Genomic DNA, 72,089 nt, shown 5'->3' on the forward strand with positions numbered 1-72,089 from the left:
GATTGATAAATCAACAGCACTTTATTGATAGTTCCAGAATCAGCAATTCCACATCACTCAGCTTCTTAGCTGAGACTGACCCCTCCCAGCCAAACCAATGCACAAATTCCCCCCTGCTCCACCCCTAGCAAAAGCCCGCTCAACTGGACCCCTCCTTCCCCTCACTACTTCCCATCCTCCATCCCTTTTCCCTGAGCTGCTCCTCTCACAGGAACGAAACTGCATTCCCAGCCTCTGCGAGCCAGAGCTTCAAGGACACCAGTTGGTCTACACCTGGTCCAGCCTAGCACTACATATCACTATCTCTAAAGCCTAGCCAAAGCGCAACCCATCCCCCCAACATCCACAGTTTCAATACATCTGATAGAATACATCAGGATTCTAACAATTATACCCCTCTATTTCTACATTTCAATCATGAGACTCATCCCAGCAGGTTTCAGTGAGGCCTATTATATCATACAGTGGACCCTTGTTATACGCTGGGGTTTGGTTCCAAGATCCCCCGTGTATAACAAAATCCGTGTATGCTCAAGTCCCATTACATATAATGACATAGCAAAATGGTGTCCCTTATAAAAAATGGAAAATCAAAGTAAATTTATACTTTTTTGGAACATTTTCAAACCGTGTATGCTTAAATCTGTGTATAAAAAATCCGTGTATAAGAAGGGCCGACTGTATTTGCTTTGTTGTGCTAGGAGTTCAAGTTCATCACGCTTATTTCCCAAGCTTTGTGCATTAGTGTAGAGACATCGCAGGCCATGGGTCCCCTTTTCTTGCTGCCTGTGCAAGTTTTTTTTTGCCTCCCACTTTTGGGTCCTTGCACTGTTTGTCTTGTTCCCTCTATGACAGTTTGACTTATTTTCTCCAGCCCTTTTGCCTTTCAGAATACTGTCTCCCTCCCCCACATAACTCAGTTTAAAGTCCTCCTGATCAAATTTTTGAGACTATTGGCAAAAAAGTTTTTGCCAACTGGCGTGAGATGCAACCCATCCCTTGCCAGAAGTCTCTCCTCATGGAACCTCAGACCATGATCCAAAAATCCAAATTGTTCTTGGCAGCACCATCTACGGAGCCAGTTATTCACTTCTGCTATTTTCCTCTCCTTTCCTGGACCATGCCCTTCAACTGGGAGAAGAGATGAGATGACAACCTGTGCATCCATCTCTTTCAATTTCCTACCCAAAGCCTCATAATCCCTTATGATATTCTGAAGGCTGTGCCTTGCAGTATCATTGGTTCCCACATGAACCAAAAGAAAGGGGTGATGGTCAGTAGACTTGACAAGTCTTGTCAGCCTCTCTGTCACATCACGGATCTTTGCCCCAGGGAGACAACACTCCTCCTGAGACATCTTGTCAGACCCACAAACCACTGATTCAGTGCCTCTCAGCAAGGAATCCCCCATGACCACCACACGCCTCCTCCGAGGCTTAGCAGCGGCTGAATATAATTTGTCCTGGAAGCACTGATTCCCCCTCTTCTACTCTCTCATCCATCCAGCCTTTGGTGAGTCCACAAACAGTTATAACTGCTGAAATTTTGTAAGTTATTTGACATTGCTTTCTTTTGATTCATCCTTTACATCCTTTGTTACTTACCCCTAAGTTTTACCCTTGACTTATCCATGGGTCATATCAAACTCCATAATTTTGACTCCAAAATCTGCCTTCGACTTATACATGAGGTTGACTTATACATGAGGTTGACTTATAGTCGAGTATATATGGTAAATAAAAAACATTTTGAACCTTCTAGGGATCCTGAATGCTTCTCCCAGAATTTATCCAAGGAAATGTTTCTTTCACCAGCCTCCATGTTTTTTAAGACTTCCATTTTGGTTGCCAAATGTATAGATCTGTTTTTTTATTAATATGCTGAGGCAAGTTAATCTGCTCTCTCCTTTTCTGTCTGCTTTGCCCTTCATGCATGTTCATAAGGAATTCTGGAGGCAGCTGCCATTTACTTTGCCTGTTCTAGGCAGACACACACAGCTACAGAAGGATCATCTGGAGTAGAATCGCATTTGTCCCAACTCGAGCTTCATTGGACTATCTGAAGCAAAAATCTGTATTTCTCCAATCCTCCTTCACCATCTTCCAGAAGCTAATGCTCCTTTAAAAAAACTTCCAGCTAGAAAGAGGCTAAGAAAAACAGGCAGGGGGGCTGGGTAGATATAAGAAGACTTTTTAAAAGAGTTTATCAGAGGTTTTGTTAACTGAAGCATGCCTGAATTTCCACTTTCTATGTACAGTTGTGAAAACTGGCAGCGAACAAAGCAGACAGGAAAACAATTCGTTTGAAATGTGGTGCTGGCAGAGTTCTATGGATGTCATAAACTACCAGAATGAGAAATAAGTGGGAGGGAGGCGGAGTCCCAGAGTAACTCAAGCTTGAACTCTCCCTAGATAGAAGACACAATGACCAAACTGAGGCTATCATAGTTTATGCATATCATGAGATTACATGACTCATTAGAAAAGAGTCTGACCCGATCCAGATCTCCACAAACCAAAATAACCTGAGGTCACTCTGGGGTTTCTGGGAAACACAGGGATTTTTCTCAACTTTGCTTAGTTCAGAACAAAATCAGGTTAAGGGCAAAAACACACAGATCCTCCCTAGAAGTACACTGTCTGCCAGCACTGGCTTCAGGGTGAGTATAACATTTTTCACTGGTGCAGACAAGCCCTCACTGCTGTCTCCTTTCTTGTTTTGATGCAGGTTCATATAGCTGTCTGGAACAGAGAACACAGCTAGTTGTTTCTATTTATGCTATAGTGACTCTACCTTTTAAATACTTCCCAATCAATCAATGAATCATTTATTAATTTTCCTAATTCTACCCTTGCACTGTATCAGGAAATCTCAGGGCAGTGTATAGTAAACTCACTTTAAAACAATTCAAACACTTTTTTAAAAATTACAACACATTCAAAAAAATTAACAATTAAGGACTGGAACATGGCTTTGGTGTGGCTTCCAGACTCTTAGGACGCAGGTATCATTTAAACAGCATATCTCCAAAGTGACCCGAAGCAGCTTTATTTTGGCCTGTCTGTACAGGGCCATAGATACCAAAATGCTAAACTAACTTCCTCCTCCTCCTCCTCTGGAATGGTTTTTATTGTCAGTTTTATTGCTAGTTTTTGAAAATGCTTGTATAATATTATTTTAGAATCAACTGTCTGATTTTTGTCATTTGTTGTAGCTGTCTAATGTGCCCAAGGGCATTTGCCTGTTGGGCAGCCTCTAAATAAAATAAAGCAAAACATACCATGTTGATAAATATTTTCAGGGTAGTTTAATGGTTTTGCCTTCCAGTGGAGTTCTTTGTGAATTGCTGATTACAGACAATAGGACAATGTGAGTTTACTGGTGTAGGCTTCAGTTTAAAAGCTATATGTATACTTGGATATTAAAAAGGGCAGGGTAAACAATGTCCACAGTCAATAAACACATCAGATGCAGTAGACTCATCACTAATGTGCTGACTGATCTGCTGGCAATCCCATCAATAATGTGTTTAATACTGCAATTTCACCATAATAAATGCAGAGGGAAAAAACCCAGAACTATTGCTCTACCTCACAGTTCTGTTTTCCAGTTCTGGGTGTATTATCTAGTTTTTGCTTCCTCTCTTGAATTTCTGACTGATGAGAAGTGTACATGATGAGAATGAAAAGAATAACGTTTAGCAGATAATCTTACAAAAGTATATCCTGCTGCTAAGAAACTTTGCAAGAAGACAGTTGGCCATTAGCCTAGATCAGAATGTACAAATACTAAAATATATTATTCACTCCTAGGAAATACCAAGCAATTTTAGTGTGTGTATGAGTGTGTTTCATTTTAAGTAATATATGTAGGACTGGGATTTTAACAAATACAGGTACTGAAATCCCTGACCTAGTTTTTTCTGCTTTATTTCGCACATGGATGAGAGCATGGACAGTTGGATTATGGAGTGCTGTCAGCAGTCAGGGAAATTTAAACAAGGGAAATAACTTACATGGACTACTACAAGATTATTAAACTTAAATGGGCTACTACAGGACTTTTAAATGTTGACAGACATGAGTAATACTATGTGTGGCATGAATGTAGCCTAAATGTCTTGGTTTCTTCGTCTGTAGCCACACCTTGTTAAAGACTAACAAATCTTTGAGAAGGGTTTGTGTCATTCCAGTGTGCTAACTCATGCAGGCAGGCTGCCACCCTGCAGCTCTGATGAGTGGGAGCTGCCAGTAGAGGAGGGATCTGGTCTGGGTTACTTCCCTCTGCCCATTGAGCAAAGAAAGGACTGGAATCCCCAGGCAGTGGTGTGACTAGGGGGTACAGACTGCACCAGGTGACACCCTAAGGTTGGGGGACACCACTGCTCTGCAAAAATCTATCTTAGAGTCTGTGTCCCTTTAAAATGCTGAAGAGATGGTGTGAGTGAAGCAAGGCTTAGTGGTTGGACAAAAGATAGGTTCCAGATTTTAGATTTTAAATTTTGGGTTTTTTTAAACAAAAATGAAAACTTTTCATTAAAAACATCACATTTTACCAAGTTGCTTATGTCACAACTATTACGATTACATTCAGTACTATAAAGATATTATGATTAATGATTAACATTAGTACAAAAAGACATTACTAAGAATTCGGTATGGTATGGTATGGTATGGGAAGGGGTCAAAGTGGGGGGGGGGAGGTCACTATGAATTACTGCACTGGGTGTTGCAAAACCTAGTGACTCCACTGTCCCCAGGAATCCCCCTTGGCCTAGAAGAAGGAGAGGCACAGAAGAGGAGGATGCTGCCACCACCACCATTATAGCAGCTCTACTCAGCCTAGTGCCCTGAAATCCCCCCTGCAGGGAGTGGCATCCTCATGCTAGTTGTCACCTGGTGCAGGGAGGACTGCAAGGGGGGGGCATGACATCCAAAAGGACACACTCCTCTGGCCCAGGTTTTCCCCTGAAGGGAAGCCCGGGCCAGAGCAGCCAGGAGGAGCATGCATACATCTCTCTGGAGGGTCTAACTGGGTGTCTCTCTCCTAGCTGTCATCTGGTTGTTCCACATTTCCTACATGCCATCACTGATGCTGCTGCCCACAGGCACAATCAGGTGGAGAGAAAGCAGAAGTGGGGTGGTGGAAGGAAAAGCAGCAGCAGGTAAGGAGGAGACACTTGCCATTTGCCCTCCTTCTCTTGCCTCCCTGCCTGTCCCAGCCAAGCTGCCTGGCATACACCCTCACAGCCAGGGTGCCTCTTCCATCCACCTACTGGGGGGGGGGGGTTTGCTGCTGGTGCCCAGCAACTCCTTCTGAGTCTAGCAGGGCCTCTGGCTGTGCCAGAAAATGGTGGTGCTAGTGGTAGTAGCACCAGTGATGGCCATGGACTTTCTCCCCTTCCCCAGAAGGAAAGACGTCTGTGACCACCACTGCTACAATTGTCTCCCTTCCCCCCTCCCCTTAACAGCAGCTCTGCCAGATCAGGAAGAGACTTTTGGATAGCAGCAGTTCCCCCACCTTGTCCTCCCTTCCCTCTTGATGCCCTGCCCTGCCTTCAGGGACAGGGAGGGGAGGACAGGACAGTGATAGGGATGAGGTGCTGCTGGCCTGGTGGGAAAGGTAGGGGATGGTAGCAGTGGTGACCTTTAACTCATTTCCTTCTGGGGAAGGGGAGGAGTTCATAGCCACCACTTATGCTGCCACAGCCAGCACCTCCCTATCCTGGCATGGCTGCCAGTTGGTAGAAGCACCCCGATATCACCAGTACATGCAGTGGGCAGACAGAAGAGATACCCTGGCTGGTAGAAGGGGGAAACTGTGATGTACAGTGAGCATTCACCCCCTCTGAGGTGTTACCCAGTACGGCATACACGCCACACACATCCCAGTGACACCCCTGAACTTTGGTTAAATATCATAGGCTTAATGACCATGTAGCTTAACAAAGGTATTGTCTCTGAATGTATCCAAGCATCAAACAAGTATATTCACACAGTGCCTGCCTATTTCTTTGAACTTTTTAATTCGCAGCAAATGTTCTTTCAAACATTTCTGTTATGGATTGTGGGAGGAAAGATCTCTTTATCTAGTATAAGATGACTAAGTTGTTTCGCTTTATTTATATAATTTTCAGACTTCTCGGCTGAGTTCAGTGTTTTCCTTTTTAAGAAATTCAAAGCAATGTAGAAATATTAAAACCAAAAATAAAAATGAATAAAACTGGGTAGAACAATAGCAGTATATTGACACACACAGATCTAACATTCAGAGGAAAAAATGAGCTGGGAAACACAAAGACAACTGCAGAAGGGGTAACAAAACACCTCAGCAGAAACCAGAAACCCTCTTTTAAACTACAGCTGGGCAAAATAAAATAGTAGGAACAGAGTGACTTTTTAGGGCCTATTCACACCACACATTTATAATGCTATTATTCCACTTTAACTGCAATAGAAGCATGCTATGGAATCCTGTGATTTGTAGTTTGATAAGCTCTCTGGCTAAGAATTCTAATAAACCCCCCTAAACTGCAGATGTGAAAACCATTGTGATGTAGTGTTTGAGCATTGGACTAGGACTCTGGGAAACCAGGGTTAAAATCCTCATTCAATCATAGAAGCCCAATGGGTGACCCTGGGCAAGGTGCACTCTCTCAGCCTCAGAGCATGGCAATGGCAAACCCCCTCAGAACATATTTTGTCAAGAAAACCCCGCAAAAGGGTCACCACAGCTCATAGGACAACAACAACTTGCTGATCTCCAGATTCCATAAGATGCTGCCATGGCAAAATGCAATATTGCACTATAATTGTGTAGCATGAAAGAGCCCTTTATACTAGCAGCCAAGTACAAGCTCTGTTCATGGGCTCATGGATTCTATCTTATACTATACAATCCATCCTGTACACTCAGATCCTCTGAGAAATATTTGCTCCAACTGGCCAGGCTTAGACTAGCAACTGTTTCCCAGAGGACCTTTTCATCTGCTGCACCCAGATTGTGGAATGACCTGCCAAAGCAGATACAACAGATGCAAATGCTGACTGTTTCTAAAACAGCATTAAAGACTATAGCTGCATCTGCACTGCAGAAATGGTGCCGCAGTGAACTACAGTTCCTAGAATTCCATAGCACTGAGCCATGGCAGTTAAAGTGGTGTCAAACCAGATTATTTCTGCAGTGCAAATGCAACCTATCTTTTCTGGCAGGTCTATCCAGTCATCCAGTCAGTTTAAAATCATGACATTTTAATTATATATGTACTCTTATGAATGTATCTTAATGGTTTTATAGTATTGTACTTTAACTGTGTGTTTAAATGCTTTTAATTGTGTTTTGTATTTTATCATACTGTACACCCCTTTGAGCCTTGGGCAAAGGTGGGAAAGGAAATAATAATAATAATAATAAGAAGAAGAAGAAGAAGAAGAAGAAGAAGAAGAAGTCTGGAAATTTCCTTTTTCTCACCCCTCTCCTCCATGAAAAGAAGGCCAGTTTTCCATGTGCCTGGGAGTGGCAGCCAACTCATCATCCTGCTTTCACTGGCTTAGAATAACAATAGATCTGGGGCATTATGGGGGATGCAAAATGGTGGCCATGCTTTTGTTAACTGCTTGAAATAGACACCACAGACACACATACATTTTTTAACAAAGAGTAGCTGGGATAGACATCTCAAAAACCATTATTTGTTCCATCAAAAATAAATTGTTTTCACTTGTTGCATTGCTTTGGAAATGTGACTTCATTGTGTTTTCTTTATCTCACTTCTTCCGTTAACCCATTATAGATAATTACATCAAAACTATATAACCTGTTAACTTCCAAGTTCAGGCTAGGCTTGATACTGCACAAGTACATTGTTAGGGTATCACATTATTTGCAATGAACACATTCTACAGAATCTTGGGATTTGTAGTTTGATAAGGCTCTAGATCTAGTGTGGTATAGTTATTTCAGTATCGGACTAGGATTCTGGGAGACTACCATTCAGCCATGGACACCAGTTGGGTGACCTTAAGCAAGTCATAGCCTTTAAGGGAGGCAATGGCAAGCCTTCCCTGAATAAATCTTGCCAAGAAAACCCTGTGATAATTCTGTCATAAGTTAGAATCAGCTTGAAGGTATATAACAACAACAAGGTACTACAGCTTTCTTACAGAAATCTGTTTCCATATCGACATAACAGCCCAACTGCAACAAAAGCAGATAGGCACATTTTTTTCCATGTGTGTGTGTGCATATGATGTTATTTATCAAGCTCACTCCCACCAACCGATGGTCCCTTGTACTAATGTACAGGCTAAAGAATGGTGCCACCTGCAAATTCTATGAAGTTAAGCTGCATGTAATGTCATAGAATGCTCACAAACATTTAAACTCTATTTAGGATGCAAATGTAGCCAATTTTGCAATGGGGTGGGCCTCATTTCTGTACAAAACTTCATTTTAGGAATAGAAGTCTTAAAGTACATTTGAAACGCTCTCAGGAAAGATTTTGGATATTTAAACTGAATGCTGAAGTTCATTTTTGGCTAAATTATAAAGTGGATTATGGTATACAGAAATCTTCAGGATTGGTTGAGTATATGCCTTTAATTCAGGGTATAAGGTGGGTTGTATCACCTGCAACAAGTAAGTAAGTCTTCTGCCTTTGCCTCTGTATATATAGGTGATTTATATTAAACACAGTTAGTATTAAGTTACAGGATAGCTGGTTTACAGTAAGGTTTGGAGAAATCCACAAAATGAAGACATAGGATGCTTTGAACTTGTATTTCACCTTTGCAGTATGTAAGTATGATTTATTTTAGTTGTAAGGTTTCATTATTATGGATTCTGGCAGATTTACAATGTTTTGTATGTTGTGTAGTATGTAATTCAGTGAATCATGTAGCCTGTATTTCAGATGAGGTGAAACAGAAAGAATAATTCGTGGGTTCCTCCATAATGCTGAATGCTGATGCCCCCCCCCTTTTTTTTTTCTGCTGGGATTTTAACTCTTGGATTTATTTCTGGAAAGTGCCTGTGGAATTACTTCTGCAAAGTTTTCTGTTGGAGTATCATCTATACTATTGGCTATATACCAGCCAGAGTGTCTGTGAACAAGATTTCTGCTATATATTTTTGAAGCCTGTTATAATTGCTGGCATTTTAATTATTCTCCCTGTTTGGATTTGGGGCCTCTCCATGTAATTAATTTATGGCTTAATTATCATAGTGTAATTTGATTTTTGGATTTATTATTTATGAGTGTGTTTTTCCATGAGTCAATTGTTTTAGTGTTCTTGATGTATACTCACATGTGCATAAACAGTTTGCTGCTTTTGTTAATAATCCATTGTTACCAATTAAATTGCTGTTCCCCTGTGTTTGGTTGGATTGATAGCCAGCCAAAAGCTCAGGAAGTCAGAAAGCATTTTTAAATACACATGCACACACACAACCACACAGAGGTATTATTACAGGTTGAATCTCTCAAGATGCTTGGGATCAGAAGTATTTTGGATTTCAGATTTGTTTGGATTTTTGAATATTTTCATATACATAATGAGATATCTTGGAGATGGGATCCAAGTCTAAAGATGAAATTCATATATGTTTCATACAACTTACACACATAGCCTGAGGATAATTTTATACATAATATTTTTAATACAATAGGACCTTGGTATCTGTGGGAAATTCCTCCTGCCCACGGATACCAAAATCCATGGGACCTCAAGCCTTGTTGTCCCCAATGGCGGTGCATGCATGTGGACATGCCACTATTAGGGACAGCCCGCTTTGTTGCCAATGGCAGCATGTGCAGCCACACCACCATTAGGGACAACGGGATTTCAAGTGAAGTCCTGTTGTCCCTAATGGTGGCACAGCTGTGTGCACGTGCCACCACTGGGGACAACGGGCTGTCCCTAATGGCAGCACGGCCACATGCACACGCTGCCATTGGGGACAATGGGGGCTTGCTATCCTCAGATCCTTAAATCAGTGGATGGTAAGGCCTCGGATAGCAAGGCCCTCCTGTAATTTTGTGCATTAAACACATTTGTGTACACTAGCAATAGCATTTACATTTCAATGAACTCACTCACTCTCTCTAGCAGTGAACTCATCACTCTCTAAGCAGTTTACACTGTGTTAGCCTATTGTCCCCAACAAGCGGGTATTCATTTTAATTACCTACAAAAGGATGGAAGGATGAGTCAACATTGGAGCCATGGGATCGAACTCAGTCTTGTGGCTGCAGTACTGGCATTTTAAGCACTGCGCCACCAGAGCTCCTACTATCCATTGGAAAACAAAGGTGTCACTATCTCAGCCACCCATGTAGACAATTTTGGAGTATTTCATATTTAAATTTTTGGAATTACTGATAAGGGATATTCAACCTGTATGAACTAAAGTGACACACATTATAATAGTTTATATTTTATCCATTATTCTTCATATTCTATAGAGATGCTGGCTTCTGTGTGCTTACATTGTCCTTGGTCCACGATTGGCTCCCAATGCATTTTGCTACCTCGGGTGAAAGACAAGATGGTGCCACTCCTTATTACATCAATAGTAGGCAGTTGGCATGGGCAGTTAAATCTAACTTCCACAACACTGGCGATGGGACAGTGTCTTCATCACATCTGAGGCAACAGGGTGGTTTTGAGAAAGGAGGTCAAGAACAGATGATGCAGCTTCTCCAACAGAAGGGAATAAGTGGGAATTCCAAAAAGGAACAGCCAGAAGGCTGCCAGAGCTCTTCTCCAACAAATGCCACTTGAGACAATATCTCACTCTGCTTAATGGTAATACTGACCCTGTTGAAAAAACAGCAAATGCAAGAAGGTAAAAAATGAGAAGCCATATAAGAATCTTGTCTACCAAAAATTTCACTAACAATGAAAATGCCATTATGTCCAACTGAACTTGTGTGCTGATTGGGAAAACATATAAGGTGTTACTGAAAATAGAACTGGAAAATGAACAGGTAATATGGCTAAATGGTCCAGAATTTGGGATATAATATTGAGATGGAGCATTGGGAAAGAATGTGGATGTTGGGCCTGAAAGAGTTATCATCTTATAGTAGAAGACTTTCACAAGATGATGCACCAAGGGTACTCAACACCAGGCAGATTGGCTAAGATGTTGTTGTCTTAACAACAAATGTTCGAAATGTGGTGTACAGGAACATACTTTTTTGGACTTGTAGTGTTCCTGGAGATGAATACAAAAATTAATGCAATCTGTTTTTAAATGTAGAATTGAGTTAAGACTTGAGCTGTTTTTGTTGGGTATATCAAAGGAGAAAATTAAAGGAATAAATTCTAAAATGATGCACTATATTATAATAGCAGCAAGATTGTTATATAGTCAGAACTGGAAAATGGATTGCCTTCCTAGAGAAGAGGAATGGACTGTTAACATTTTGGAGTTTGACAGAAACATATACAGGAATACTCTGAACCTAATCACTGTAATGTGAATAGCAATCAGGTAATATTATATTAGAATATTAATTGCTTTTATGGCAAAATATCATAACCCTGCTAATGAATACAATCGTGTGATTATGACCAACTATAAAATTTTAACAATATAAATACAATCAACATTTTAGCACTAAAAGTGCAACATGATCACTACAACAAAAATGATACTTTCTAACTTACTGACAGTCAAAATGACTCTTATGCATATGGTTTAAATGTATATCTGTCAAAGAAAAATATCCATATATATTTACAAAGTTTGTTAATACACTAGGGCCTGTTTTAAAACTGTAATAATTTAATTCCTTTTTAATGTACGTTTTTTAAAAATGTTTTTAATTGTACTGTTTTTAATGCTGTGAAGCCGCTCTGAGTTCCAGTCCTAGGAAAAGTGGGATACAAATAATAATAATAATAATAATAATAATAATAATAATATGGCCCTTGGTATCTGCTGGGGTATGGTTCCAGGACCCCCCATGGATACCAAAATCTGTGGATGCTGAAATCCCATTAAATACAATGCCATTGTAAAATGGTGTCTCTTATATAAAATAGCAAAATTCAGATTTGCTTTTTGGAATGTATATATTTTTGGAATATTTTCAAACTGTGAATAGTTGAATTGGTGGATAAAGAGGGATGACTGTATATGCACCATCCTTCCTTCTCTGACTATGTTTGTGGAAGTCTTATGAACAGTTGTTTAACCAAGGAGCTTATCGTGCAGCCCCCGGGGAAGTGATGGGGACAGAACAAAAGGGGGAACAGAATGGGGCAAAGGATGCATTTTACCACACGCTGGAGCGCCGCTGATGCCGCCAGAAGTTCCCATTCCATTCCCGATCCCTTCCACAGGAGGCGATTTTCAGGAACTGTTCAGAATCACTTCTGAAAGTCTCTTCCTGTGGGATGGATCGGGAATGGAATGGGAATTTCCAGCAGCATTAGAGGCATACTAGCATGCAATAAAATGCATCCTTTGCCCCATTCTGTTCCCATCCCACCCCCTTTTGTTCTGCCTTCATCATGTCCCCGGAGGCTGTGCGATAAGCTCCCAATAACAATAATGTTAAAAACATGCAAAAGCCACAGAGGTAAATTACTCTTTCAAGGAATGGTGTAATGGATCAAATAGAAATCAATTATTTCTCCTATATTGTATTGCAAAAAAAAAAAAAAAAAATTATAAGCAGCCCATATTTTTTTTTAAAAAAAAGACTGAGAATTATTATTTTTTCTTTATAAACAAGAAAGATAAGTTCATGGTTATGGATTCTGAACCTTGAAGCAATTTCATTTAATTGGTCAGAAGTAAAAGAGAAATTAAGTGAGCATCACTGAGAAACCATATATCATGAGTGTTAATATTTTTTAGGCTTGGGAAGTGGGAAGTCAATTATAGTTTATATTAGTTGTATTAACTGCTTTTGTGTTAACCGTTTTATTATATTTTTATAGGAGAGGAAGATGGGGGATTGGAGAGTAATGTAACAACAACATCAATAATAAAAATAATTTTTATTTCTTTTTCACCTCTCCTCAAGGCTCAGGCCCTGGTACAACATGTTAAAATACAAAACACAAAAAGAAAACACATAAAACCAACAGTTAAAATACAGTCCTTTAAAATCATTAAAATACACTCATATAATACATTCTTTAAAATATATCAATTAAAAGCCATGTTTAAAACTGACTAGATAGTTAATATTGCAGTTTAGTTTAGTTTAGAGTTAATTTGTAGGTTAATGTAAGTTTATGATTTGTGAGGTATGTGTGTAAGTGAGTGGGGTTTTTTTGTCTGTATGTTTTTACTTGTTTTTATATTTTAAAATGTAATAAAAAATAAATGCCACTATATCCCAAGTTATTATTTATTTATTTATTTGCCAATGGTTATATACTACTTATATCCAAGAATTTCAAAGCAGTGTACAATCAATAATAGCTAAATAGTTTTACCTATTATTGCAGAGGACCCAATTATGCACAAAACAAAATGACCTTCTCTTTTAAAATCCACGAGAGTTGTGTTAGATCCAAATGGGGAAAGTATGCTGACCCTGATATTTTAGCCCATGCTGAAAACTACAGACGGTTGGAACATGTCCATGTTCTGATAGAAGATTGTTCCAAATAATAGCTACCGCTGTATAGTATGCCCTGTTCCAACAACTACAGAATGGGCATGAGGAATAGGTTGCATCCCCATCCTATGGGGCATGTTAGACTCAGTGCGTAGGCCTTTGCTTTCCAGCAGCAAGAACAGTGCTGCACTGCCTTTGCCCTCCTTTGAGTTGAAGCCAAGGATTAAAAGCAAGATGTGGTTAACCTAACCTGAGTCTTGCCTTTAAGCTGTTGCGTCTCTGACTTGTTTACTGTGGAAAGAATAAATGACTGTATGGCTTAAATAATTTTAAAAACTCCCTACCACTCAAGATAACCCAAAAAATTCAAACCGGCCTCACACAATTAGGTCAAAGATTAAAGACTGGATGTTTTTGAGAGTGTGTGTGAGTTAAGTAACAACACTGTACTTTTGAACCCCATGAGAGCATTACTAAACCACCTCAGTAAGAACAGCATAATCTGAAGTATTCTAACCCTTTTACTTAAAACAGAAGCCAAATTTCAAAAGCAAAATATCCCCCAACAAGATATGGTACAATAAAATCCAGGACAGTGTAACCAGAGCTTGATAAAGTTACTTTTGGGGAGTTCAGCTCCCAGAACCCTGCTAATAATATGGCTGGTGGACACACTGATGGCCATGAGCCATTCTGGGATTTATACTCCAGAAAAGCAACCTTTTGTCAGCTATGATCCTCATAACGGCTAAAGTCTACTCAAATCAGAACAATATCAAACTCTAAATACTAGGATACTTTTGTGAAACTTACTTTTTCAGCACACAGAGATTCTTGGTAAAGTTTTTGTTTACAGATTCTAAATTTATTCACATACTTTTTTATTAAGTACTAATACAATGTTTATTTGCCAGGAAAAAAAAATGCCCAGCCTTTGCAAACACAGTATGCTTTATATTTTCACTTCAAAATGTCAAAGGAAAACAACAACAAATTTCTATTTTTCATTCTAAAACTATTTTATATCTATGTGTATTTATGTATCCTGTATACAGACAAACACAGACATGGTACATTGTTAAAAACAACAACTGTGGATGTCAATTTTACAAAGATCAATGCAGGCATGTAATCTGATAGTGATTAACCTGCCTTCCTCTTTTAGAAAAGGACTCTGTATTCATCAAGGGCTATAGTAAGGGTAATCCTTGTTTCTCCCTAATGAAGATGATCTACACAACAACAGCAAACCAGGCACCATATTCAATTGGCAGTATCTCTTACAAAGCCACAGGAACAGCTAGACCAGCTTCTTTACCCATTTGGGGGTTATTGTGTTAAGGTCTTTTTCTTTCAAGATCTATCTGTCTCAACTTTCCTTCTTAAAAAATAACAGCTTTCAGATTATGCACAATTTTTTGTGATGGAGTAGCTGCCTGTCTTCTATTGTTAACAAATGGAGATGCAAATATTGGCTTCACTTCTTGACTCCTGGAGACCCAGTGCCATTGATATGTTAATATAGTCTGTTCTCACATTTCTGTGACCCAGCATTATAAATTCTATAAGGCACTAGCTTCAGCAGAGGAGTATGACCCAAGGAAGATACCATTTCAATATGAAAATGATTATTTTCTTTCCATGACCAGGAATACAATGATTTCTTTTTTTAAAAAAAAAAAAGCAGAAAGTAGATTTATACAGCACAACAGTGAGTAAGTTAGTTCTTAAATTAATCCCTAACTAAAATTCCCAAATTTTAGAAAGGGAATAAAACAATAAAATGTAGTTTAATATTGGGATCTGTAGTTAGGTGAGCTAATTGGAATTCTCTGCTAGAGAGCTCTTGTTCTCTAGTTCAGAGAATTTTAAGAGCCTTTCCAGGGGCCCTTTCACACCACCCAGTTATTTTTTTATTGGGATGGTGTTACATTTGTTATTATTTATTCTTATTTGGGAAACAGAGCCACTGCTGAAACACAATACCTCTGTGAGGCAATAGGAATTGATTTGATAAATCAATATTCTTGCACTTGAAAGGGAGGGAGGGAAGCATAGGGGAAAGGGCTGGCAGGAGCTGGAGAGACATTGGTGGTTGGAGCAGTGGCTGGAGAGAAGGAAAGGCCCACTGGCCACCTTAGCAGGCAATTGTGTAGCCATGGGCTCCAGCCTAACCTGCAGGTTTCCTCAGAAGTAAATCCCACTGTGTTCAAGGAAGTTAGGTCCTCAGAAGCAAAGCTTGGGAAATGCAATACTTCAGAGGACTTCAGCTCCCCAGCCTGTTGTAGTCACCCCAAAGGTCACTTCCCCAAAGCTCTCCTGTGTAACCTACTTAATGCTCTCAACAAGCCTGCCTGGACCTCTGTGACTGCAGTCCTGTGAACATCTGACAGGACTCAGTCTCATTGAGGTCTGTGGGAGCAACTTTAGAGGACAAACGTCCACAATTAGGTCATGCCTGTGTTGACATCATCTGCAAGAAAGGCCTTTCAGGCCAGGATCACACAACCACCTAAACCTGCCAGTCTGCCCTTTCTTTATGCGGGGAATCCGTTCCGGACTCCCCCACATAAAGCAAATTCTGCCAATGCTCGAGCCCCATTTAAATGAATGGGGCTTGTGCATGCGGCGGTGTGGCACTACAGCAGCGCATGCGTGCCACGGGCACACACCCCATTATTCCCTATGGGACGTGCCACCCCTTCTCCCAGTGAGGCTTTCAGCGTATGCTGAAAACTGCGTAAAGGGCACCTGTGTATGTCGCAGGCGCATTGTAACCCTTTTTTAAACCACTTACATCCAGGCACAAAGAAATGCACCTGAGATCAGTGAAGCCAGAGGGGAGAAGAAAACTATACCTACTGATGTTGCAATATTGCAACTGCAGCAGAAGGGACAATTGGACCTGAAATTATAGCCCATCCAGGAGTGTCACTTGATGCGGTGGGAAGTACGGACCATACCAGCTGACATCCTAAGTGGTGTGTGTGTGTGTGTGTGACACCACTGCTCCCCAGACACCTGCATTTTGACAAAAACAGGCTGTGGCATTCACCTGCATCCTTTTAAAATGCTGGAGTTCAGCAGTAGAGATGGTGTGAATAGGGCAAGGATCAGTGAAAGGAGAGGCCTCAGTGGAGGGGGTTAATTAAAATTTAAGTTTTTTAATTTTAATTTAATTTTTTTTAAAAAAATATGTTTACATTTTCTTTAAAAATATCACATTTTAACCAAATTTTTACTTTAACCACATGAAATTATATGCATGTAAATATATTTATGTTACACATATGATATTGTAATTTAACTTAGCTAGTTGCTTATGTCACAACTACAGTTGGCACTAACCCCAATGAATGTGGACAGCCCACATTCAGTGATACATGGGAATTATGATTTATGAATAACATTAGTACAAAAATATTACTAAAGGTTCTGTATGGTATGGAAAAGGTAAATATGGGGGGGGGGGGGGGGATGTGACACCATGACTTACAATGCAGGGTGATACCAACCCTAATGACACCACTGTCATGCAGCAGTTAATGAGTTATTCCTGCCAATTAAAAGAGGTGGGCTAATAATGATCAAAATACAATGCAATATCCAGACACAAGTAACCAAAGACAATGTCATCCTACTGCATTCATGATTTACCAGCCTGGTGTGATAAAGTCCATATATTATTTTGTGAGCCTAGAGGTTGAAATAAATACCATAGAAAATAAAATCCATCGCAATATGAAATGTTTTTTCTTGGAGCAAAAGTTTTTTCAGCCACCAATTTAAACAGATGTGAAACAACAACAACAACAAGAGTACATATTTATTTGTCATATTGTCTCTGATCTGATATGTTGCTGAGAACAAACATCAGCAGCAGAGTGAGTAAAAACATTTTCTTTTGTTCTCCAGCAGATGTATCAGTTTCTTGAATTGTGGGAGGAAACGATCACCTCTCAACCCAAAGGAAACAGCATTTCATATCTTGTTTCTCTATAAATATGATCAAAGAGCTAATGAGGGACTTCCTTTGCTGTACCCTGGTGCTGAAAAAGCAGGGAGTGGGATCTTTTTTCACATGGGATGCTGTTATATATGCCCAACAAACCACTAGAGGGAATAATTTTAACTCTCTCACAGATTTGTGAGATAATTATTGAAGGGGGAAGAAATGAGATACATTTTAAAATATGACCTCACTATTCATAAGTATGCATTTATATCTATTTGCAGGTGTGATGATTTGGAAGTGTTAAAGCCAATGAGAAATCAATCATGCTTAAGATACCCATGAGTTCCTTCTGGAAGCTATTTTTAAGCTAAATTTGCATAGGGATGTACAACAATGCTCATGCATGGCTGTAACAAATGCCATACTTGGGTGATGCAAAGAGAAGGCACAAAAGAGCTCTTTAGAAACCTGAAAACCCAGAATACCCATGCAGCTTCATTTGTTTTTTGGAGGAGGTTCGAGACCAGTCAGTTTAAATAATGGCAGACCTGATAAATGAAATACAGAAGTTGATATTATAGTGACAATCCAAGTTTCACAAAAGACTGGATACAAATTGGGAAGAAGAGTTTTGTCAGAAATCTACAGATTTGTCACTATACTCTTCCCTCCCTCAACTGCAATTTTAAAATCCAGTATTTCATACTCTCTACCTGTCCCGACAGGATGATCCAGTTCATGGATGATCATAAATTAATCCTGAGTTGTCCCAATTTTTAACTGCTTTTAAAATGTCCATTTCTTTCTCCTCTTTCCCCTTTCTCTCTTCGTTCCCATCTTACTTCATTTCCTCCAAACTGAGTTCAAAGTGCAAAGCTAGTTTGCACTCAGTTAATTCAATTGTAACCACTTTTGTGTTCTTCCTCATTAATAACTTTTGCCATCTTAACCACACTCTCATGTTTTATCTGTTAAATGCTCACTTTGTATAGTGGGAAGTTACTGCACCTTTTTTTGGATGATTTGCGGTTGAGATAGATCCAAAGAGAGATGTGAGCTTCCTACAAATGTAACAACATATGCCAAAAACTGGGAACTGTCTATTAGATTTATCATCATTTCCAGATTTAGAGATGGAGAGACACAGTTTTTTTAGTTTTGTGTATCTCTTTTATTTTTCAAAAAAGCAGGTACAGAAAAGTATTCCTGTACCTGCTTTTGCAGCCCTGTTTGTTTCATGTGAGATGTGGTACCTTAGGGGCTGTACAGACTGGCCATTAAGGCTGGCCTGGGGGTGGAGTTGGGGTATGGCATCCATATGATGCATGTCCCAATTCCACCCCCAGGCCAATGTGACACCACATGCTGCATGGCGTCATGGTGCTCCTCTGGCGCTGCATCTACATGATGCAGCACCAAATAAGTGTGGAAAAGCCATGCAGAAAAGCGACATCAGGGTCACAGCATGTAGTTGCCGCAGCCTCAATCCAGCGCTAAAAGGGGCTGTCTGTCAAGTCCCTTTGTTTCCTATCTATAAAATTAAGATTCCAACTAGTTTTGATGGGATTTTCTCAGGGATATTTTAAAGAATTTTTATAGCATGTAAACATAGACCAGTAAACATCCAATAACATATCTTATGAGAAATATTACGTGGTTGGTCACTAACAGTGCAGTCCTCTGTTTTGTCAGAAATCCAGCTGAGAAAATAGGGCTTACTGCCACATAAGCATTTATACCATACAATCCTGTACTGTATAACATTATCCAGGGTGAGCTGCAATTAATTCCTTTTAAACTTGCATTTTGCTCACACAGTGCTAAGCGCTTGGATAATTAAGTAAAAAGTTTTTCTTTCCCTGCCTTCTGAGTCCTCCCGTTCTCTATTTCCTCATCTTTTGTATTTTGTTTTTACTCTTTCCCCATCCACTTCTTCTTTTATTGATTCTACAATTAAAGTATGATGGTTGCAGAGAATTGTGGGCTTGTTAGATACCTGATAATTTGCCCTAGATTGGATTTGAGCTCCCTGACTCCTTTATACAAAACGTAGGCTCTGCCTACCACTGACATTTGCAGATCACACTTGTTCCTTGGGATGCGTGCAAAAAGGATGCAGAAAATGTTCTGTATATGCTCAGAGGCTCTCAAAGTCCCCATCTTTGTAGCTATTCATCTATTACTGCATTTGCAGTGGGAGGTGGAATGAAAAGAAAGATGCAGTTGAGTGACGAAGTGAATTGATGCAGATGTAAGATGAGATCCCATGCTGTGGGGCAGCCTTTCTCAAACTGACAGTTCTCAGCTGTGACTCCCACCATTCCAAATAAACACTCACATTATGAACTCTGTAATCTGTGTTGAGAAAAATTCCACGTTGGAGGAAGGCATCTTTAAAAGGACTATAAGAGACCTTTTGAAAATGCTAATCATAAAATTTGTTCTCCTAAGTTTAACAATGACAACCCCCATGCCATTCTCTGCAAATCTCACGGTTTGGCCCAACATAAATAATTCAATCCATGAGTTAATTAACAATAACTTCCTGAATCTTACTGAGAGCCAGCATGTGTAGTGGTTTGAGTGTTCGACTAGGGGTCGGGAGACCAGGATTTTAATTTCCACTCAGCCACAGAAACCCACTGGGTTACCTTGGCCAAGTCACACTCTCTCAACCTCAGAGAAAGGCAAAGGCAAATCCCCTCTAAACAAATTCTGCCAAGAAAACACCATGATATGTTTGCCTTAGGGTTGCCCTAAATCAGAAATGGCTTGAAGGCACACAGCAACTGAATTAAATGAGATCATTTTTTGTGCTTATGCTACCAAATTAATTTCTCAGTTTATAATGGAAGCTGTCATATTTCGGGGATATTATGAAACAACATGAATGACTGGAAAAAATAACTGAGCATTTCTCCATCATGACATGGCATTCTGTGCCTTTCAATTTGCCATTCTGAATTGTTAGTGAGCCATAAATTTATGTGACTCTGGATTGGATCTGAAGGAAGGGGGGATTCAGACAATTCCCAGAATCTTCTGGGTAGTCTCTCTCTCTGGCTTTGCTTCACGAATGAAGATTCAGGAAGGACTCATCCTGCGCTTTGTACAAGCACGTTGGTGACTAAAAAGGCCAGTCCATGACAAACAGGTCCGGTTGCAGAAAGCACAACGGAAAGTCTCCTTGGGTGATGTTTCCGGGTTGTGGTTCTTTCTGCGTTGTCGTTTCTTTTTTAGACTCATTTGCCTTGAGCTTTTGAAAAAGGCTGCAGCATCATGGTTAGTGCATCTCCATGCTTCCTGATGTGAGGCCAGGGTGGACCATTGTTGGTGATCAATTTGGCCAAGCCTGAGATGTTTCAGGGAGTCCTTGTATCTCTTCTTTGGGGCGCCTCTCTTATGCTGACCCATGGTGAGTTCACTGTAGAATACTATTTTTGGGAGGCGATGGTCCTTCATCCTAGAAACGTGTCCTGCCCAGCGCAGCTGCGTCCTCAATAGCATGGCCTCAATGCTGGTGATTCCTGCTTGCTCAAGGACAGCAACATTTCTCACATAGTCAGTCCAGTGTATATTTAGAATTGTGCGTAAACAGCACTGATGAAAGCGTTCAAGGAGTCGTACGTGCTGGCGATAGGTGACCCATGTTTCAGACCCATAGAGGAGACTAGACAGTACAATGGCTCTATACACACTGATTTTTGTGCTTCGCCTCAAGTGTTTGTTACTCCAGACTCTTTTGTGAAGCCTTCCAAATGCATTATATGCCTTTGCCAGTCTGTGATTGATCTCTTTATCAATCTTGGCGTCTGAGGAGATGATGCTTCCCAGGTAGGTGAACTGCTGGACGGACTTAAGCACAGATGTGCCTACAGTGATGTAGTGTTGCTCCTGAGGTGCATTTTCTTCAGACTGACTTCCAGTCCAAAGAGCTCTGCAGCTGTTGCAAAACAAGATGTTAGGCGCTGCAGAGCTGCTTCCATATGGGCAACGAGGGGAGCATCATCAGCAAAAAGCAGCTCATGTAATCATGGTACTCTAAATCCCCCAAAAGTAACTTTTTGAAACTTCTGAATCTGAGAATTGACACATTTGTTTTAAACACTCTTAATTGCAACCTTGTCTCTTCAACGGATGAGAGAGATTTAATAAGTGAGAGGCTGGAAGGTTGTTATTTTTTCCTGCAAATGTCATCATTTGAGCTGAAATGCTCATGCCACCAGGACCGATCAAATAGGTTCTTGCTCAACAACATGCAATACATTAATGTCCAGTTCTTGTTATTGCCCAGTCTAATGTGTCCTGCTTTCTATACTGCCCGCCTCTTCAGTGCAGTCCCTCCTTGGTCCTTCCAAAGGTTATTCTTTCTGCAGAGTTGGCTCCAGGAAGATTCAAGGAGATCAGATTTCTTTGTTCTATCCCAACAGTTCAGAGAAATGAAACCTCCCCCATGGAGGGATGTAAATGCAATTTAGTGAGAAGCTGTAAAACAGGCCAGGCCGGTTTCAGCTTCAAGCTTGGAGAGTTTGAGCTTTATTTACTTTCCTGCTCTGCTCTGCTGCTGGTTATACTACAGTAGGTTCATTAGGAATGGAGCTAGTTCCTTAATCATGAAGTCCAAACTGTCAGCGTGTTCGTGTTTTTTTTAGCTTCCTGCCCAATCTTCTGTTCAAAACATTGAAGCCACTTCTGATATTGTGGTGGATGGCTGCATTTTCAGTGGATAATATACCTGTATGACACTCCAGGAATCTCTGTATGATTCAGATTAAATAAGGCTCAAGTGTAGCAACTTTGGAAAACCAAGGAAAGGTTTTGCAGCTCACATCGGGATTATTCAGACAATGGGTTTTTTTTATTAATGTGACCATCTGAATAACCTCACTCATTTGGGTTTTGTTGTTCACACTTTTTAAAAAAAATTGGGACTGCATTTATGCACATCTCTGCGAGTTTGGTTGCTCACACATGTCAGCACTCGAATAAAGATGGAGCTGATGATGCGGATGTATTCAAAATACATTCAAAGCATATAGAGTTTTATCCTGGTTTATCCCAAATCTATTTGCATAAGTTATTCACATAGCCAACAATGTAAATCCTTTAGGAAAACCTGGGGGGGGCTGAGATCGGCCTTAGTGGGGGGTTTTGCGGCCCCCTCCCAAAAAAAAACCTTACTTAGACACACTCAAAATGCATGTGAACCACAAAGATTCAACCCACATTCTACCAGGATTATTTTCACTGTCTGAATAACCCCTTAGACTACATTTGTGCTGCAGAAATAATCCAGTTTGATGCTGCTTTAACTTCCATGGCTCAGTGCTATGGAATTCTGGGGATTTTAGTTTTGTGAGCTTATTCAGTCTTCTCTGTCACAGAGCTCTTGTCACACAACAAACTACAAATCCCAGGATTCCATAGCTTTGGGTCATGACAGTCAAAGCAATGTTAAACTGGATCATTTCTGTAGTGCAAATGCAGCTTTAGAGTTACTGCTCTCAGCTCTACCCAAGGAAAGAAATACAGCAGCACTCACCTCCTGTTAACAGCAGAACCAAATGGCTGCGTTAACCCCTGGGTACAAACATGCCACTATTCTACTATAGTTTCATATTATCCATTGTAACGTGTTATCTACAATAGATATATTGGAGATAGTTTACATATTTTAGTTGTTCCTTTCATTGTTTCATTGAGGTCATTAATATTTGTGTTATCACTGTATCAAAGATTTTGTATACTTGTCCTTACAATCATTCATGTTATAGTGCTGCATATGTCTTTCCACATTACTTACTTTAGCATATTTATAGCCCACAAAATTATTCTATGTAACTATATTTTGCTATGTAATTCTATAGCATTACCTCTACATTACATGTTTCACATTTATTTTGTACCTAGTCCATCCTAGGCATCCATCCAGCTCCATCCTGACAGACATCTTGTGTCTATCACAGTGATATAAGCAATACAATACTCAGACTCATAAACTCACAGAAGAGACCCAAAGGCCATCTAAACCAACCCCTGTTACTGTAACAATCCACCATAAAAGCATCCCTGATGTTTCAACACATGCAGCCTCAACCATCACTTTAAAAGAGAATTGAGGGGTTATATGTTGATTTTCTGTGGGCTGCAAACAGTTAACAGTATTCCACTAGGAGATACCTAGCTTATATCGGATGGTTATAGGTTAATAATAAATTGTCTATAAGGCAGAGCTTGGGTCCAACAAGTTACAGATAACCTTAGTTAACTGTGAACACACCTAGACTGATTGAAAAGAGCCAGATTTTGTTCTTGGGTAAAAATAAACTAACATGGGGAGCTGGTATAAAAAAAATCTCTGATTGTATCAGGAGCTTGGCAGAAGAATATTCTGGGATAAACAAAACATGTAGGAATCTCAGAATTGGAAAGCACTGGAACAAAATCCTGGATTTTAATCAGTCTGGATGCACCTGACTACTTATCTTAGAGATAAGGAGCATGCAACAAAGGTATATTTCAAAGGTAATATAACAAGCAAGAGTGAAGTTCAACAAATAACCACTTCTAGTTAGTTCCAAACAATTACTGTTTGAGGCATTTAACATACTTTTTTTTTCTGTTTTAGGCCATTCTCTTATCAATACACAGAAAGGGAACAGAAAGTAATATGTTATGTATTTAAAATATTGATATTGCACCCAGGATCAATTAAAATACATTAGAACAATTTAAATATAAAATAATGAGGTATATGTTGGAAACATACAAAAGCATTTGACAGTTAAAATATTAAACAATTTAACTACAGAATCAGATTAAAACCTGTAAAGAAATTGTTACACCCCAAGGTACTTTGATAATAGAAAAGCAACAAGTAACACAATGGGTGAGTTCCCTTTTCAATGCTATCAAGGGAAACATGCCATTCTCAAATGCTACTAACAAGCAATAGGAATGAACTTCTTTTAAAAAGTAAGTTTCCAGGCTCAGATACAAGGTAAGTCTTTAAGTTGTTTTGTTTTGGTAATTTCTCCTCTGCCACTCTAGACTGAAAGAAAGTCCATCATATTGAGGAAGGTCTCTGACGTTTTCAGAGGCACGGGGGCTGAAGGAGATTGATTTCTTGTGCCAGTTAAACAACATTAGATCCAGCAACAACATATTTGGAATTCTACTGGTGCTGATAAATGCTTAATGTGTGCTCTGCATTGTACAGATATGTAGACCTGACTTGCTCCACAGACTTGTTCTTGGGTAATCATCTCACATTATGTTTTCCATTTATACTACAGTATAGAATGCAAAGCAATTGTGTAATCTCTAGCTGGGAATGGAAATCTGCTTTTAAAACAATTCAGCCAAAGAAATACTGTACAACAAATATTACATAGTCCTTGATGGCATGTAGTGAAGCAGTGACTCTGAGATGATTGGATCCCATCCCTTTCCCTTGTTTGTGTGTTTTGCCAAAAAAAAAAAAAAGTTGGGATTTCCAGTCCACTTTTGAGATGCTGGTGGTAACATTTAAAGCCCTAAATGGCTTATGGCCTCTATCGTCGGATGACACACAAACATGTCTTTATAATGATTCGAACCATCTAGCCCAGGGGTGAATGGCATATAATCATCCAGATGTGGTTGAACTTCAGTTCCCAGCATTCTTAATCATTAGCTAACTGGCCAGGACTGCTGGAAGCTGCAGCCCATCAATGACTGGAGGGTCACATGATTTATCGTCACTTCTGATCTTTTGATTATCAGTTCATATACTCATGAGAATAAAATCACCCCAATAGCAAAAGTGAAGATGAGAGCATTATTTACCAAACAGAGGTCATTACAGGCAAAAGAGAGAAAGGGAAGTGTGGGGATAATTATGAATGCAAGTTAATGCTATTTGAGTTCAGCATACCCTCCAACATTTCACAGCTGAAACCCAGGATACATGTGGCAAGAAACATCAGAATATGATCATGGTGCCAAAAGTAATTAATAAGGGGAAACACACAAGCTAGGAGTGTGTCTCCGGATGATCTCTCCCAGCGACTTTGTGTAAATGTTAAACAGCATGGGGGACAGGATGGCGCCCTGAGGGACGCCAGTTGTCTGCTCACTTTTACAAGAGCAGCTGTCCCCCAGCATCACCATCTGAAATGTACCCGAAAGGTAGGACCGAAACCACTGCAATGCAGTGCCTCCGATACCTAGCTCCCTCAGGCGTTCCAGAAGGATACCATGGCCTATGGCAGGGATAGGCAACCTATTTGAGCCAAGGGCCGGGTTGCTGTCCCTCAGACAACTGGGGGGGGCGAAGCCAAAAAATAAATAATTAAATAATTTTAAAGAAAATTAAATAAATAAATAAAATATAAAAAACAATTCCTGCATACACTGCACACGTCATATTTTGAAGTAAAAACCAAACCAGTCGTTATGCAACCTCTCTCTTTTTTTCTTTTCTCTTTTCTGAAGCCTTGCAGTTCTGCAAAAGCAAACCCCCTCCCACCTCTTCTGCACACAAGACTTTATTAGGAAGGAAAGAATTTGAAACATTAACTACTACTACTTTCCTTCTTTCCTTTTTTTTTTTTTGCCTTGGGCATGTCACACTCTCTCAGCCTCAGAGGATGGCAATGGCATCCCCACCCCCTCTGAAGAAAACTGCCCAGAAAAACCCCACAGAAGCCATAACAACTTGGAAGCCACACACAGCAATAAACCCAAACTTTGCCCAGGGGGGGCAAGTCACACTCTCTCAGCCTCAAGGGAAGGCAATGGCAAACCACCACCACCTCTGAAAAAACTTTGCAAAGGATCGTTTCATAATAAGTCAGGAAAACAACTTGAAGGCACACTATAACAACCACACCTCCCAGCCCTTGTATCTTGAAGGCATGAGGGCACAGATGGCAGAAATGGACTTCCCTTTCTGGCCAAACACCCCCCCCCCCCCCCATACACACACACACTAAGCACATTTGGGCATTTCACATGGCTTTACTTAACATGGCAATCTCTTGCATATTTAATCAGAGGCTTATTGCAGAACCAAACTCTTTGGGTTTCACACTGAACATAGTTTAACATGGCTATGCATATATTGAACATGTCCAGGTGGTTTCACAAGGAGTGGATTTGCTGTTTCAGGTTTCTTGCACCAACTATACTTCTCAGAAGTGTGTACTTGGTCAAGGGACTTTGGTTTTTCTTCACTGCGCATGAGTTTGTAAAAATCACAGCAATTTACACTGGCCATGCCTCAGAACCAAAAACACACAGAAAAGGCACTTTGGAAAGTCACACTCTGTCGGCTTCTGAAACAGTGCCTGTATGCCTCTGAAGCTGACTCATATCATCATCATCATCATCATCATCATCATCATCATCATACTATCATTGTCAAAATAAGGGAGACTTGTTAGCATTAAAAGCACCCAAAACACACTTTGGAAGGTGACACTCTCTCGGCTTCTGAAACAGTGCCTGCATGCCTCTGAAGCTGACTCATATCATCATCATCATCATAATCATCACCACACTATCATTGTCAAAACAAGGGAGACTTGTTAGCATTAAAAGCACCAAAATTAAAAAAAACCAACCTTGTAGCCAGAGGCCTCTGGCCACTCACCACCTCCTCCTCCTCTTCCTCCTCCCCCCTCCTCCCCCCTCTTCCATGCCCCACGCCGGCCTGGGGTCGGGGTGGAGGAGGCAGAGGAGGCGGGGGAGGCCTGGGAGGGTGGCGTTCGCTGGCGGCCCCAGAGCCTCTCCCCGCTCTGTGGAAAGGCCGAGGCTTCCGCACAGGGCGGGGAGGAGGAGGAGGCCGGCGGCGATTGTGCCAATCGGCGCATTCGCCCACGCCCTCAGAGCCTCTCCCTGCCCTGTGGGAAGGCCCAGGCCTCTGCACAGGGTGGGGAGGAGGAGGAGGCCGCCGGCGATCGCGCCAATCGGCACGATCGCCGATGGCCCCTGGGGGGCAGCAATCGGTGGCAGGGCTGGGGCCGGTCCCATGGTCTCCGTGGGCCAGATCCGGCCCACGGGCCGTACGTTGCTGACCCCTGATCTATGGTATCAAAAGCCACTGAGATGTCCAAGAGCAGCAACAAGATCACACTTCCCCTGTCCATGCCCAGACAGAGATCACTGACCAAGGCAACCATGGCAGTCTCTACTCCGTATCCCGCTCTGAAGCCAGTTTGAAATGGGTCCAGCCTAATCAGCTTCATCAGCTTGGAGTTGGAGGGCAACAGCCCTCGCGATCACTTTGCCCAAGAATGGTAATACAGAGACCAGCCTGTAATTGTTTCTTATCAGGGGATCAAGGGAGGGTTTCTTCAAAAGTGGTTTGTCCACTGCCTGTTTAAGCTTAGATGAAAATTTTCCCTCCCTGAAAAGCTCATGCTGCCAACTTCTGTCTTTTAGTTAGTCTCAAAGGTGCTACAAGATCTCTCTGCATAATATAATCATTCTGTTTTCCTGAAAGCAAAGACACAGGATATTTGCAAAAGACAGAAACTTTGGTCAGGTGTTGTAATGCTGAACCAAATCTATATGTTTTGTTATAGAGTAGTTTTGGAATCTGTTTTAGTTTTGAATTTATTTATTTTTTGCCAGAAATATAGGGAGAAGAATAATGTTTGGTTTGCAAAGAGAAGTGCAATGTCGAATTTTTATGTTATCACTGATTGACTTGGAGAAACAGTATCTCCATGGGAACAGATGACTCTCTGCCTCCCAGGTGTCACAATCCACAATCTTACCCATAATTTGTTTATTGACATGAAATGTGATAAAAGATCATCGTGAGTTCTTTAACACAGTTTAAAAAATTCTTGATTTTATATATATATATATATATATATATGAATGAATTAAATTTTGACTACATTAAGTCCCATTGATTCCAAAAGCTGTATTCTAATAGTTACTACATCTGGATCCAATTCATTATAATTAAGCTTTTAAAAAAAACCCTGAAAACAAGAGAAGAAGGATGCAGTGTGTGTCTTTCACTATAAACATTTCCTGATTTGTTCTGTTAAACTTCAAAAATGATTTTGAAATATATGGAGTGAAGAATGGGCTGTGTCCCCATTTCTGAAGCTAATAAAAATATTAGGTTCAATATTATGTTCAATTTTGTATATTGTAATGGCCAAGATGTCTCCGGTCATGTTTAGACCAATATCCCCAAACATGTGAAAAACGACAACATGATTTTTTTTAGCTACAATCTGAATGTTCACATGGGATGAAATCTTACTGAATTAAGTGAGACTATTTGTCAGTAATTATTACTGGCTTGAGATATATAAGAGATACAGATGGCAAAGGCAGCATTGGTGAAATGTTCCAATGAAAACCACAGCTCAGGTTGGTTATAGAAAAGCAATGGCTAAGCATTAAAACTCCAGTGATCTTATGTAGAACAGCTGCTTATAATGTCTGTGTGGAATGCTGTTCACCAAGTGTATGAACAATACAGCTATTGTATCCTAAGAGAGTCGACTGAACCCTGGATAATCGGCATGTAACCTTCTCTATTAATAGTGCAGACAGATACGTGAATTAGCTGAATGCTGCGGACATATGCCATGCATTAGCTAAAAAAGCCTTACAATCCTCATAACAACTTGGCCAATGATTATGGCCATAATTATTCTTTAGAACTTGCTAACATCAGAGGAGTTTTTTTTAAAAAATCAATAAATAATCTGTTGAGTCAATGAATAATCAGTCAAATAAGGATGTGCTGTAAAGACTGACTTTTGCAGATTATTGTTTGACCTCTAGAACATATAGATTTTGATATTTAACAGCTGCTGGATTGTATTTCTTTTCCTTTGTTTCAACTCAGCAAGTCCATGGTAAAGACAATATAATCTGAAGCATGAAGTTGGAGCGACTAGCATATGAACACAAATTTTCTTTGGGATTTCTAATTTGTGCTAGCATTTGTTTGCCATCATCTAACACTTGCCTGGCATCTCTTGGCACTTGGCAGATAGGCCATTATAAATGGTGACCAAGTGGCCCTGATGGTGATAGTGGTCTGAGCCCTGCTGATAGTCTCAGCTAAAATCAACTCACTGCTTCAATTGCTGAACACTTTTGTAAATCACATTGATTCAATGGGTCTGCTTTAACATATCCTTCAGTGTTTCACAGACGCAAACTGATATACATATGGCTAAGCAACATCAGAGTGTGGCCAATATGGCAAAAGTTACTAATGATGAAGAATAGACAAACTGGGAGATGCTGCAGCAATTTGCCTTTGCCTGACTCTACTGGGAAGGGTAAGATCCCAGATCCTCCTCTTTCCTCTCCAACTGAATTAAGTACAAACTACTTTTATACTTTGAACACAGTTTGCAACAACAGATGTGAACTGGGGACTAGGAGGGGAAGTGGAAGGAGGAGAGAGAACTGGGACATTTTAAAAGCAGGTGGAAAGGCAGAATGAAAGGATTAAGTTGGACTGTTCCTGCCAAATGAGGACATTTAGAGGGTACACTCTAACTGAGCTAACCAAATGGACTCAGGCCAGTAGACTAATATTTGATGCCGTTATATAGTAATATCTAATATCCTCATTCAGATATTGTTCAGAAAGTCATAGGGCACAAGTAGGGCTGCACCTACACTGCACAATTAATCCAATTTGACACCATTTTAATTGCTATGGCTGAATGGGATGGAATTCTGGGACTTGTAGTTTTGTGAGATATTTAGTCTTCTCTTTCAAAGATATCTGGTGCCATAACAAACTAAATATCCCAAAATTCCATACTATGGAGCTATGACAGTTAAAGTAGTGACAAACTGCATTATTTCTGCAGTGTAGCACTGAAGTGGAACATCATAGCTGTCCTCACCACTGCAAGACTTGTTCTAATGGTTTTATAGTATTGTATTTTACCTGTTAGTTTTATGTGCTTTTAATTGTGTTTGTACTTTAACATGCTGCACCTCGCCTTGAACCTTGAGAGGCAAGAAGGAAATAATAATTATTATTGTTATTATTATTTATATAAAAATTACACACACACACAATTATCTTGTCATGTCAAGCTTGTTTCTTAAAACTAGGCTTTGGTTGGACCCTTTTCCTCATGACTGTAAAACATGTAGAGAGTAATGTGTTGGAGAACCTTTGGGAGGTTGGGAGGTCTTTGGGAGGCAGTTGCACTATAATTCCCATTATTGCAGACCACTGAATGCACTGGCTAGGTCTAGAGATATACATTCTCCCTCAGAAACAGAACAAAATATGGGGAAATCTCCCCCCCCTTCCCCCCCTGGAAAGATTGCAAAGTGTATTTGTGATAGTATGTATTAGAATTATGAATAAAATATTTATATTCAGTTCCATTACATTAGTACTAAAACTATCTGGCAAGTAGACTTATAAGTAAGTGTGTGTGTGTGTGTGTGTGTGTGTGTGTGTGTGTGTAGCATCTCACATCACTACAATCCCTGGTATCGGTTTCCTCTTCTTAGTTCTTTGTATGGGAATTAATTATTTATGTTTGTCTGACACTATGGAAGACTAGAAGGTACCACATAACTTTCTATGCTTTATTAATATTCTGTTTGGAGTTTTGTTTTTGTTTTGTTGGCTCCTCATAAACTTGCAAAAAGAAAGAAGTACCTTGTAATTCCAGGCTGAAGATGCTGTAGTCCTATTTTAATAAAAATAACATTTTAACAAGTACATTCAATTTGTAATTATTTTCTAAATAATATATTTCTCAATATACATGATATACTTGGCCAAATTATATATAATGCATTTCAGTGCTCCTGTTCTAAAAAAAATAATCTTCAGTATAGACAGGATGCTAGTATTGCATTAAATTTGAGGAGTTTTTCTTACCCCAACACCCCCAGAAGGAAAAAAGCTTTTCCCATGGCAATAATAATAATAATAATAATAATAATAATAATAATACCCCACCCTATATCACAAAATCTTGGATGGCTTACAAATAGCATTAAAACAAGTTAAACAGTTTAAAACAATAAAATGTTAAATAAAAGCATATTAAACAATATGTTTAAATTAAATTTTTATTACACAGTACATAATGCCAATTGTACAATCCATATTTCATAATATCCTTTTCTCCCCTCTCCCCCCTCCGAAAAACAGCATTTGAGGGAAATACGTTCCAATCAAGTTAACAATCATTATCGGAGATGTGCATAATATCATTAATTATATTTTTTACTTCTTCATACCCCATTTTACCTTCCACTTTCTTAATCAAAATTTCCCATTTGTCTTTCCATGATTCTTTATTGCTTTCCCCAATATATTTAAGTCTTTTTTCCCTAAGGAAATCAAATAATATGTATTTTTTTATGTATTTAAACAAATCAGACTTATTCCAGTTCAATTTCTTTTTCCATCCAAAAGCAATCACTGCATGGGCAGCTTTTAGAAATTGTTTTATTACATATCTTTGCTTACTATTCAATCTTAACTCCCCTTAATTGAGAGTTAAACAATTTTCTTTTATTAATTGTATCTCTGTCCCTATGATTATATTGTATTAAACAACATTATGAGTTAAATACATGAGTTATGTATTAAATACAGCTTTAAAAAGATTTAGATGTTGTTTTTAAAACTACAATTGGCCCTCTGCGAGCCTATCCGCAGATGTGCCAACTTAGGTTGCCTTAACACCCTCCAAAGGTGAGTTGTTTCCATACATTGGAAACAACATGAAGGCACACAACAACAACAACAACAACAACAACAACAACAGTATTTAGGATTAAGTAATGAGGCCCAAAGGCCTTGATAAACAACGAAGTTTTAATGTGGTGCCTAAATTAAATGAGTGTTGGTGCCAGCTGAGCCACACCACAATTGGAGTGCCACAGCTGAGAAGCCCCTGCCCCATGTCCCAACACAGTGTATTTCTAAAAACTTTACACCTCTAGGAACGCTGATTGCTTGTGGAACCGAACAACTTCTCAAAAATCCAAGGTTTTCTCTTCCTGGGTTAAAGTATTTCATTGAAACAGCAACATATACCCACTACACCCCCCTATGTTTAGCAAAGGACAGCTGAACAAAGTGTCGTTTACCTTTTCAAAACAGAGGAAGCCAATTCACAATTCAGGATCGGGTTTTATTCTTTCTCCTCCTCCCCCGCCTTTTTTTCTGGCTCTATTCCTGCCCAAGTTCTTCTCAAATCGTACAAAGTTATGACTCAACATCTCACCATAACAAAATAACGTATTGGAAGAGAACAGAAATATCAGTGTCAGAGAAGGCAAGGCCTGGAATCAGAGCAAAGGTTGGAAGCTACAACTGGGAAAGCTGTTGAACCTGTCTGGGAGTGTGTTAGGCAGTCTGTGACAAAAAGAACGGGCTGATGTGGAATCCAGAATATAGGAGAAAGAAAACAGTCAGTTAAAAATGTTCTCTGGGGAAACATAACAAAACAAAAGATCTCAGCACAATGGTCTTCTTGAAATTACAGGTGCTGAATGATTAGGATTCTAACAAAGATAAATATACTTCATTTCTCCTCCTTAAAAATAATTTTAAAAAACCTTTTTAAAGATTTCCCCCCAAATGCAAAGAAAATAATAAGTCACACCAAAATACAAAGGAAATAAATCATGAATAATTTTGAGAGAAATAAAATGCAGAAACCAAGGGCCATTCACATTACAAAAAAAATCGGTTCTGAAACCGATTCAGTCACGTGAAGTTCCTACTCACCCCGAATCTCACACAAGCGAATCCGGGGCTTGCACACCCGTTCCGTGTTAAATGGCCCCTAGCGCGGTGTTTTTGAAATCGGCACAAATACCGTTTCTTTTGGAAAACCCTGGGTCCTGGGAATGAGAACTTGGCCTCGATCACGATCGAGGCAAATTGAGGGAGGGATTTAGGTCAGAGGGTGGGCAAAGGGCAAGGCATTTCCTCCCCTCATCGGAGGGGAGGGGGAGGAGGAAAGAGCCCTGGGAAGAAGAGAGCAAGGGAAGGCATTCTTTAGGAGCCTCTTTTCCCTGCATCCCCTGCCCAAAGCCCTCTGTCTCTGGGCATTCCTTCCCTTGCAGGAGGAAAAAATTCAGGTCACGAACTCATGTCAGGCAAACCCCCCCCCCCCTTTTCAAATTCAAACAATTTTTTTTGAGCAAATATGCGCATTGAATACATTATGTCTGTATTCCAGAGGCAGATGGAGCTGGGCTTGCACTTTATATCCTTAGATCTCCTTGCCTTCTGCAGAGGGGGAAGTTACAAATGTTGCAAACAATCAATGTTACATTTTTAACAATTTTTTTGGAGCAAATATGCACATTGAATACATTATGTTTGTATTCCAGAGGCAGATGGAGCTGGGCTTGCACTTTATATCCTTGGATCTCCTTGCCTTCTGCAGAGGGGGAAGTTACAAATGTTGCAAACAATCAATGTTACATTTTTAACAATTTTTTTGGAGCAAATATGCGCATGGTTTGTCTTCTTGAGCAGATACAGCAAGGGAAGCAAAGGGAAAGCTAATGTTGCTTTTAAAAGCATAAAAAAAATGCATGGCAATCCCATCCTTTGCCTGGGACAGGGGCAGATCTGACCCCAAAGCCCACAGGTTTATAAGAAAAGAGAGAGAGAGAGAGAGGCATCTCTCTCCCTGCTTCAGCCGCTGAAACCCCTGTGCCTGGCTCTTTAAAAAGGGAGGACACTTTCCCCGATGCCCTGCAAACGTCACCATGACGATAGCTTGATTGGCAGCAGCCACCTCGCCAGCAGACACAGAATGCATTCGATTTCTAATTTGCAGGTCAAAATGCATTCGATTTCAAATTTGTAGTGGGCACTTGCTAACGGAGCGATTCGGGGGAGGGGCATCCGGATCAGCCCAGTTCCTTCCAGGTCTTTTAGACCAGTATGAATGGGGCCCAAGATCTTCTAACTTGAAAAACCCATGACACTAAAGCCCTGTGCAGACCAGCCATTAAGACCAGCCTGGGGGCAGAGTCAGGGCATTGCATCCACATAACACATGCCCTGACTCCACCCCCAGGTGCCATGATGCTGCGCACCACTCCGCATGGTGTCATGGCATTCCTCTGGTGCTGCATCCACATGACGCAGCATCAAAGGAGCACCTTCAGGCCTGGTGGCATGGCTATTGCATCCTTTCCAGGGTGCAAAAAGGAGCTGCTTTTTGTGGCACCTTTTTCCATCCTGGAAAGAACAGATTGGGGCCATGGTGTGTGGTTGCCACGGCCTCGATCCAGTGCACCTGAAGGTGGCTGCAGGCCGCCCTTTAGGGGTGGTCTGCACAGCCCCTATAACCTATGAGGTCTGTCTGGATAGGATCTTTGCAAATACTTCAATGTATACTTCGGAGGGTGATACACATCAATGCCTTATTTCACCTCAAACACAAGGTGTGAGCCCAACATTTGCTAGGGCAGGGGTGAGCAAAGGGTAGGCAATGGAGCATTAGAATCCTTTGCCAGGTTTTGAGGTCCCATGGACCCCAAATAATTGAAAGAAATGTATTTGAATAGCTGCCTGGCATCACTACAGAAGGCCCCATTGGGGTGACTAGGGCAGATCTGGACCCAGGATAGTCCAGGCTGATCTTGAGATATCCTGGCCTGTGCAGACATCACTACATACACCACCACTGCTTTAGAGGTATCCTTCAGGCTAAAATTAAATACATGAAAACTAAGGTTTAAATTATGTTGTTAGTCCTAACTAGAAGAGACCCATTAAATCAACTCACCATTCAACAATTGATTAAATAGATCTACTCTTGTTGGGACTAATTAACAGGATTCAGGCTTCAGTTTGAATAGAATAAGGGTAATGTATCTATTGTAAAAGGATGTGGCATTAAATGAATGCTCCAGGTTTCCATATAATTATGCCCTCCTCCAGTATAATCCATTCCATTCCACTTTGACCCTGGTCTAGGGTTGCCATAACCCGGCTGCAACCGGGTTTTTCCCGGTTTTGGCGGCACCTGCCTGGTCCCGTCAAAAACCGGGAAAAGCCCGGTTGCAGCGGGATTGCTAGGCAACCCTCGGGGCCTCGCTGCCCTCCTCCTCCACTGCGCATGGCCGCGCGGAGGAAGAGGAGGGCAGCGAGGCCTGGGGCGGAGGAGGCTGCAGGGAGGCGGTGCCTCTTGGGCGCCGCCGCGCCAACCTCCCTGCCTCCCTGCAGCCTCCTCGCCTCCTTCCTGGTCCCTGAGGGGGCAAGGAACGAGGCGAAGCCCCGGCGATGGCCGGCAGTCTCCTCGCCTCCTTCCTGGTCCCTGAGGGGGCCAGGAACGAGGCGAAGCCCCGGCAATGGCCGGCGGTCTCCTCGCCTCCTTCCTGGTCCCTGCGGGGGCCAGGAACGAGGTGAAGCCCCGGCGATGGCCGGCGGTCTCCTCGCCTCCTTCCTGGTCCCTGCGGGGGCCAGGAACAAGGCGAGGCCCCGATCCTGGCCTCCAATCGCGGCAAGGCCCGGGGCCCAGGTGGGGAGGGAAAGCCTCCTTAAGTGGAGGCTTTCCCTCGCCGCTTGGCCTCCACTCCCCGCCGCGATCGCGAGGGAAAATGTAGGACAAAATTTTCAAATGTAGGACACATTTTTGTGTGTCCTACATTTGAAAATTTTGTCCTTCATTTTTCTCGGTTTGGAGGTCCGGCAGTATGGCAACCCTACCCTGGCCCAAAGCCAGCTTGCATTCCACAGACTCCTAAGAAGATTTTGGAAATTCTGCTTTACTGTATCTTAGTTAGATAACATGTAAATCTGACACTCCATACGATGAATACCTCCACTAGTCAGAACTAAAGATATCTTATCTACACATGGGGAGCATGTAGAATGAGACTCACCCTTAGGTGCAGGAGCTCTACATGCAAGGGCCAAAATATTATATTGGAGTTTTGTAGTGTAAACCTCTATGCACATGGATTGTGTTACACAACCTGTGGGTTGAATGGAAATGATGAGCAACTGAATTGACACCCAGATATATGAATGCATTTTGGATGGGAATGCTTGGCAAGTCCACTTTTTGTAATCCACTTTTGTAAGCTCAATATGGATGTTCTGCATCAAACTCACAAAGACAGCTTCTATAATGGAATGTACACATGTCTAAGACACCAACAGGATTCCAGCCATAGAGCTGGTATGCAAGTAAGTCCTTCTTACATGTGCTAAATGTGGTGTGCCAGTGGAGGCACACTTCCTGGCGCAATAGGAGTTGAAATGGTCCAAATGTCCTAGCAAAGCTGTCACTTAGGGATATGAAGGTTTTTTTCTGTGGTGGTCCACCATCACCATTCACACATTTTTATTTACAGTAGGCCCTTGGTATCTGCTGGAGTTTTGTACAAGCCCCCCCCTCCCCCGTGGATACCAAACTTCATGGATGTGCATAGCCCATTAAATATAGTGGCACAGTGAAATGGTGCCCCTTATATAAAATAGCAAAATCAAGGCTTGCTTTTGGGAATACACACACACATTTAGAATATTTTCAGGCCATGGATGGTTGGATCCATGGAGACTATCACACAGGGAAAATCAGGGCATTAAAAAGGCATTTTCCCAGGAAAGTCATGCGATCACGGCAAAGATTTTCAGGCGATGTCGCAATCTAAGAGGACTTATCCCAGGAAGAACCAGGAATGCTCTAGCAAAAAGCAAAGGGATGCGGGAACCGATTATTATTTCATTATTAATTGAATACATGAATAATAACTCACAACATGTAAAACCTCCATTGCAGCAGTCAGGATTTTGAAAATATGTAATGACAATAACACAATAACTTTAGACATTTTATTGTTTACTCATCAATATATGTACTGTTTACATAACAAAAATCTGATCCATGTTTTGTTGCTTTATTTTTCTTTTGTAAAACGTACTGTTTTGGATTGTTTGAAAATCTTCAGTAACAAAATCTGGGAAATAGTAAAAAAGAATTTGTGGATGTGGAGGGCTGACTGTATTTATTATTTATTAATTTATATTTTGCTTTTCTCCCATCTGGTAGCTCACACAGTATGGTAATACAGCTAAAATCAATCTGGACTACAAGAATTAGAAAAGTATTAAATACAATTCTCTTAAGTGAAACATAAATATATAACACTTCTAACTTCACTGCCCACAAGAACCAGGAAAGAAACATAATTCCTGTGTGGAATTAGAAGTCTTTTGTATAAGTAGCTTGATCTTGTAACATTTATGGAGCTAAACCTTTCCCTCCCTCCCCCCCTTTACACTCCCAAGGACATCTACAGGCATTTCAACAAAGTGGGCTAAGTGATAAAAAGAAATTGAAACAACACTTTGCTAAAAAGCATTTCAAAGTCCACTCATTCAGGAATTTATGGCGAGCAGTTATAAATCATGCTCTGGGAAATGGGTTGGTGCTAGGAAGAATTAGCAAGTGTGTAAATCCTCCCATTTATTGTTATAGAGAAAGAAAATCTGTTACAAGTAAAATACTCTCCAAATTAAGGAATGTGGGATATACAAATGTATCAGAAAGTTCAGTACAAATGCAGAGAAACAGACCAATTATGACAGTAGTAGGACACGTACCCCTAGGTAAGAAAATCCACAAAAGAGGACTTTTTATTGGCCAACCAAAATGCACAAAACACATTACCCAAGGTTTTGGAACTTCACTAACTTCATCATTAGACAAAAGATTTTATTTTAAAAAAAGATGATTTTGCAGAGGTACACTAACTTGGAAATGTTACCTTTTTTAAACTACAATTCCCAGAGACCCACAGCAAGCTCACTGGCCCCCTAACTCATAGAGGCTATATCCGCACTGCAGAAATAATCCAGTCTGACACAATGTTAACTGCCCTGGCTTAATGCTATGGAAATCTGGGAACTGTAGTTTTGTGAGCAGTTTAGCCATCTCTGTCTGAGAGATTTGCTGCCACAACAAACCACAATTCCCAGCACTGAGCCAGGGCAGTTAAAGCAGACTCAAACTGAATTATTTCTGCAGTGTATTTTGGAACCTAGAGGTGTAAAATGATTAAAAGAAAAAAGAAATATTGCTAGTGTCTCCAAATGAGGGGGAAAGTTCTCTGGAATGCTCATGTTTTGTTCTTCTACAAACAAATTTTATTCTGGAGATCCAAATGACATTTTCTTCATCTTAAAGGATTTTCCTATTCACTCCTGGGGTTTTTCCCCCTTCTGTTCTGGAGTGAATATAGTTGCTTATGTCACAGAAAGGGCAGAACCCATGCAAAAGAAGGGGGTTAGTCACAGAAGACTCCTGAGATCTGCATACAAATATGGAGGCTGAGAGATCAAATAATGACTGAGCATGCTCAATATGCACAGAATGGTAATGGAACCTGAATGTGGGAAAGGGAATGGAATTATGTATCTTGATGAGGGCATGGCTGACTGACTGGAATAGGAACACTCTATACTGCAACATTTTGCTACAGAATCCAACATGTGTCCTCAGTTTTTTTCCTTCATTTCCTTCTTCATATACTATGGGCATGTCTATATGGGCCAAATAAAATGGAAACACCTAGTTTTTATAGTAAGCTGTCCAAACAGTGTGTGGGATTCTTGGGGTCCAATCTAGGTCTTTTCATCTCTAAAAATAAAATTTGCTCTACATTAGCCAACCATGCTTGTTCATACAACCATAAAACAAATACCATAATTAAAAGATTTAAAATGGGACAGTTAAACTGGTAATAAAACACACAAAATAAGACTGAGATTATACCTTGTCACTCTCTTTATCAGGGGTAACTTAATGTACTTAAACATTTCTCTATCAGGGCTAGCTTGATGTACTTGGCCATCTGAGGGCTCGTTCCCACTATGATTTAAAGTGAATTGCTGATCAGTTTATATGACCGCTGTTCCCATTTGAAACCTCTTCTGATCCTACTTTGATCAATTTCTGTTGTGATACTGTGAGGCAAATGCACCCCCCCCCCCAGTTTTTCCTGACACTAGTTCTTTGGCGGTTCTTTTGAAAAGAATCGATTCCGAAGCATGTTCAACAAGCAGGAGCGACAGATCTGAATTGCATCATTCTGGAGGGGATGGACTAATCGCAGAGGGGTGTTTACCTTCCCTCCTCACTTTCTGATAGATCCACCATCCCCCCCCCCCCCAGTGCTGCCTTTGTGCATGTGGTGTGACCTATGGGCACATGATTGTTTAAAAAATAAAATTGATAGAATATTCAATTGATTGATTTTACAACTACTAGCAATCAGTGAAGCAAGTAGTTGCAAAACCAATTAATCAAATCTTTTATCAATTTTTAAAAAGTAAAATTGATAGATGTGATTCATCGGTTTTGCAACTGCTTTCCTCACTGATTACAAGTAGTTGCAAAATCAATCAATCGAATCTTCTATCAATTTTACTTTTTAAAAATATGATTCCCAAGCCGGGCTGCCCGGGCTACTGCTTACGTCACTGATGACGCACAGATGATTGACATGCATTTTGAAGTGGTGCAAACTAGTGGGGATGACTATCATGCCAAAAAAAGAAGCAATTACAAGGGGATAATGAAAAGATCCACTTTCACAGTGGGAACAACAGACCTTTTGGAATCGTTTTACCAACATGGAGCGAAGGCAAATCGCACACCGGTTTAAAATGTAAGTGGGAATGAGCCCTGAGTGCGCCAAGGCAGCAGAGAAAGCAAATGTTTAAATTGGCTCCTGGCATTTTTCTTGCTACAAGCTGAATTTAAAGAAAATCTGGTCACTTTTACTAGCTTAATCTAATATTGTTTCTGTTTTTAAAAAAGGGGGGAGGGGATGACTGGAGCATGGCATTATGCAACCCTGGGTACTCTTTTTGCCTACCTAAATAAATGTTACAATCCTGCAAACCCATGCAGAAATGTCCCTGCTTTTAAGTGGGTTTATACATCAGAAACTGTGCAGGGATTCTTTGCAGCTGAGACGTGACATCTTGAAATGCTTTGCTTCCAATGAAGATCTCCATTTACCCTGCCAGTATTAGTAGCAGGTTTACATGCTAAGTGTAATCATACAAATGTGGTGATTCAAAGTGGAACACAGCCCAATTTCTCAGTTCCATAAATATCTTAAATGAAAACAATTCCTGGCACAAAAACATCACAGTGACATGGTTTCTGTTCAGCTTGGTTTGGAAAATGAACTATCGTTTTATTAACAATTAGTTACCCTGTCGTAGGCTTTTTACAGAAGTAAATTAAGAATAGCATATTCTTGAGAGGAGACTTGTGTGCCCATTAATGACTTGTGAAAAAACGTGTAGCAAAGAAATGGTAAAGGCACAATTCAGCCAAAATAAAGCACTTGAGTGTAACTCCCAATGATGTGACTGCAAGAACATTTAAAAAGTCTAAGGGGATTGTACGCATAGATTGTCCACGCTGCTTTAAAGCCTACATGTTCAGATGACATATGTGGCCAAAATGGGAGGAAAACAAATCCAAGCCAAAGGCTTTCATCGCCAGAATCCATTGTTTTTTTGTGAGGTTTTCTGACTCTGTGGCCGTGTTCTGGAAGAATTTGTTCCTGACACCAAAATCAAGACCAAGACCATGCAAATGAAAACCATCCTGGCCTCTGAGGGAAGAAGAGGGGGTAGGCCCATCCCATCTGGCCTCCCCAAAGGAACTGAGCCCTTCCCAGAAGGCATCTGGCTCCATACTGGCCTCTGAGGGAAGAGGAGGAGGTAGGCCCATGCCACCTGGCCTCCCCAAAGGAACTGCGCCCTTCCCCTCCACCACTCCCTTCTCCTTTTGTATCATGTCTTCTTAGATTGTAAGCCTGAGGGCAGGGAACCATCTAATTAAAAGATCGTATGTACAGTGCTGTGTAAATTTACAGCGCTATATAAATGATGCTTAATAATAATAATAATAATAATAATAATAACAACACCCAGGATCAGGGGGATTTCCCAGCAGACAATGGATCATTAATTAAATGGATACCCTGAGGCCTTGCCATTGAACAACAGATGAACACAAAGATGAACATGTAATATAATAATAATAATTTATTTATATTTTCCCACCTCTCCCAGATGGATCGAGGTGGGATTACAGTCTGCTAAAACACATATATCAGTAATAAAAAATATATAATAAAAATACATAAATAAAAATACAATTAATCATAAAAGCTAACTCATCATCAAGTGGTAATACAGTAGATTCATAGAATGGTCTGAAGGTGTCTCTTACATAAGGTCAGGTGGGTGAGCTTGTTGGAAGAGATCCGTCTTAAGTGCCCTCTTAAACACTTCCAAGGAGGTAATAAGACGGATCTCTTCCGGAAGACTGTTCCACAATTTCAGAGCAGCTCCTGTGAAGGCTCTCTTGGAAGTTGATTGAGGTTCTAACACATTCTTCCCAGTTATTCCGAGAGTGCGGGGTGGATTGCGTAGGGAGAAGAGTTCCCACAAGTAACTTGGGCCTAAGCCATGTAGGGCTTTAAAGGTAATAACCAACACCTTGTATTGCACCCAGAAGCTAATCGGCAGCCAGTGAATAGATTTTAGGACAGGTGTTATATGGTCAAACCTGGATGAACCAGTGACCAATCTGGCTGCCGCATTTTGAACCAGTTGAAGCTTCCAAACTAGGTACAAGGGTAGCCCCATGTAGAGCGTGTTACAGAAATCAAGAAGAGAGATGTAAATCACTTCCTCTCAACCAAGGGTCACACAGTATATACAGTCAAGCCCTTCTTATACATGGATTTTTATACACGGATTCAAGTATACACGGTTTGAAAATGTTCCAAAAAAGTATAAATTTCAAATATCAAATCTTGATTTTCCATTTTTTATAAGGGACACTATTTTGCTATGTCATTATATTTAATGGGACTTGAGCATACACGGATTATGTTATACACGGGGGATCTTGGAACCAAACCATAATGATGTCGTGAGTGTGCCATTGGCACACTGCATCATCATTATGGCACCGCAAAAAGAACCCACTTTTTGTGAGTTCTTTTCGCTGTGCGAGGAAGCCACTCGGTTTGTCTGCTGCAGCTTCCTTGCACAGCAAAATGAGGTGCGGGCAGACTGGGTCAGCCAGAAAAATCAGCAGTAGCAGAACATGCCACAAACCATCCTGGGCATAAAATACTGTTTGAAAACGCTGAAGTTCTGGACCATGCCAACCACTACCATGTCAGGATGCACAGGGAAGTCATTGAAATCCACAAACACCTGGACAATTTCAACTGGAAAGAAGAAACCCTTAAAGTGAACAAAATTTGGCTACTAGTCCTGAGGAATAGCAAAATTAGGACTCAGCAAATGCAAATGGGAAGGCATTCAGAGTCAGGGGCTTTCCCAGCAGATAATGATGATGATAATAATAATAATAATAATAATAATAATAATAAATTTTATTTGTATACCGCTTTTCCATAGATCAAAGCGGTTTACAGACCATATAAAAACCATTAAAAACATCTCATAAAAATAGATAAAATCCACTAATACAAATTATACACAATCTGAACACAGTCATTCAACAGGGTAAGGCAGAGAATCAATGGGAACGGGATTCATTTTACAGGGGGGAAGGCTTGACAAAAGAGGAAGGTTTTGAGCCTCTTTTTAAATGTTACCAGGGAGGTCACAAGACGGAGCTCCTCGGGGAGACCATTCCAAATTTGTGGGGCCGCCACTGAATAGGCCATCCGGGATGTAGAAACATGTTTGGAAGATGGAATTTCCAACAAGTTCTTCCCAGACGTCCTGAGTGTGCGGGGCGGATTATATGGGGAGATGCGGTCCCTCAAGTATCTTGGGCCAAGCCATATAGGGCTTTATAGGTAATAACCAACACCTTGTATTGTGCTCAGAAGCGAATAGGCAGCCAGTGGAGATATTTCAGAATAGGTGTTACATGGTCAAACCTGGATGCACCGGTGACCAATCTTGCTGCCATGTTTTGTACTAGCTGAAGCTTCCAGGCTTGGTACAAGGGTAGCCCCATGTAGCTATTAGCAGACATTAATCCTCGTTTGCATTAGCCTCCCATGCTGAAGCCAGCCATCAACACAGAACAATACACATGCAAATCACTCCTGCGTTCCCAGACTCACCCAGTATATATGCACCCAATTTTTCCAGACAAAGCATTCTCTGAAGATGCCAGCCACAGATGCTGGCGAAACATCAGAAAGAAACTCTGCTAGAACATGGCCACATAGCCCGAAAAAAACCACAAAAAACTATGGATGCCGGCCATGAAAGCCTTCAACTTTAAAAGGCGCGGGCAGACCACACTTTTTGGGGGGTCTGTACTGGGCCTAAGCCATTTAAGACCAGTTTACCTGAAAGAATGCTTGCTGCTCTTATTGTTATTAAGCCCATCTATTGAGGGACTTTTTCAGGGGCTGCAGTTGCTGCCAAAGAAAGGGGGTTTGCAGTAGTGCTCTCCCATTCTCTGGTCTGGGTGTATAGCATGCCTTCTGAAGGGAAAGCTGCCTGGCACCCTCTTTAGTCAAATACTGTAGAGGCTGCATCCTCACTGCACCACTTTAACTGTCATGGCTCAATGCTATGGAATTCTGGGATTTGTCATTTTGTGAGATATTTAGCCTTTTCTGTCATAGAGCTATGATGCCATAACAAACTCTGACAGTTAAAGTGGTGTCAAACTGCATTAATTCTGCAATGTGATAGCAGCCACAGACACCATGCTATGACCTTACACTTTCAGCAAACATTCACTCATGATTTTTTGCTTTTACTGTTTAAATTTTATTGCTAACTCTTCACATCAAAATGCTTTACTATTTTGATGCAGTTTTGACTGATTTGTTTCAGCTATGAATTTATTGTTTTGTGGGATGGCTTGTCTTATCTCCAGTAGAAGAAGGCAGTATGCCTCTTTGAGGTAATTCAGACCTTTTTTTTAGCGTGACGATGCAAATCATTTCACATGCACATTCCAGGTTTGTTATTCACACTATGGAACCACATAGATCCACATCTTTGTGAGTTTGGTTGCATACACATGCAAGCATTGAAATAAAGATGTCCCAATTGTCCATAATGGCGGCTGCATGCATGTGCTGTCACTAGGGACAACAGGGGCTGTCCCTAATTGTGGCATGGCCAGGTGCACATGCTGCCATTGGGGGACAATGCAGGCTTGCCATCTGTGGATGCTTGAATCCATAGATGGCAAGTTCGCACAATGTATTTAAAATATGGTATGATTCCTTAAGACGTATGGTTCAGTGCATCTGAAGAAGCAGATTAATATCCATGAAAGCTCACACTGACATAAACCAGTAAATTTTAAATGTGCTATTAGCTGCCTTCTTCTGACCACCATGGCAAATACATGCATGCGTGCACATACACACAATTTTAAAAACTGGGGTTTTTTTACCTTAAAATTCACTGTGATAGGAAAAATTCAAAGTAACAGAGAGGAAATGGCAGGAAAATATCTCTCTCTCCCTCTCTCCCAGTTTCTGAACTCCTTTTTCTAAGGTTTTGATTTCCCTCTTCCTTTATGAGCTGCTGTATCATATTTGGGCCTGATGCCCTTCATAGCATGCATGAGCAAAGTGGAAGCAGGCCTCAGAGAGGCTGACCCTTGGCTTTGGCCACAAAACTTGTTTTCTTTTTCCAAACTAGGAAGAGAGCCAAACACATGGACACCGCAAATAGCTCTCTGAGTTTCTTGCTGCTGCTGGAAAGGTGACTCATCTGATTTTGTCAGCCCAGCAAACAGTCATGCATTCTAATGAACCTGTACTATACTTTACCAATGCAAGGCTGTTGTAGAAGCTAATGGAATGTGGCTCAGTCACATGCAGAAGAACAGATCAAAGCTGATCACTGGGTACAGAATGACTAAACCTCCTGCCATCCTGATGCCTGCTGCAGGGAGGGATGCTGACTGTCTTGTCAAAAGCAGTTAGGGAATCTGAGAAGTTTCAGGGTTTAAAATATCAACGAGAGATGCTTGATAGAAGGTGACAGACAGGGTGGGTGGAAGGGCGGATTGCTTCTTTGGAAGTTAGTTGCATGAAATATGGGAAAGACTGGCAATGGAAACATATGGCTGTGGATAGCAACGAACCTTCCCTAACCTGACACTATGCTTATCCCCCAAATGTCTCAAATCTGGCAGGAACAGACCCAGTAAATCCTCTGCCATCTCACTTTTTCAGCTGTTTTCTCTCTCCTCCTCCCACTCTCCCTCTTTGTTCTCACCTTACTTCATTTGCAGCAGTTTGCATTTAATGAACTCAGCAGGGGAGGAAGAGGAGCGGGTGGAATCGGAATTGTGTCCTTCCCATTAGGCTCAGGCAAAAGCAAACAGCTGCAGCCTCATCTAGTTTGTATGGTCATCCTCATTCCTCATTTTTGCCATCTTGACTACATTCTGATATAGCTTAACCACATGGATTGCAGTTTTTATATCTGCAAAATGTTGGGGGGTGTCAGGAGAAAAGGCTGAGACATTTAAGAAGACAACTGTGGGGTTCTAATGTGAATAGGAAAGCTCTGATGGGAATGCATTTGCAAGAGGGAATCAGTGGGTGATATGGGGCAGAGCCAAGGCATCACCTTTTCTCTGTTACTGCTGTCTAGACTGGTTAAATAAATATATAGCTCCCACAGCCATAGTCCATAACTGGGGAAATAGTCCATCTAGAGAAGAGTGAGGATGGGAACAGTTTTATGGGATTTTCAGGGGAAAGCAACTGGACTCTAAAAGTTTCACCCTTTTGGGGCTACAACTTCCAGAGTCCTATTGGCTGTGCAAACTGGAGGATTCTGGAGATGCAGCCCCTCTGCAAAATAGCATTTCCAGGCTCTAAAATCAATACATGTGGACAGGGATGGATTAAGGACACAAGTACATGTTTAATTGACCCATATGCCTATATTCACCTTGCAGTATCTTGATGGACACAAAATTACAATCAAGGTATTTGCAGATGTAGCATCTAGTCTGACCCAGAGATAATGTACACAAAATCAGAAAAAGGATTCTCAGTCATGCCAAGGATGGATTCAGTTATGGAAATCAAACATCTTCATAATCACAGTGTAACAAGTATATGCCCACATAAGATTATAGAAGAACATGCTAAAGGCATGTCAGTGCTAGCAATTTCTGCTCTAGCTCTGTATGGGTTTCAAAATAACATCAAGTGACAGTGTTCAGACCAAATAGGATCCAGGAATGTCAGGGTTTTTTAAAAACGCAGATATTGCAACTTCACAAAGTCACTTAAAAAGGAAAAAAAGCCAAATTCAAAACATGCTTTGTTTCCAGCTTACACCCTGTTATTAATGGCAGTTTCTCCACAAGAAGTTCAGTAGTTCTTCTCTACTAGACAGCAACAACTCACTTATGAATCTGCTTCAGTTCATTAAGTGACATCATGTGGGAAAAGTGCAGCCCATAGGCTGCATGTGGCCACCCAGGGGTCCTTTAAAAAGAACAACAACAATGCCCCTACCAAATAAGATATATTATATAGAAAAAACATTAGAATGTTTATATAATCGAGAGTTGAGAACTGAACGAATAGAGAGGTTATATGGAAGTAACAATAATGGAAAAATTAACTATAGCAAAAAGAGTTGTGGAAGCTAGGTTGTTCTAGTTTGTATATTAGTTAGTTGTATAACAGTTGTATATTTGTTTGTATATTTTGTTGTTTGAAAGTTCTGAGGTTTTGTGTTAATGTTTCTGTTAACGTGTATATTATATTATATTATGTTTTTTTTATTTAAAAAAAGAAAAAAGAAAAAGAAAGATGTAAAGTTTGAGAACCACTGCCTTAATGAGCATGTGTCAACAGCAAACTGAGAGAGAAACGTAAAGCAGATAATTCTACCTTACCAGTTATTCCTAGCATGTTAAAACAGCAGGTATCTACAGGTATGGCCACTAAAATGAAAACTTTTAGAAAAAAGAAGACTGGTAAAAGAAAAAAAATCCTTAGATACATTTTGGAAGACAGTTTTAAGACGCTTTTATGTGGTCTCTAGGAAGTTCAAAATGTTTCCGTTTACTTGTATAAGGCTTTTCTGACCTGGTTCTTTCATTTCATATTTTTCACTTTGAATAAAAACTTTGCTGAAACATGTTGAACTGCTCTTCTTTTTTTCTTTTTGCAATGTAAGAATCTACCCTTACTCTTTCCATGCTATTTCTGCTCCTGGTGCCAAATTTTCTGTTAAAGAAGTACTGTCCAGGAATATACCTATTTTGCTAAGATATACCTATAGTGCTGTATTCCACTTTAGCTTCTATGACAATATCTTTTAGACTTCTGGGGTCTATAGTTTGGAGGGGAACTAAAGATCTCTGGCTGAGAGTTTAAAAACACAGTCGCCCTTCCACATTTGTGGGTTAAGCATGTGTGGATTACTGTATTTGCCACTACCTCCTCTTCTGCCCTATACAGTTGTCCCTTCCCTTATGTGGGGGATCCATTCTGGACCTCCCCCTCCCCCCCCATAAGGGAAATTCCACGTATGCTCAAACCCCATTAAAGATAATGGGGCTCGTGCCCATGGTAGTGAGGCACAGCACATGCACCATGGGCACGCGCACCATTATTGTTTCCAGCTCATGGTGCTGCTTCTTCTGGCGCAGCTTCAACCGTATGCTGGAATCTGCATAAGGTGCACCTGCGTATGATGCGGGCGCACTGTACACGATTGAAAAGTATGTGTTCTCTCAGAATCATGCTGGAGGACTTAGAAATGCCTAAACAAGAGTTCTGTCAGATTTTAAAAAATAAATAAAAGCATTTCCCCCAATTTCACAGAGATCCTTCACCCCTAACCCTTGCAAAAGTTGAGGACCAAATGTATTAAAGGTAAAGGTTTCACCTTTGATGCGATTGTCTAATAATAATAATAATAATAATATTTTTATTTATATTTCCTGCCTCTCCCTGAAGATCAAGGCAGGATTACGTCAACAAAATAGTAAAATACAAGTATAAAAATACAGATAATAAAACACTAACAATATAATTTTAAATTAAAACATCATCTGAATGACCAGAAACATCCAAAAACTTACTGTTATAACCAGAATGGAGCGTTTTAACTTAAAATCTCCTGTAAGAGGTCAGGTGGGTAAGCCCACCGGAAGAGATCTGTCTTAAGAGCCTTCTTAAAGGCACCTAAGGTGGTAATAAGACGGATCTCTTCTGGTAAGCTATTCCATAATTTGGGGGCTGCGGCCGTAAATGATATATAAGAAGTTGTTGTTAGCCTGGACTTATGGTGTTCTAATAAATTCTTCCCTGATATTCTGAGAGTGCGGGGTGGATTGTGTAGGGAGAAGCATTTCTCCAAGTAACTTGGGCCCAAGCCATGTAGGGCTTTAAAGGAATAACCAACACTTTGTATTGTGCCCGGAAGCTAATTGGCAGCCAGTGAAGTGATTTCAACACAGGTGTTATATGGTCTGACCTCGGTGTTCCGGTGACCAGTCTGGCAGCCACATTTGGAATCAATTGAAGCTTCCGAACTTGATACAAAGGAAGCCCCATGTAGAGCGCATTACAGAAATCCAAACGAGAGATTACCAGTGCATGTACCACTGCTTCAAGGTCCTTTTTGCCCAGGTAGGGAACAGCTCTGCTGGATGAGACTCTGCAGATGCAATATGTGCAGCATAGAAAGAATTCCTTGCTGAATCTATTGCCATTCCATCATAATCCAATAAGTTCTCATGGAGTGTCTTGTCAGACAAACGTCGATGTTTCCACCAACAACGCTCTAGTCGTTGCACAGCCCATATTACGAAGATCTTCGGTGTACCATGGTTTTTTATTTGAAGCGGGTTAGAAACTATGCTCGGGAGCGATACTGTTTACAGCCCTGGTAAGATCGTTATTCCAGGTATCAACCAGGGCATCAACAGAATCGCCGTCATTCCCAGCCATAAAACCCTCTAGAGCTTCCTGGAACCTTTTGGGTTCCATCAGCTTTTGAGGGTAGACCATTTTAATAGGTCCTCCACCCCCAAAGGGGCTATGGGTAGTAGCCTTCAGTCCCACTTTGACCAGAAAATGGTCTATCCATGACAGAGCAGAGGTGGAGATCACCTCTGCCCACGGATGTTCCTGATCCGTACAAAAAGACCACATCGAGTGTATTACCTGCACAATGTGCTGGACCCCAGACTAATTGGGACAGGCCCATAGCTGTCATGGAAGTCATGAACTCCCGAGCTGCACCTCTCAGATCTGAGGAGCTGGACTCCAAGGAGAAGTTGAGGTCCCCCAGGACAAGAAGCCTGGGAGATTCCAGCACCAGCTCCGAGACCAGTTGTGTCAGCTCGGCCAGGGAGTCTGTTAGGCAACAGGGTGGATGGTAAACCAACAGTCGTGTGTACTACTCCTTCTTAAACTCAAATCTCAGGAATGGAATGTTGTCATTGCAATTAAAGTAGAATACAGTGGGCCCACCACATTTGGTGGGGTTAGGGGTGCATGATTGCCATAAAAGCAGGAAAAACAGCAAATAAAAAACCCTATTTTTTTATCTGAGAGAACACCTTTCTAGGAATCTCTAAGTCCTCAAGTGAGACCATGTGGTCAACATCTCCTGGAAGATTACCATAGAATTGCACTGGAGGATCTACAAATGCCTAAAGACTTGTTCTTTCTAGTAATCTCTAGGTCCTCCAGCATGACTTCTGACAGACACTGACCACAGAATCACACTGGAAGACATGTATTAATGTATAAACAATCAAAGCTGCAAAAGTCAAAGCTGCAAATGGGGAGGGATGATTGCAGTGTAACTTTGTAATGTGAATGGCCCCTAGATCTCACATTCTCTATAGAACAATTTAACCAGTACACCAGTAAGCTGTGGGCTCTTAAACTGCTCTTAAAACTAAATCAGACAGACAGCTTGGAAATTTTACTTTTGGATGACAATGGCTAGGTTTCTCAATATTTTTTGGAGATCTTGGAAGTTCCCAAAATAAATCTGAAACCTTATGTTTTAGATACAGCCCCAGATACAGCCCCAAATATCTTTTTAAGTGGAAAGTTCAAAATATTTTTTAAAATACTATAAATTGTCTCCGTCTTACAAAGGAAAAATATTTTTTAAGCATTAAAATCATGTAATGGTCCACCCCACCCTTGTCTTTTCCTTCTTTCCACTGTGATATAGTCACAGCTGGTTTAAAATATAGTTTATTCCCATTTAGCCAGGGTAAATCTCATTAAACTCAGTTGGACCTACAACTGTATAGATATGGGATGGAATCAGATTCTGCGCTTAGGGGTGATTAGGGTTGAGGGTTTTTTGGTGTTTTTTTTTTTTTTTTTTTTTTTTTTTTGTAAGCAAGTACCTATATATCAGTGAAATTCAGTACATCTCAACTCACAGCATGGTTTGTAAGGTCTTGCATTGCATGGGGAGGGGTTGGTTTCAGAGCCTAAGATGATCAAACTGGTAGGACCTGCTGAGGGCTGTGCCTGCAAAACCTGAGTGTGTGTATCTGTGTGTTCGGGGATTCTGATTGCTGATTCTGACTTGTCAAACCCACATGAGTAATTCTTACTAATCGGAACGCATCAAATTACAGTGCATCTGTAGATCTACTCAAGTTGCCCTGGAGTGTATGATAAAATATGCAGGGACAGTGCTGTCTGTATGATAAAAAGGGGTTTGTTGACTATGCACGACCACATTAGAAAGTATGCAGAGTTGCTTCTCGTTCTCACTGCAGCTGCCTCTGGTAGCTACACTTGGGTTCCCTTGGCCCACACAAAAAGGGGAAATGGATACTATAACATGAGTATGTTTCCCATTCTGGATGCCTCTCTAGCAACAAAGGAGTTATCCCAGCATACTGGCTGGATGGCACCTACCAAAAGAGGCCTATTTATAAACAAAAACAGGATGTATACAGTAAATTAGTTACTGGTTATTTCCCAGTATATAAAAAGTCTTCTCTTGGGCCTAAAATTGTCCACAGGGGTCAAAAACCTGCTAGAGGGTGAAGTGGTAACTTCTAATGAGATGTTAATTGCAAAGGTGGACAAGGCACAACAAAATCTAGGACATTCCAAAATAAAAGCTAAAAATATTCATATAAATGTAAATTTGTGCTTCTTAGTCATGCTCAAATTGGAGGATATTGGACAGAAGACTAAAATGTAGGACATGTCCTGGAAAATGAGGACCTCTGGCTACCCTGCCAGAGAGGGGCCTTGCTTGGAGGTCAAACACAGAGCAGATGTGGTGTATCAGTAATCCAATTTTATTGTACATGCACATAAACGGAGATTACAGCAGCAGCTATAAGCAGGAGCAGTTGCTGGCTCCTTATATAACAAGACATAGAACTTTCCAGACCATTCCAGCAAGATTTGTCAATCACAAAACAGCAGCAATAAAGGTGGGGAAACCTGAAGTTTTTACCCAATAACAACAACAGTTATAAAAAATGGTTTAGGTGCACACATATCCCTGCATTTTCCAGCAACATTCAGCTAACTTTAACCCTTTCAGGACTATTCTTCTCCAGTTTCCCCCCTTTGCTAGTGCTATGAACTATCACTGTATCTGAATTCCTTTCAACCCATAAAATTCTTCTTCATAAATGCTTCAGGCCCATCCTCTCCATGAAATATTTGATTTTACCTTTTAGATTTATCCTTATGCTTAATCCAGCACAAAATGAACAACAGCAATACAAAAACCACTAGATTACAATGTAGAAAGCCAGTGTGGTGTAGTGGTTTGAGTGCTGGACTACAACTCTTAAGTCCAGGGTTTGGTTCCCTGCTCTCGACTACAGAAACCCAGTGGGTGATCTTGAGCATGTCACACATTCTCAAGACCCAGAAAACCCATGATAGGGTTGTCTTAGGGGTTGTTCTCACTGGCTTATACGCTGGGTTACAAATCGAATCCAAGGTATAGTGTTCCTACTTGAACCCAAATTAACTCTAGAACAGTTCTAGATTAACCCTATATCGTTTCCACTTAGATTCGAATCTGATTCGGTGTATTTGTTTTAATCCGTGTTAGAGGCTTATACACCGGAGTAAAAAAATAGAAGGGTCAACCCTAGTATTTTTCCTTGATTCGGGATAGGATTCGGAGTATTTAAATAGGAATGTTTCGGCCTTTGAATCGGGTCAACTGGATGGGAGGAGCGGAGCGCGATGGGCTGGCCTGGAGGTGTCACCCTCTTTGGTCTCTTTCTGCATTGCCAGCGCCATTTTCTTCCATTTGCATAATAGCCTTTCCTCCGGTGGATTGCAACCACCCCTCTGCTCCTCTTTCATAGACCGATGTGTGAGGAGAGCCACTGAAGACCATTTTTAACTACAGCGTGCCTGTGCCATATGCGGGCGCGCCATACGCGGCTTGAGCATACGCGCTCAAGCCGCGGGGCGTATGTGGGGCGGAAGGGGCGGTGTGTCCCATTCAATTGAACGGGTGTGCACGCCCATTGCGCCCTGCGCGCCGCCGCACACGAGCCCCATTGGAAACAATGGGGCTTGAGCATAGGCGGAATTCTGGAATGGATCCCCGCATAAGGCGAGGGCCCACTATATTCTTTTTTTCTTTTTCACCTCTGCCTGAGCAGCAGATGGGCTTTGGATCGGTTTTGCAGGACATATCCCCACTTCAAGGCTCTCCAGACAGCCCTGGGAGCAATCTTCCCCAAAGATTCTCTCCCCATGGGGCAGCCGAAGCGAATTTGGGGCTACCGAGGCTCTTTCCAGAGGAACTATGGGATGGTTGTGTTTGTTGTGTTTGTGAGACATTTATCCTCCTCTGCCAGAGAGTGCTGGTGCCATAATAAACTACCATTCCCAGGATTCCCTAGCACTGATTTATGGCAGTTAATATGGGGAGACACAGAAGAAGACGAATAAGCGCCTCCTGATTGGCTCTTTTTAAAAAAACTGCGAAATTTATAACAAATTAAAAATGGCCAGGTAGTGGGAACGCAGGTACAGGCTACATCGGTGTATGTTACTCCGAATTAATGTGACGTCACGATGACGTCGCTTTGATTGACAGCCGAAACAAGTGAATGTGAACGAAAAAGTAACAAAACCAGTTTAAATATACACCGATTCATCCTTGAATGGGGACGAAACAGGGTCAATTACAGTGAATTAAAATAAAACGTTAAGTAAATGGGAACGATACAAATAAAGCGAATTGAAAAGCGGGATAACACTCACTTTATTTTGAATCGCTTTAAAATGAACCGCTGTATTTAAATTCGTTTTAAATCACAAGTGTGAACCCCCCCTTAGGATCATCATAAGTTGGAAGCAATTTGAAGGCCCAAAAGAACAACAATGTAAAACATTATAAGCACATACAATATATTATGCACCTTCCATAATACTAAGATTTGGGTTGGTGTATTTTCTTTATTTCACTCTGGATTATTTTTGTCTGCTTACGTATGCTACTTGATGCATTCAGAATTCTGTGCAGCATTCTTTCTGCACCCAAGACTATACTCCACCTTTGCTAGCTAGGACAAAATCAAGTACTAACCTGTTTTGCAAAACAATTTGTCTCATTTCAGACAGCTCAATTTTTATAACCTGAAATCCTTCTAAAGTGGCATTAGCAACTTTTTCTAAAGTGGCTGCCAAATTTTTAGTTTCCTTCACTGCTAGTGCTACATCATATCCAATTACAGTTATGCCTGAAAATCTTTTTGCTTTTGAGATTTCTCTATAATTCTTTCCTGGAGGCAATTCTTTAACTGTTCTAATTGCTGGATATTGTGTTGCTTGTACCTCTCCAATGCTCAGGTAAAACCTTATATGCACGATCTCCAAAGCTGAAATAGTGACCTGTTAAAGCAGAGAAAAAACATCCTCCATTGTTTATAATATCTTTCAACACCCATATTTCCTGACATGAATTCTGCTACCCAACTTACATTAATTATTGTCCATTTCCCACAGAATTATGATAACAATTACTCTGGCACACATGTAATTTATAAGCCACTCAGCCTTTGTGTTTGAAGAGCAGGGTATAAACACTCCAAATAAATAAATAAATAAATCCAGTCCTATTTAATTGCTATCAAATATCTCCCACTTGCTTTACTGCTAAACATATTTAATCAGTACTAGTTACGTTAGCTTGTGCCTGTGCTGCATTGCCAGTCAGTTCAGAGAAGTAGGAAGCTTGCATTTCAGTGACGTTGAAAGATGCTGGAATGATTAGAATATCTCCTGAAGAATGCCTACTAGGGACATGGGTGCAAAGCCAACAGTTATTCAGAGTCCAGTCCTGATTAATTTGCTCAGCAAGAGTCACAAAATTATTCATTGAACTTTATCAGTTAAAGAAAACAGAACAAAAAAAAGTAGAGTCCCATTTTAAATCTTAGTAAGTTCCAATTATCTCAGTCACAAACAAGTCTGCCTAAAATGGCTGGCCTGTCTTGGGGTCCTAGTCCAATAGCTTCAGTCACTAAAAGAAAAGAAAAGAAAAGAAAAGAAAAAAGAAAAGAACTGTGCAACATTTTTTCTTTACACCAGAGTTAGGCACTTGACTCATTAATTCTTTTGTTTAATGAACCACACTTTCAGGTCATCTTCAGTCTGGCATCTTCAAGCTGGGTTCCGGGTCTACCTTGGGTGGACCTGTACCTTCCCCTGGAGATGGGAGATCTTCTCCTGGTGCCTAAGTTGTTTCTAGACTAGAGCTCTTTCACTTGACTGACATACATCGAGGAAATGCATTTAGCCACTGTAATTGCGGTATTCGTGGCCAATAGAATAACAAATCCCCCTTCAAAAGACAATTCTCTCTTTGGAGGTTCTTAGTGTAGTTCCAATTTCCCAGCTAAAATGGATGGCAAGGCACATCAGGTGGAAAAGGAAGTGCTTCACGAACCTGTAGGCAAAGCCTGGAAGCAAATTTTGTTTGTTGCTTACCATATTCCACTGGACTGTCATTCTCTAGTGATAGAAGCTTTGCCCTGGTGGATTAGTCCATGTTTTTTATTAGGGGTGGCACCTTTCTGAATCTTTGTTCCCCTTTGAAATCCACACTGTTTACATGCAGCACAATTTTGAACCACTCTTGCTGCCTCTAGGTGAATTCCCAGAGCGTCCCATGTTTTTGAAATAAATGTAGCAATTCCTCTACTAAGGCTCATGGGGCAACTGTGCCCAAACTTGACATGTTACATGATCCACATTAAATGCACAACCTCTAATAAGAGCAATAAGCTCAGCAGCTTGGGCAGATTGAACTGTAGGTAACGAATAAGCATTAAGGACAGCATAGTCAGAAACCACAGCATAACTAGTCATTAGAGTGCCCTGAGAGGAATGAAAGCAAGAGCCATCAACATAGAAAATAAAATTAGAGTTATCTAAAGGATAAGATCTGTGCTTGGCTTAGTACTGGCAAACCAAATCAAAATAATAATAATAATAATAATAATAATAATATCTCACCTTTCCCTTTTGAGGATCTAGGCAGGTAACAACAGTCCAATATAATAATTCTGCTTTAATGCAATCCTTGAGGCATGGGCAACTGCACAGATCTATGAGGCAATATTTTTGCCAATGAATACCTCAGGGAGCCACACAGATTGCAAAAATCTCAAAACAAAACAAAAGCAGCACTTTGGAAGTGACTAGTAGTCCTCTTCTAGTTTTGAAAAACCAACATTTTGTGTGTGGGTAGGCATTAAACAGTGTGCAGGGAGACTTAAGCTGCTGTTCCTAAAGAAGCCATTCATCCTTTATTCTGCTCAGGAAAAAGGGCAGTAGCAGGAATTAGGAGGGACTGGGAACCACACATGTGCCCTAAACCCTCATTTTGTCCATCTGTGCTTGAGACTGTCTGTCTGTAAAGGATAAATGTGGGTCATGTTTGTTCAGTAGGTACAGAATAGGATGGCATTCCCCTCCATTTACAGTATACAGAGGTTAGTGCTCTTGCTTATGCAGTTAAACCAGTACCATCCACACACAAGAGACAGGCATTAACACAAGAGGCAGGCATTGATTACCAGAAACGAATGTGGGGTTTTTTTTGGTGGGGGTAGAACCAGAGGATGAGAAACACTTCTGTCCCTTTATAAAAAGAAAACAAACCTGATGAAGACTGGCCATACACAATACTAAAAACTGTTTGGGGGAGATGGGAAAATGAAAGGGAGTTAAAATAGATGGGGCTGTTCCTTTGCCAGCTAAAACTCCCAAAATTCCCTAGCAAGTATGGCCACTGAACTACACTCCACATAGCAGATGTTGCTGGTCCCACTTGGAGTGGAGTTGCATGACATAGGGCTTGAAGAGACAGGCCAAAATAAAGCCACTTCGGATCACTTTGGAGGTATGCTATTTAAATGATGCATGCATCCTAAGAGGCGGGAAGCCACGCCAAAGCCACGCTCCAGTCCTAAGGACTGGAACACAGCTTTGGTGCAGCTTCTGGCCTCTTAAGATGTGTGTGTCATTTAAACAGCATATCTCCAAAGTGACCCAAAGCAGCTTTATTTTGGCCTGTCTGTTCAGGCCCATAGTTCTAGCAGCTTGATACCACTTTAATTGGGATGTCTCCATCCTATGGAATCTTGAGAAGTGTCATCTGGTGAAGTACTGGTCATTTTCCACTAGACAGTTCTGGTGTACTCTTCTGAGCTGTAACATCAGAGATCTTTTAGCAAGGAAATCTGAATATCTCACCAAATTATGAACCCTGGATACATAAGATGGAACTATGTAAGTTAAAGTGGAATCAGACTGCTATAACTATTGAGTGGATGCACTCACTCTCAGTGTCAACAGATCATACCTCAATGATAGAGCTCATGTTTACAGAAAGGCTCATGTTCAATCCCTAGTATTGCAATTTAAAAAAAAAGGATGGGATTGGGCAATTTTTTTGGTCTCTAGATCTTGTTGGGCTGCACATCCCATTATCCCTCACCAATGGATTACTGGGAGTTACAGGCTTACAGCATCTGGAGACCCACAGCTTGCACATACTTGAAGTAGTAGGTGATGTGGGGGAAAATACTGGCTGTGATTCTATAACATGGTCAATGTTGAGTAATTTTACACATTCTTAGCTATGTAGGAGAGGAGGTACAGAACCCTAGTGAACTGAGAAAATGCATAATACCAATAAGCAGTGATGTAGATTTGAGTCAGTTGACATGGATTTAAGTCAGACTCAAGTTGCTTCAGTGACCTGACTTGGACTTGACTTGGCAAAAATGACATCCTGACTTCACTTGACTTGAGATGTGTATAGTTTTAGTGACTGACTTGCTGATGCCATTCACTTTGAGCAGCAAGCAAGACCTGCCCCCAAAACATGAGGTACATTTCTTGGAAGGGAACAGCAAATGCATTAAGCAATGGGCTTGAGACAGAAGCAGCCTTTTAAAGCTTTTGAAAAGCTTGAGAAGGCTCCAGTGATGTGCAGTGAGGACAGGCTGCTGAGCAGACCTCAAGCCCCATCTCAAGCCCATTGCCTAACACGCTTGCTGTTCCCTCCAAGAAATGTACCCTCCCTCCTTTTTTTTATTTTAAAGTTGGCTCCCAAACTTAAGATTTGGACTAAAAGACTTGCCAGCAAGGGGTTTTTTTGGTGCACATTGGGCTCAAACAATGTGCACTAGCAGTCCCTAGCCATTGTCTGGATGCACAATGGGAGTGCTTCAGGAGTACTCTATTGTACTGCCACCTGATGATGAGTTAGTTTTAATATTAATTGTTATTATATTTTATCGATGTGTTTTATGTATATTTTAGTGAACTGTAAGCTCGCCTCGATCCATCTGGGAGAGGCTGGAAAATATAAATAAACTATATTATTATTATTATTATTATTATTATATTACTGGGAGTGCCAGATGTGCACATGGATCTATGCACAATGGTCCAGGTGCTCATTGCAATCAATGTGCAATGGTCCCTTTACTGGCTCCCTCATGGCAGCTCCCTGCTGAATATGAATAGGGAAACTGCTCAGTTCTATTTCCTAGACATGTCCCTTTACATAAACACAAGTCCCATACTGAATTCTAGCAATTATCTGAAATACTGGAGACAGTCAAAAATCCTGGTGTAAACCAGATTTAGCATTCTGTTCTAAAAGAGGAAAGTATTTGATATTATGTTTTGATTCTAAAGCTTCTGTTTACTTTAACTATATGGTCCCCCCCTCACCTGCTCTTAAAATAGCCTTTATAACTTTTCTTGCTTATTCACCAGCTAGTTATAAAAATGCTGTCAGCAAATATGAGTAGAACAAAGCAAAACAGAAAGCAGAGCTCCTCTCTACTTGTTTCTGTGCCTTTGTAAAAAAAGAAGTGCTTACAAAATGCAATTTCCTCCATGATATGTCGCGGTCTTGCAAGAAACAGCCAAACATTCTTCTGTGTGAAGGTTTTCAAGGGCAGGCCACACTGCAGCGAATGTGTTTTAATAATAACCATAAAAGAACCCCCTCCATGCCTAAGCAGCTGGTTTATCAAGTTAGGAACAACATGTCAGCAAATTTGGATACAACCACAACTGAACAGTTAATTGAGTGTTAGGAGCAGAATGCTATTGCAAATTCCACATCTTTTTTCCCCTGTTCTGTGCTTCTTTAAATAGTTGTGATGGGCCCACAGGAAAAGTCTGTCATGGATTTGAGTGGAAGCAGCATCAGGCTTTCATGTGGTCAAAACCAGCAGTCTGATATTCTGATTCAGATGCTATTCATTGCATAGTGCTGCCAGATTCAAAAATTTACTTGATTGAAGCAGGAAAGGGGTACAAGGGAGGGAGCAAAACCAAGATCTTACTAGATCTTGCAAGTAGGTAGTTAAAATAGCAAGTTGGTTATTTCATTTTTGCAATTAAAAAAGTGTAACTACAACAGTAACATTGCAAAGTGTACCGGTTAGTCACTTGTGCAGCCTCACTGCTTGTGTTTTGTATCACATTCCTGCCGCTTATATACAGTAACTTTCTGGTTTTTCAAGATTAAAAACCATTTAATTACTTTTGTGTAACAAGAAAAAAATATTTTGGAAGAGGAGGAGGAGGAGGAGGAAGAAGACAATGAACTATATATTTAAATAATTCTCTTAATCTGTACTAGTAATTAATTACTTTTGTGGCCTTTTAATTAACTACAACTAATTTTGTTTTAAAAGTAACTATCCAAGTTGTGAGTATTACTAAATATGCATACTAAAAATGATGGTGTATTGTTGAAAATAGCTATAGACTCTACCCTCTATTAGGTAGAGTGAAACAGACAATTCAGGCAGCAGATTTGCGGTATCAGAAAAGGGTTGCCAACTGCCAGATATTTGAAATACAGTATTATCCTTGTATTTTAACTGCCAAGAAAGATGGCATTAGGAGATTTTTTTTTCTTCCTCAGGTATCAAATAGCTTCGAGGGGGGCGTTCCCACTTGGCAGATAAAACAGATTATATTGGCGCGATTCTGATTATGTTCCGGGAATAATTCGAATTTTTTCTATCGTTTCCATTACCAAAAGTGGCAAATTACCTCGATTCATTTAGACCCTGTTTTTGTTCCCATTTATTTTAAATCACTTTATTTTAAAGCGGATTAACTTGCTCCCCGTTCCCATTTGTGTCCACAAGCTGTCAATCAAGTGTCTAGGCTTCAGACGACGTAAGTCTAGGTTTTTTTTATTTTTAGGGCAGCCAGTGAAAATTGACTGCATCCAAGGCTCTTCTATTGTTTCTCCCCAGACTAGAAGGAGGCTTGGCAAATCGGATTAAGGAGGAGAAGGCAGCGGGCTTCATTATTGGGAGAGAATCTTTGGGGAAGAGAGAAGATAAGGCTTGATCCCCCCCCCCCCCGATCCCTGGGTGTCCAGGCTCTCCATTCCACAAAATCGCTTTGCCTCCCCATTACTGTCAGGGGGGCGATCAAGCAGGGATGTCCTGCAAAGCCCATCCCATAGTTCCTCTGGAAGGAGCCTCCTTTCCCCAAAATCCCTTTGCCTCCCCCCATTGCTCCCTGGGCTGTCTGGGGGGGCGATCAAGCAGGGATGTACTGCAAAGTCCATCCCATAGTTCCTCTCGAAGGAGCCTCCTTTCCCCCAAATCCCTTTGCCTCCCCCATTGCTCCCTGGGCTGTCTGGGGGGCGATCAAGAAGGGATGTATTGCAAAGCCCATCCCATAGTTCCTCTGGAAGGAGCCTCCTTTCCCCAAAATCCCTTTGCCTTCCCCATTGCTCCCTGGGCTGTCTGGGGGGCGCTCAAGCAGGGATGTACTGCAAAGCCCATCTGCTGCTCAGGCGCTCAGGCAGAGGTGAAAAAAGAAAAAAATAATAGTTAAAAATTGTGTTCAATGGCTCTCCTCACACATCAGTCTATGAATGAGGAGCAGAGGGGAGGTTGCAATCCACCGGGGAAAAGGCTATGTGAATGGAAGAAAGAAAATGGCACTGGCCATGCAGAAAGAGAACAAAGAGGGTGATACCCCCAGGCCAGCCCCTTGAGTGCTGCTCCTCCTATCTCCAGGTTCCTGCATCAGACACCCTTTCGTTCCCATTCGGATACCACGAATCATACCCCGCTTTCAAAAATAACCCGCATTATAACGTACTATTTTTGAAAACCAGTTTATAGGCATCTAATTCGAATTATATGATATAATTCGATTGTGAATCGAATCGCAGTGGAAACGATTCCAGGGCATTGAGGAACTAATTTGGGCATCAGTGGGAACGACACCTCTTAATTTGCTTCATGATCTGCTTTATAGGCAAGTGGGAACGCCCCCTAGGTCACACACTAACCCATGGAATTATGTGCTTTCGTCTCAGATTTTGTCACTGGAATAGATTCTGTAATTTTGTAACTTCTTGCAGTAGTCCAGAATTTTTAAAAATTCTTTTTTGGAGCTACAGCTCCCAAGATCTGCCAGCCGGCATGGCTGCAGGTATTGTAAGAGCTGTATCCCAGGAGGGAAAACTTCCAAGCAGTGGGAGGACTATGGTGTTAATTGACTACTCACAGTGGAAGAATGAAAGGAGACAATGGAGGCAAAATCCCACATGCTGTGCCAGGGCCAAAAACTTTTTTTCCCTTAAAAAAACTACTTTTGGCTTTCTCCAGAGGCGAGTCAGTACTTAGAAATTTCTGGAGTTGCAGTCTGAACTCTATATAGTGAACCTTTGAGTATTAGAAGGAAGGACATTAGAAGTATTAGAAATACATTAGCAATATTAGAGGTATTCCAGTGGGGTGTCATGGTTTGAGTGTTGGGACTATGACTATGGAGAGGACAGCATTTGAATCCCAGCTCGGCCATGGAAACCCATTGGGTGCCCCTGGGCAAGTCACAGTTGCCTCTTGTTGCCTGGCCACACCATTTTGACTAGGCAACAAGAGGCAAAAGTTATGGTATTATTGAGGAAGTACTTACAATACTTTGATTTTAAACAGATCCCACAGAATTTATGCACTGAGTTTATGAAGGGCAAGACTCTGTCTCTTACTCACCTCTCCCTCCTGCTGAGTTCAGCTTTTTGCACTTTGAACTTAGTTTGCTGCATTTTAAGTGAGCTGAGAATGAGGGGGGAAAGTGGGAGGAAGAAAGAAAAACTGGAAAATATTAAAGGCTTCTGAGACAGTTGAAGGGTATGAACACACATGCACTGGCAGTGAACTACTTAGCAACCAGGGCTATGCATTTTGTTACAGTAATTGCACTTGGAATGGACATGTATTTGTTTTACAGAACAAAATCTCTCCTTGAATTGTAATCTCCTCTTTGAAAATGTCCTCTGTTGAAAATTTTGTCCTAACTCCAAAGCTCAAGAACCATTATAAATGAGACAAGAGGCTTTCAAGATGCCCATCTCCATTTCATACCTAAGTGGCTGACTTAGCAAAGTGGCACGCATTTCTATTTAAATTATTGTAAATGTTTATAAATTTGCACCTGTGGTTGGGTGCCTTCAATTCATTTCCAATTTATGGTGACCCTAAGGCAAGCCTATCATGGGGTTTCTTTGCAAGATTTATTGAGAGGGACTTTGTCTTTGCCTTCTTCTGAGGCTGAGAAAGTGTGTGTGTGCCCCAGGTCAGTCTATGGCTCTGCAGGGCTAAGTGGGGATTTGAACCCTTATTTTCAGAGTCGTAGTCCAACATTCAAACCATTACACCACATAAGATGTATAGAACTATAAATTAGTGCTTGTGATAGACTCTGTGTTCTGTGGTGTTTTTGTTTTTGGGGTGTGTGTGTGTGTGTGTTTGTGATGCATTTCCCCTTCCTCCTCCTCCTTTGATAGTGAATGAAGAATTATAATTACATTTATCATGTCTCAGTTTACTGGCTTTTTTTAAAAAAAGAGTGTGAGTGGGGCAGATTGATCTGGACTTGAATGTGCCAAAAAGTGGTGGGTTAACATTTCCACCCTTTGCCATAGTCCCACGTCAAATGTTTCATCTTCCAGAAACAGCTGTTTGCCACAGCACCCAAAATCCTACATGTATCTTCTCCCAATTCTATTTTTCATAATTCCCAGTTAATTGTCTATTTCTTTATTAGAGCCACATGCCCAAAGACCTCTTGGATTAATCAAATTGAAGAATTTAGTTTAAAATCCTTATATTTTAATAATGAAATCCATAAAAGTAATGGAACTGTGAAAAGTATACTGGAAAGAGAGAGGAAGAAGACTGACATACCAAATTTTAAAACACTTCATCATAAAGGAATGCTTGTGTTTGTGTGGACCACCTATGTTTGCACCACAACTTTCTCTTTTTTATTAGAGAACATTTCAACTGTTTTCTCCCTCCTATTATTTTAAGCAGTTAAGGTTTATTGCTGTTTTTTAAAATTATCCATTTAGTAGACATACCTATCCGAAGATGGAGTCAATGAGATAAACAAATAGGAAACGGGTTGGAGCAAGAGACTGGTGAAGCACTACAACTACTGTTTTCAGCTGTTGAGATATGAAACCCACTGGGAAACGAGATGAACTGAGCATCCTGGAGAAATCCAACCCATGTGAATTTTTCACACCACTTCAGGATATTAATATTGTAGTGTGAGGGATATTTACCTTTCTTTTTGTTTTTTCTTTCTGTAAGTTGGCTTGTGAAGCAGCTTCTTAATCAGTTGCAGAGAAGCCACTTACTATGCCCCTTCCCACCCCACAAAATATCAGGCTTGCCAGAGGGATTCTGGTTTCAATAAGCTTTAGGTTAGTGTTCCCATATTTCATGTCTTTTCCTCTCTCACACACACACAGGTGCTCATGCTGTGATTGTCCCCCCACCACCACCACCACCACCACACACACACTTTTTATCTGATTAGGATTGTGTTCCCACTTCTCAGGGCATTTTCCATATGGCTCTAATTTAGTGGATCAGATGAACTCAGAGAAAAGCTGTAAGACAAACAGACAGGTGCTGAAGTATGCTGAATAGGGTAACCAGCAGAAACAATGTGGGCACCTGTCCCAAGTGTGACCAGGACAGAAAATGAACATACAAGATGAAGAAATACACATACTATTGTTTTAAATAAACTAAGGACTGAAACAGGCGGCCCTGAAGGGGCAGCTTCAAGCTGTCACAGAGAAAGCCAGATCAGGACCAAGGCAACTGCATGCCATGGCCCCGATCTAGCTTTTTGCCAGCCCAAAAAGAGGCGGCAAAATGCCACTCTTGTTTTTTTTGCTGCCACTGGAGCTTTGCAGCACTCCTGCAATATATAAACACTGCGCTGCCAGAACGCCACAAATCTGCCTGCCATCTGGTCAGGTGGGTGACATGACACTGACTTGGCAGTGTCAGAGTGTGCAGCACTTTTATTCACATTCATAAATTACATGGCACATACATTTCTGCCTTTATAAAGGGTCCACACACCAAAACACAAGGTTTTGTGGTATCTTGTTCAGTCTATATTAAACAAAAAGCTTTCCAACCCTCAAATAGGGGAAATGCATTCTTATATGGGACACCTGTCAGTGCTATAGGGGATGTGCATTCCAGTCCTCAAATAAGAGACATACTTTGTAATAAGTGACACATGGCAACCTTAGCACCATATAATCTCTTGAATCACAATTTATTTTATTTATTTATTTTAAAAAAAGTGGCAGGGAAAAATAAACACATATTCTGCCAGAAAATATCCTCTAGGGGGCTCAGTTTTGCTAAAAGTAGATAATAAGTCCCACCGAGCCAAAAATTAGGAAGTGTTGAAAATAGTCCTCTGATATGTCATGCATTCCTGCCCTGGTCTAGTGTAATGGCATACTCTCCAAAAGTTCCAGTTTGACTGGGCCAATTACAATTAACCCTCCGTCATCCCACTTTATCAGCTACTTTTAAAATGTTCCAGTTTCTCTTTTATCCTGGCACTTTCCTCCTTCATCCTCAGCTTATTTCAACTGCTGCAAACTCAGTTCAAGATGCAAAAGCAGTTTGCTCAACAGGTAGGAGAGGAAAAAGGGGACAGAATTTTGCTCCTTCCTGGAGGATCAGGCAAATGCAAATTGCTGAAGCGTTGGTAGCCTCTCCTAGCTTCTCTGATCTTCCTTGTTAATAATGTCTGCCATCTTGACCACACTCTGATGTTGCTTGGCCACATGTGGCTCAGTTTTCATATGTGAAATGTTGGATGGTATGTAACAGCTGCTGGGCCATGAGGTACAAGTCTGAGAAGGGCCACTGTGGGTCATTTTCTTATGAGATATATTTGGGGAAAAGATAATAGGACTGTTTTTCTCCATCTGGACAGTTCAGATTGGACTGTTTGTATGGAGGTTTATTCAATTATGTAAGCCATCAGCTGCAATAGTGCAATGCAGACACCAATTTATTTATGTACAGCATTTACTTACTTCCTCATCAGAAAGCTTTTTCAGAATGGCTTATGAAGACAACCTTGGCTCTTACTCTAATAAACTAAAGGGTACAGCACAAAAGTTAAAGTAATGGAGAGGGAAGAGGAAAAGAAGACCCACGTTTCAGTGTGTAAAAGACTCACTTTCACTGGTTGTATAACAGAGTGTTATGGTTTAGTAGTTACGGTTTAGTAGTGTTAAGACTAGAACTTCTTGTTGTTGAGTGCCTTCAAGACGTTTCTGACTTTTTGTGCATTAACAGGGGAAGTGTGGCCCTGATGGTGCTCTTGGACCTCTCAGCAGCCTTCAATACCATAGACCATGGTATCCTTCTGGAACGCCTGAGAGAGTTGGGAATTGGAGGCACTGCTTTGCAGTGATTCCGGTCCTACCTCTTGGGCAGGTTCCAGATGGTGTCACTTGGTGTCAGTTGCTTGGCCAAGAGGGAGCTCAGTTTGGGTGTCCCTCAAGGCATGATACTGTCGCCAATGCTATTCCACCGCTGGGTGAGATCATCCGGAGACATGGGTGCAGAGTGTTATCAATACGCTGATGACACCCAAATCTATTTCTCTATGTCTCGAACTGTTTCAGTGACCAAGGAGGGCATCTCTCCTCTGAATGACTGCCTGAGGTAGATAATAGATTGAATGAGGGAAAATAGACTTAAATTGAATCAAAACAAAACGGAGGTACTCGTGATAGGTAACCCCAACCCGGGTATGGAGATATGGGAGAGAGAGGCAGGTGAGCTCCAACTGCCTTCCTCGAAGAGGACCAGCCCTCCCTTCAGCCACCATCTGGGAGAGAGAGGCAGGTGAGCTCCAACTGCCTTCCTTGAAGAGGACCAGCCCTCCCTTCAGCCACCATCTTGAAGGGGAGAGAGGCAGGCGAGCTCCACCAGGCCTGCCTGAAAGAAGCAGAGCCCTCCCTCCGGACCATCTGCCTTGGTCCAGGCCTCAGAGGGAGAGAAGAATGCTGGACCTGATCCCCTCCCCCCTCACCATTCCCTTCTCCTTTTGTGTCCTGTCTTTTAGATTGTAAGCCTGCGGGCAGGGAACTGTCTGGTTAAAAATAATAATAAATGTAAGCCGCCCTGATAGCCATTAGGGCTGAAGGGCGGGATATAAATACCTAAATAAATAAATAAATAAATAAATAAATAATGTTCGCCAGTCCTAGATGGAGTGAGTGTTTTCTGCCTTCCTTCCACCTGGGCTCCACCCATGCCACAGCTCCTGGACTTGAGGAGGAGTCTTTCTCCCCCCACTTTTTTTGGTATAGTTTATACTGTTTTTTAGGATTGAGAGGGGGGTTGAGAATGGGGATTTTTTATTATTTTCAATTGTTTTTACTGTACCAATTATGTATTTTGCTTTATTAACTTTACTGTATTTTTTGTTGCGATTTGAACCTGTGTTGAGGGACTGGAAAGGAGTTAATTATGAATTTTATTAGATTGTAATGTTTTTCTTTGTTTGATTGCTATTGTATTTGTTAAACTGTTATTGTATTTGTTAAATTTGTTTGATATGCTTTTGTAATTGTATTTGTATCTTATTGTTATTTTTATATTGTATTTCCCCACTGTTGTTAGCCGCCCGGATTCCCCGTGATTGGGCGGGATACAAATAAATTATATTATTATATTATTTATTATTATGGAGTCACACTTCCCCTGAAGGACTACGTTTGCAGCTTTGGGGTGCTCCTGGATTCGTCGCTTCATCTGTCTTCTCAGATTGACGTGACAGCCAGGAGCTCCTGTTATCAGCTTCAGCTGATACGCCAGTTGCGCCCCTACCTGGAGCAGCAGGACCTAGAAATGGTTGTACATGCCCTGGTAACCTCTCGTCTTGATTTCTGTAATGCGCTCTACATGGGGCAACCCTTGTGCCATGTCCGGAAGCTTCAATTGATACAAAACATGGCAGCCAGATTGGTCACTGGAAAATCTAGGTTTGACTGAATTACACCTATTCTAAAGTCATTACACTGGCTGCCTATTAGCTTCCGGGCTCAGTACAAGGTGTTGGCTATTACCTACAAAGCCCTAATGGCCTGTGTCCAGTCTACTTGAAGGAACGGCTCCTCCCATATAATCTTTCCTGTACATGCCGTTCCTCCGGGAAAAATCTTTTACATCCAAAAAGGACCAGATTGGCAGTGATCTCCCAGAGGTATTTTTCTGCTACAGCTCCTAAAGCTTGAAATGACCTGTGGGAAGAGATTCACCAATTATCCTCATTGGAGGCTTTTTAAAAAGTGATTAAAACCTTTCTCTTCTGGCAGGCCTTCCCTAAGTGACAACAGCCCAGAACCGATTCTATCCGTCCTTCCTACTATATCTCCTCGTCATTCACGGATTGTAGTGTTCTATTGTTATATATTTTAATCATGTTTTATGTTAATTTTATAGCTTAGGAGGGAGGGTTGGGTCAGGGTTTTGTGGTTTTTACTGTTTTTATATTGTGTATTATAAACTCTGTTGTTACCTGTCTCGATCCCCAAACGGAAGAGGTGGGATATAAAATTATTATTATTATTATTTACCATTATTAATTACCCTATCATGGGGATTTCTTGGCAAGTTTCTTCAAAGGAGGGTTGTCAATGCCATCCTCTGAAGATGAGAAAATGTGATTTGCCCAAGGCCACTCTGTGGGTTCTAATGGCAGAGCCGAAATTTGAACCCTGGTCTCCAGAGTCATTGTCCAACACTCAAATCATTATACCATGGTGGCGCCACACTGTTCACATTATGCAGGACCAAAACCCAAAATATGGTTTGGGCTGTTTTCACAATGCAAATGTTGGGTTTTCACCCCTGTCCCACATTTAAAAGATTTACCTTTTGCTCCTTGTTTTACAGAAAACCCGGAGCAAAATATGGCAACAATGTCTATTTCCCTTCCCATGCAGTCCCTGCAAGCATACCTATCGGACTGCTCTGTGGATACGAGTTGTTCTGAGTTTATAACGAGGCATCCAACATTGGTAACATGGTGACTTGTGCACGCAGTGGCAGTGCCTGGCAGCGTACAGGAATCACGTAGAAAGATAGCTGCCTGTTTTTTGCTGAAAACATGAAGTAGGTAAGAGGGAGGTTCGGGAAGAATTCGGAGGCACAATACTCTGGGGGCAACCCAGAGTATTCTGGCAAATGTAGACCATCCCCAGAAAACACCATTATAGGTTCACCTTAGAGTTGCCGTCACTTGGAAACAACTTGAGGGCACACAACAACAACAACAACATCAACAACCCCAGTCTCACCTACCTCACAGCAGTGAAGGAGTGATGACAGCCATGCATGCTATCTTGGCTCATTGGATACAAATGCATCAAATAAATTTATATATCTATATTAGATAGGTTTCTTAGATTTAGATTTTAGTACCAATTTAGTTCATAACAGGAAGCCTTTGTGTTCTTGCAACATTACTATTAAGCTACTCCTACCCACTTCTTCTCTGTTAACAAAATGATATAAAATATATGTTCAAAAAGTATGAGAAAACCTCGAAGGAAAGCCAAGAAGAAACTACTTACAAATAACAAGGCATAGCTTTGTCACACTACAACTGTAACTGAACAAGGGATAATTCTGTGTCTTTAGCAGTGTAACAGTATATTTTTATTACAAGCCAGCAGTTTGTAAAAGGCCTTAATATCCTAAAGGCATCTTGGAAGCTAAGCAGGGTCAGTTCTGGTTAGTACTTGAATAGGAGACCACCAGGAATACCAGGTGCTATGGGCTATATTTCAAAGGAAATGACACAACCACCTCTGAGTATTTTTTTGCCTAAGAAAACCCTAGGAAAGCCCTGGTGGCGCAGTGGTTAAATGCCTGTATTGCAGCCACTCACTTGTGAGTTCAATACCAGTGAAAGGGCTCAAGCTTGACTCAGGCTTGCATCTTCCAAGGTCACTAAAATGAGTACCCAGATTGTTGGGGGCAATTAGCATACAGTTGTAAACCACTTAGATACTGTTAGTTCAGTATGAAGCTGTTTGTTTTGCCTGTTTGTATGGGGTTGCTATAAATCAAAAGGTAACTTGAAGGCACATATGCAGAGCAGCTTGTAAAATTCTGTTGTTTTTTTTTAAACACAACTATTTTAATTACTTTTGAATAATGGGACAGCAAAGAGCCAGTTTTTTAAAATGTATCTCTAACAGTAATTTACTATGTTTGAAACTTATAACTTTAATTACCTGTGAAAGTAACCTTTCCCATTCTGCTACTGGTTGCCACAATCTTGCTTGGGTTAGGTCAGTCTCTCTCATATGCGCTATTCTATAAAGCTGTTCCAGCCCAGTCAGCAACTAATTTTTGTTAAGAAGAATGGATAGCTGCCACAGCACAGAGTCTTTGTAAATATTTTCAAACAAGATTAAAGGAGAAGAGGTTTTTTTTAAAATGAAATCTCTCATTTAAACAAAGGCAAATGCAGTTTTTTTTAAAGGAAAAAAGGAAGTGTTTTCTTACAGTTTAAAAGATTTGGCAAATTGGTTGACAGACTCCTGGCAGCATGACATCCACTTAGAATAGTCGTGAAAAAATAGTAAATTCCATATGGTACAAATATTCTCTAATATGGTGCACAGGGCTGTTACTTTCGTTTATTAGTTCACATGGATAACATTACCAAACAGGAACCTTTGGCCCTGCAGATATCCTTGACTATAATTTCCACAATACTTTTTCATTGGCTGTGACAATGTGCTGCTGGTGCTTCTGGAAGATGAAATCCCAAAATCTGTAGGGCCAACTGTTTGCTACTCTTTTCCTGGAAGATCAATTTTATTTTGAATAGGATTCCTTCTCATACGGAAAAAGAGTGAATGCTCAGGGACACAGAATTTGTAGCACTCTAGATTGCAAGTATTTTGGAAACCAACTACTGTAGTGGGCAGTCCTGGCATTTGAGCAAAAAAGGGGGAAAAAGACACTTTTGAACACTTTGATCTCTGTTCTTAATTAGATTTGACAGTTTTTCCTGTTAATCTCAGACATTTTGAAAGGAAGCATTGCAATGTAACAGTGCATGGAATCTTTTTTTTTTTTTTTTGGGAAAGCTGTTGATGACATGATGTTGTTAATGATGTTGACCTATGCTGAGAGATCATCAAGTCCCTCTGTTATTAGCAGCCCTGCTCAGATCTTGTAAACACTGGCCAGCGGCTTACTCAATTGAGTCTATCCACCTGTAATGAACACTTCTTCTTTTGTGAAGTCGAAGGCTTTCATGGCCAGAATCCATAGCTTTTTGTGGGTTTTTTTGGGCTATGTGGCCATGTTCTAGCAGAGTTTCTTCCTGATGTTTCACCAGTATCTGTCTTCTAAAGATGCCAGCCACAGATGCTGGCGAAACGTCAGGAAGAAACTCTGCTAGAACATGGCCACATAGCCCAAAAACCCACAAAAATTTTCTTCTTTTGATTCTGCTTTTCACCTTGACATGTATTTAAAGATACAGCTGTGTCAGTCTGGATCAGTATGCAAAGGGATCTTGTAGCACCTTTCAGACTAAAGAAAAGAAAGAAAGAAGTTGGTAGCACAAGCTTTCATAGACTTAAATCCACTTCCTCAGATGCATGGAGAGTGTTGCCAAGCATTATTGTCTTTTCTACTTCTCTCTAGGTTGCATCCCCACTGCACACTTTGGTTCCACTTTAACTGCTATGATTCCATCCAACTGAATCTTTGACTCTGTAAACTGGTGAAGGACCTAGAATTCTGTAGTGCATTCCCTTGAACTATAGCATCAGAGGTATCTAGCACAGAAATCGAAGAAACTCCTCAAACTACAAATCCCATGGTTCTATAGGATGGAACCATGACAATTAAAGTGGAATTAAACTAACAGGTGAAACACAACAGCAGCTTGGAGTGACCAGAGGCCTGGTCGGACCCCAATTGGTGCAAGACCGTGGTTACCTGATGGCCTCCTCTGAAAGCAGTCTGCCACTGTGATTCTGAATTTTTCCTGCTCTTTCTGCCAGCAGCCTTGGGCCATCTTAGTCGGCTTCTGGCTTCTCTGGGGACATGTGTCACCTGCATGCTCTGTCCCCGGAGCGGCTGGAAGCTGCACCTTTTAGCCCATCTGTTTCGGGCCTGAGATAACTGAGTACCATTAATACATCGTCCCACAGTGAAAATGCACAAACAATATTACTTTCAGGTCTCAGCCTGCTGGTAGATGTAGCAAGTTTCTTGTTGTTAACTGCCATAAAGTTAACTTTGACTTATGGTGACCATATGAATGAGAGACTTCCATGTCACCCTTTCATCAACAGCTCTACTCATGTCTTGCAGACTCAGGGCTGTGACCTCCTTGACTGAGTCTATCTATCTGGAATGTGGTCTTCCTCTTTTCTTACTTCCTTCTACCTCACCAAGAATTACTATCTTTTCTAGTGGGTCATGCCATCTCATGATATATCCAAAGTACAACAGCCTCTAGTTTAGTCATCTTGTCTTCCAGGGAGATTTCTGGCTTTGTTTTAGGATTCATTTGTTTATCTTTTTGGCTGTTCACAAATCCTTAGCACTCTTCTCCAGTACCACATCTCAAATGAGTTGATTTTCTACCTATCCATGTCCTTAACTGCCC

The 72,089-nt window shown here is 40.9% G+C and overlaps 1 long non-coding RNA gene across 1 annotated transcript; it reads right to left on the reverse strand.

The window, feature by feature from the left end:
• Positions 1 to 10,754: 10,754 nt before the first annotated feature.
• LOC149315640 (uncharacterized) lies at positions 10,755 to 32,708 on the reverse strand. Its single transcript, XR_016280677.1, has 3 exons — positions 32,643 to 32,708; positions 31,195 to 31,225; positions 10,755 to 10,817 (listed from the first exon to the last, which is right to left on the reverse strand). It is a non-coding gene; the product is annotated as an uncharacterized LOC149315640 (long non-coding RNA).
• Positions 32,709 to 72,089: the final 39,381 nt, after the last annotated feature.

This window comes from Sceloporus occidentalis, unplaced genomic scaffold, assembly GCF_023333645.1.
Source record: "Sceloporus occidentalis isolate IW3139 unplaced genomic scaffold, rSceOcc1.0.p SCAF_3, whole genome shotgun sequence".
Classification (NCBI taxonomy): Eukaryota; Metazoa; Chordata; class Lepidosauria; order Squamata; family Phrynosomatidae; genus Sceloporus; species Sceloporus occidentalis.